Source organism: Antechinus flavipes, chromosome 2 (genome assembly GCF_016432865.1).
Source record: "Antechinus flavipes isolate AdamAnt ecotype Samford, QLD, Australia chromosome 2, AdamAnt_v2, whole genome shotgun sequence".
Classification (NCBI taxonomy): Eukaryota; Metazoa; Chordata; class Mammalia; order Dasyuromorphia; family Dasyuridae; genus Antechinus; species Antechinus flavipes.
The window spans coordinates 143419693-143471963 of record NC_067399.1 but is presented as its reverse complement, the minus strand read 5'-3'; the positions used below and the strand labels follow the sequence as shown (position 1 = coordinate 143471963).

The 52271-nt window shown below is 35.8% G+C and overlaps 1 long non-coding RNA gene across 3 annotated transcripts; it reads left to right on the top strand.

Annotated features, from left to right (window-relative positions):
* The first annotated feature begins 4905 nt into the window (after positions 1 to 4905).
* Positions 4906 to 51922, top strand: LOC127548343 (uncharacterized). 3 transcript variants are annotated; one of them, XR_007950361.1, is made up of 4 exons: positions 4906 to 4999; positions 38841 to 38919; positions 48605 to 48700; positions 51675 to 51922. It is a non-coding gene; the product is annotated as an uncharacterized LOC127548343 (long non-coding RNA). The 3 variants fall into 3 exon arrangements; XR_007950363.1 differs by having other exon boundaries at positions 4921 to 5004; XR_007950362.1 differs by lacking the exon at positions 4906 to 4999 and adding an exon at positions 15679 to 15762.
* The last annotated feature ends 349 nt before the right edge of the window (positions 51923 to 52271 follow it).

The window sequence follows — 52271 nt, the reverse complement described above, 5'->3', positions numbered from 1 at the left end:
TATCCCTGTTCCTTAAAGTTCTTTCTTCTTGGGTGATCATTGTGACTGTGTCTTCTGATAAATCCTATGCACTAAGTCTCTCCTTTTTCTCAGGAAGGGAAGCATAAAGGAAGTCTTAAATGACAGCTAGGTGACAAGATGGAGCCCTGGGCCTGGAGTATGGAAGGCCTAACTGAATTCTAATCCAGGCTCAGACATTTACTGTGTGATCCTGTCTTCTATCAGTTTCTCCTCTGCCTCAGTTTCCATAATTGTAAAAGGAAAATAATTACAGTACCTGCCTCTCAGGGTTATTGTGAAGATCAAATGAGATACTTGTAAAGTGCTTAGCATAGTACGTGGCATTTGGTATACGTTTAATAAATATCTATTCACTTTCCTCCTATCTTCTAGTTTTCAGGAATAATGATGTAGTGCCCAGACCCTCTTTCAGTCATGCTCTTGCAACTTTTCTAGTCATCTGTCCAATAACATCCTTTACATTCATCTTTTTCCTAAGCAATTTTTCATTGTTAATATGTATCAATCTACTCATGCTCATCCTTTGTCTCTCCTTTTCCCTTTGGGGGCCACCAGCTTGAATTGTTCAGACACTGTGGTGGTTCATGATTCATTATACACCATCACCAAAAGAATACCATAGATGCTTAATAAATGTTTGCTAATAGGTTAATGAAAAGATGAGCCTATATTTTAGAGAGCAGATTGGAGTCATTAAAAGAAGGATACAATTTCCCAAATTCATTCTAGCCTTTCCTCCTATTGGGCATCCAGTCTATTGTTCATCCACAGGATCTATATACTATGACTATATAGCCCAGTTCCATGGGCTCTCCATCCAAATGTATATAAACTGCTGCATAAAGTAGCAAAAATTAGAACCATATCTTATGATTTCCAAAATATCTATAGTTAAAAACTAGAGGAATCAACAAAATTGTCCTTGACTTCGACTTCAAAAACATTTATGAAAAAAGAAAATAGTTATCCATACATTTCTTGAATAGGGCAAAAATATACAAGTTTTCAGGGGAAAAGGTGATGTTGATACATTCACAGTATATTAAAAATCAAGGCTCAGAAGAGCTACTCAAAATATTTAATTATAATAAAGTTGTTAAGTATCATTCTCAGATACCTGAAATAGAGAAGCTAAGATGAAACCTTTTTTTAATTCATGATAATCAATAAGCAATCAGATTATGTCTCTCTGTGGTCCAGATTTCACCAAAAGGACAAGCAAATTTCTGAGATCAAGTGTAGTTTGATTAATCTATATTTTTCAAAGGATAGTTTTTAAAATTTTAAAATTAGACAGCATTACAAAGTTAGATGTATTTGTTAAAAACCAAACACCTGGTTCTGATCACAATAGTACAGAACATTCTGTGGATTAAAAGACAAACAATTTCTGAGATCAAATGTAGTTTGACTAATTTATGTATATTTTTCAAAGGACGGTTTTTAAAATTTTAAACAGTATTAGAAAGTTAGATGTACCTGTTGAAAACCAGTCACCTTGTGTTCTTATTGCAATGGTACAGAACATTCTGTGGACTTTAGAAGTATAATAGTCAAAAATAGCCTGTTCCCTAAATAATTTTCTTGTGCCAATGATGCCAATCTATTTGGGCAACACTTGCCAAATTCTACATTAATAAATGCAAATCAAGTATCCTATCAGTCTGAGCAGAATAAAGACAGGCTGACTATTCCAAGATGTTCTAATGCTGTAGCTGCAATTAGAATAAATCCATCGATAACTGGAAAATAGAACCATTCCTGTCAGTCAGATTTATGGGCAAAGGAAGAATTTAGGATTAAATAAGATATAAAGAGCATTATAAAATGTAAAATAGATAATTTTCATAATATCTAATTAAAAAGTTTTTGCACAAAAATCCCTCAATGCAATCAAAATTAAAAGGAAAGTTTTCCTTATAATTTCTTTCCTGGTAGGGGTAGGAGAAATTTTGCACAAGTATCTCTGATAAAGGTCTCACACTTCTCAGATATATAGAGAACTCAATCAAATTTATAAAAATACAAATCATTCCGTAATTGATAGATGCTCAAAACATATAAACAGACAGTTTTCAGACAAAGTAATCAAAGATATCTATAGTTATATTTTTAAAAAATGCTCTAAATCATTATCAATTAGAGAAATGTGAATTAAAACAACTCTGAGGTACCACCTTACACCTATCAGATTGGCTAATATGACAAAAAAATTGAAAAAATCAATTCCATTGATGGGAATGTGAGAAAACTGGGACACTAATGCACTATGGTAAAGTTGTGAACTAATCCAACCATCCTGGAGAGCAATTGGTCTTGTGTCCAAAAGGTTATAAAACTGGGCTGGATAGCCACTGCTAGGTCTAGATTCCAAAAACATCCAAAAAAAAGGGAAAAGGACTCATATGTACAAAAATATTTATAATGGCTCTTTTTGTTGTGGCTAAGACAAAGGTATGCCCATCAATTGGGGTATGGCTATAAAAGCTGTGATATATCATTGTAATGGAATATTGTTGTGCTATGAGAAATGACAAGCAAGGTCATTTCAGAAAAACCTGGAAAGACATATGAACTAATACATAGTGAAATGAACAGAACCAGGAGAACACTATGCACAATAATGGCATTATTGTTTGATAAAGAATTGTGAATGAATTAGCTATTCTCAGCAATACAGTGATCCAGGACAATCCCAAAGAAATTATAATCCCAAACAGAAATTTTAGTCACCAAAAGAGAAACATACCTTAGTAACTACTTAAAATTTTGTTTCAAATACTAATTCTGTAAAAAGAGAATGATGTTATAATACCCAGAAGTTAACTCTGATATTTATTATTTTATATATTATGTTGAGGTATTTATTTTCACCTTTCATAAGAGACAGTGAAAGAAAGAAACAAAGAAAGAAAGAAAGAAAGAAAGAGAAAGAAAGAAAGAAAGAAAGAAAGAAAGAAAGAAAGAAAGAAAGAAAGAAAGAAAGAAAGAAAGAAAGAGAAAGAAAGAAGGGAGGGAGGGAAGGAGGAAGGAAGGAAGGAAGGAAGGAAGGAAGGAAGGAAGGAAGGAAGGAAGGAAGGAAGGAAGGAAGAAAGGAAGGAAGGAAGGAAGAAAAAACTGATTACAGATTGATTAGAAAAAAAAACATTTTTTAAGTATACCCTGAGAACATAAAAATTTAATATAATTCCCATCTTTTCCTTATTTACAATTCTATGGTAAGAGCCAACATTAGTTTGAGAAAGATCTCTGTTTAGAGAATCAAAAGCGAAAGGGCTTAAATCCCAAATCAACAACTTGGGCAAGTAGCCATCTTCCTGAGTTTCACTTTTTTCTGTGAAACAGGGGTGAGAGTTATACCATGACACCTTCTGAGGTCAATATGAAAACCGCAAGGTATATAAATTGTTCAGCAGAAAGACATATTCAGAAAGTATTACTATAATCCCTCACTTGACTTTTTTAATGATGAACCTGAAGTAAGCTGGTGAAAAATTAAATTGAAATACGGCATTTATTATTGCAAAAAAAAGTGATTTTTTTTAATGGTTGAAACAAAAATTGTTACAATTCAAAAAAGATGATAATCAGAATGTAAAACATATTTACATAACGCTTTAAACTTTACAAAGATATTCTCTGTAGCCCCATGAGATTAGGAGGTAAAATAGTGTCTCCAGTTCATAGATGGGGAAACAAAGGCTCCAAGGGAAAATTATTGCCCAAAGTTACAGATTTGGCAACTAGCATGCTTAGGATTGGAATCCAGGTTTACAAATCTTTCCATCAGAAAATCCTAGTAAGGGATTAAGAAAGGCTATGAAAAAGGTAAAGATTCAAAATCAGTATAAATTGGAATTAGATTATAGAAAAGAAAAGAGGAAATTATGCTGTGGAAAGCATTATCTTAGTTTGCTGAGAAGCATACCTTGGTTTACAAATAGCCCATTGCAACCACTTGACATTGATTGTCTAAGTGGAAGGTCATCCTTATAAGAGATGTTGATTAGTGATACTAACTACTTAAAGTTTTATTTGGGCTTAAAATGAATTCAAGATGACCCAGAAATTACCTTTAAATGAAAAAATTCTCTCATGTTTGCTTTCCTTTTTTCCATGTAAGCTGATCTGAAAGTGTTCCGTGATGCATAACCAATAGCATAAACAAAGAAAAGCATACATAAAAATAGGTCTCTAGGAATAAAAACTATGATACTCAATTGCATAAGTACATAAGTTACAAATGTTAGCATATGGTTAACAAATAGCTTATACATTAAATGTTGGCAGGTATGATGGTTATTTCAAGTCAAGGGAGAGAAAACCATTTGTCTTAGTTCTGAGAGTGCAATGAAAGGAGCAAAATGTTTCTTATTGTAGATAAGTTTTTTAAAAGATGTTTAATATTTATTAAGCACATACTACATTCAAAACATCGTACTAAGAGATTTACAAAGATAAGTAAAAACAGGTTGGAGTGGTTTTGCCTGAATTACCTGGATAATTATGTCCTTGAAAGATTGATGAATATAAATAATCAATTGAAGAGACAAAATTCTGTACTTATTTCCTATGTGGGAGAAAATACTGGATTTCACATTATATATATTTCTAATGGTCATTTTATGAAGCTGATAAAATCATTAGTCTTTCAAGGGTTTCCTCCTTGAAATAATATCTCTATTCTAGGGTCCTTAGATCCCCATCTATTCTAAATAGATACAAAATACTGTCCTACTGTGATCACTTCACTGACTAATATTTTTTCCTCAATGACATAGTTGGAAATCTCTCAAAAAGTTTTATTGATGCCTTTTGTTTTGATGTTAGTCATTTCCCTGTATTTCCAGCCCCTCCCTTCATTGGGAGTCCTGTTTACAAAGTGAAACCAGTAAGCAAGACCTGTAACTCAAGAGGCCACTCTCAAAGACAACATATACACAACGTCCCATATCTACTAACTTTGGAACCAGGCTTGGTAAGGTAATCTACTCTCTATTCTCTCACTTTCTTAATTGGTATAACTATTTTGTGTTGATTAAGCTTGTGCAGGAAATGATAATGAGTCAACATTTTTGCCTTTTCCCATGTCTCATTGACTCATTTAAATAGATTGGACTGAAGCTATTGAAATTGAAATGTCTTCTCATTTTTAGCATTTTTCTGATTTTATTTTACTTATACTTTTGCTATATTAATAAACTGGAAATTAGGGAGAGAGAAAGTAAATAATTCATTAATTACAACATAATTTTAAAACTTATTTTAATTCTAGTGGATAGAATTTTAAACCTAGAATCAGGAAGACTGAGTTTAATTCCAGCCTCAGATACTATTGTAAGTGGGCAAGCCATCTAACTTCTGTTTGCTTTAGTTTCCTCATAGGGATAATAGGAGCATCTACCTATTATGGTGGTTGTGAAAATCATATAAGATTATCATTGTACAAGCTCTTAGCACAATGTCTGTCAGTAAGTACTATATAAATGCTAGCTGTTATTATATTGTAGACAGTTAATAGTAAAAGACAGAGAATAAATTAGAAATGTTGAGGGGGAAAAAAAGGAGAAGAGAAAGAAAAAGAGAAAGAGAAGACAACAACAATATGTCTCAATTTTCCTCACTCCAAGGAGATCCCAGGAGGCAGCTAAGTATCTAGAGTACTAGATTTGGGGCAGCTAGGGGGTGCAGTGGATAGAGTCTGTGACTTCTATTCCCGACTTCAGGAGGACCTGACAAATTTGACCTGAGAGACTTAATACTTCCTAGCTGTGTGACCTTGGACAATTAACTCCAATTGTCTCAGCAAAAAAAAAAATAGAAATAAAAAAGAGTGTTGGATCTGAGTAGAGGATCTGGATTCAAATACCATCTCTTCCAGTTATGAGATTTTTATGGCTGTGAATGTGTCATTAACTTCTCTAGGTCTCCATTTTCTCAACTGTGATAAAAGAATTGAACAAGATAACCTCAGAAGTCCTTTCCCATATCTATGATTCTCTTTACTCTTTCTCCATTCCATGTAAGTCAAACACCATCTCATGTAACTTTAGAACTCCCTAACTGCATGTGATCTCCTGATATTCTATCTGTGACCCCTATCTTACTTCTCATGAGGAATAATAGATTTATTATTTACCTTTATTGTATACTCCAGGCCCTTGACCTAATTTTTTCCTAGTCCATCACCTTCACTCTGTCTTCACTTATTCCCAAATCCATCCAGTCTCTATAATAGTTGGAATTTGGAATAGATATTTTCCATGTAATCTTCCATCTCTAGCTCTATGTTCCTATGATCTTGTGTCTTCCAGGAATAGTCATTTCACTGTCTCATTCACTATTACCTTAAAATTTTTTAATCCCCTGATTTACTACAGATCCTACTTTGTGAGTCTTCACAGCTGTGTAATACTTACCATCTAATTTCTCTACTAATGCTTCAGGGATGCTTAGCATACTTGAAATTTGAAATCAAATTTTATTTCACCCACTGCTAATTTATAGTGAGACTGAATGTGAACTCAGGTCTTTTTTATTTCAGCTGCTCACTCTTTCCACTGTGCCATCTAGCTGCCTCAATAAACACTTGAAAAATGTTTCCTGAATGAAGTAATGATGACATTTATTTGAACTTCTTTAGGAACATTTAACCTCCTCTAAATTCTAATGCTTAGACATCTAAGACACAGAAAGGCCAAGAATCTTGTCCAAGGTCGCATAGAAAGTCAGCAGCATAGTTAAGATGGCACAGATAGAACTCAGGGTCCCTAGTCTATCATACTTGGATCTTTTTTTCTCTCCTGCAGCCTTGTCTTTGGAGTCTTATGAGAGCCCAAAATGAAAAATAAATGCTACATAAATAGGAGTGTTTTCCCCCTAAATTTGCCTTGCCCTAGCAAATCACAATAATATTTTGCATTGACAAAATGACTGCTTTTTCTGGAGTTCACAGCACTTAACACATTCCCACATTAATCCTTAGAGTACTCCTGTGAAGTAGGTGGGTGGCAAGCAATTTCAAATCCCTTTCTTTGCTGCCTTTCCAAGTCTTTCCTCTCAGTAGCTCAAGGAAAGCCATGAACTACTTTAGTTATAAGATTATGATTCACCCATCATTTCCCATTAACTCTATTAAAACAACTTTTTTACCTCTTAATGTCTGGGCAGCCAAGTGTGTAGGGAATTCAAAGAAACCCACAGACTGTCCAAGATGATGCACATGTGTGATCAGATATTAGATACAACTTCCTTTGTCCAGACTTGGAAAACTCTTACAGGACAAATAGGATTACATGTGATATTCCGGCAGCCTCCTAAACCATACTTTATTCCACCTCTCTTACAGTCTTCCTTTTTTCCTCATGGCCTTATACCTGAGATTAGCCCTCAAGGAAAATCCTATGCAGTTTTCCAGAATGTGGTTTTGTTTTTATTTTCCCCAAAGAAATTCTGTTTAATTATCCACATTGAATAATTATTATATATACCATATGCAGTATTCATTATATGTATGTTATTCTCAGTATTCTCTTTGCAGTTGGCCAAAAATAGTTACATCTGTTTGCAGGTATTTGGTCAATTTCCCTAGTATCAGACATCGTTTCTTCCTTTTAGATATCTTCCTCAAGTATCTAGAACTTTCATATTGTCCCTCTGCTTGCTAAGAGTTCCCCATTATAAAAATCCACCTGTTCTCTCCAGGCAAAAGGTCACATTAACAACCTTTCCTGACCTATCCATCAAAACTGTGCCCCATTACTGCAACTTCTATTCTCCACTAACCAGTTGGATGAATTGTTCTGTAATAATATGCTGGAATATGTGTTACATTAGATTTTCTCACCTATCAAACAAAATATATGAATTTAAAATTGTTAATTCTTATTAAGATAACTTCCCTTCCCACCTTGCCCATTTAAAAAAGAAAAAACAAAAACAAAAACCATGGAATAAACATTCATAGTCAAGTAAAACTAAATCCTGCATTTGGCCATATCCAAATATATCTTGGGATAATGATAGTGATAAAAGTCTGACTAGACAGGACAGAGCAAAGAAGGGGAACATGAGCACAGCTTGATTGATAAGATGAAGTAAAGGAGAAAATGCTGGATATGACATTTGTTTTCCTGGTTCTGCTTTGTTTAAGTGTGTAAGTGTTACTTGTGCTTAAGTCCTTAGATGTTTTCCCAAGTTTATTTGAATTCTTCATATTAGTTGGTTTTTTATGATGCAATAACATTCTATTAAAAATCAATTCCACAATTTGTTCAGTTATGCCCCAATCAATGGGCACTCACTTTGTTTCCAGATTAACAGTTAAGAACTGTTCCATTTATTCTACTATCAGAGTATCAGAAAGTTTTAGTCTTTAGAGGTCATCGGGCCCAATTTTCTAATTTAACAGGTAAAGAAATTGAGGCTCTTTTTATAAGAAAATTCCATTCACTCTAAAAGCAAGCCACAAAACCAAATGTTTTATTTCAGCAAGAAAGTCTGCAGTCATATATCTGTACTCCTTCTGCCAGTAAAAATTTCTTGCAAAAAAGTCCTCATTCATAATAACTGCCGAATAGAGCAGCTTATAGTACCCCCCCCCCACTGTGCTATTTAATTAAGTTTATTTAGCAATAGCAGCATTGTGATATAATGGTAACAATACTAAACAGGGAGCCAACACATCACCCTTATTCTGTGTAACTTTGGGCAAATTACTTAGCCTCTAAATCTCAGTTTCCTTGGTGAAATAGAAAAGTAATAATAAACAACTACCGCATAACATCATGGACGCCAGTAAAAGTTCTTTAAATTCTTTCAAAGAAGGGACTTTGTCACTGCAAAGCCCTAGTGTTCTTTACTAGTACTTATTGATATAATAGTTTTTTTCCTATGTCACTCAAAATTCTTATGTGAAGTCACTTAACCTTATGGTACATGTGCAACATATGAAATGAGAATGTTACCTCCATTTTACCTCCATACTTCCATTTTACAGAGTTAGACACTGAGAGGCAGAAATATCCTGATGTTTGTGGTTAAGGACCCACCGCCTCTTAACCCCTAATTTCCTATCTTAGCTCTTTGTTCACTTGTCTACTCCCAGATTCTTTGCCTTCTTTGCTCTTCTGTTCCTCTTACCACCAGAATTCTGGTGGTAATTCTCTCAGAGCTTACACTAAATCAGCATTTGGGTTACTACCTTTTAATTATTCAGAATTATATACATTTCTGCTCCTACAATAAACTAGGAAAAGGGTAACATTTTCTAAGACATATGTGTTTAGAATTGCTGGCAGATTTGTAAACTTATTAGAGCCTCTACACAACATATAATTAAGATCAAATTATCCAATAGTTAAAAATAGTGGCTGCCATTATTCTGCCATTGAGACACAAAGAAAAAAAAATGTAGTTTTACTTACCTAATGCCCAACTTTTTCCCCTGATATTTTCAAAGAGGGGTAGGTATTTATAGTTATGTGCCTCTATGAACCAAGACAATTTGTTAGTGTCAGAAACGTTGTCACTGAAAGAATAAATAATATGAGCAATCTAGGAAGAGAACATAGAAGCAAAGGCAAGGGGAATGAGAAGGGAGAGAAGGGAGCAGAGAAACAAGGAAAGAAAAAAAAGGCTGTAAGGGGCTCCAACACTCCTTTTTTCTTGCCTTCAAGGCCTTCTATCCTTTGGCCTCTTCTTAATCTGAGATCTCTGAATATGTTTTTGTAAACATTTTGATAACTGCATTTCAATATGATTGATTTCCTGTGAATAGTACCTAGTTTATTTTATGTAGCCTTTGCCATCTGCTAAGGGAGTTTGTGACACTAAAAAGGTGAATCTTCCCAATTACTACCAGTCAGATAAGTTATCTTTTCTGTGAAGAGGAACACTTTAGAAGGACTGAAGCAAGCAGTTTCTCCTGCCCATAACCAAAACATTTGTGTAATAAGAAACTTGGTGAGGAATATTCAGGAAAATATCTTTCGTTAATTGCCTTTCTAAAATAAGGATAAAGATGGGGAAAAGATTTATCTGCCAATATGATATATTCTACTTTGAGAAATTCAGTCAGCTTACAATTTTCTTTTTTTTTAGTTTTCTTACTAATAAATTATCAATTGCAAATAAAAAATTCTATCAGTGGACAAGAATTAAATAAATACATGAAACTGTTGTTCAAAGATGTTTTTAAAGATAATATTCTTCCATAAAATTTGCAGTTTATTGCTTGTAGTCAATCAACAAGCAATTAAGCATTCACTATATGCTAGGCACTGGGTATACCGACTCAAGCAAAATAATCCCTAGCTTTCAAGGAGACTACTGATAGAACTTAACCAGACATGATTGTGTGTGTGTGTATGTGTGTGTGTGTGTGTGTACATACATATGTACACACATTCACGTACACATACACATGTATATATGAAATGTATGTTTGTATATACAAAACACATGAAAAGAGAAAGAAAGTAGATGCAAGAAGAGCAGGAGGTAGGAGAGAAAGTTCAAATAGCATAGGAACCAGGAAAGGCCACAAGGAAAAAGTTAGTGCTTGAGGTGAATCTTGAAGGAAACCAGGGATTTTAAGAGATGTTATTTAGGAAGGGAAAGTTTTCCAGAGAAAGGGAATAGTCAGTATAAAAAAAAGAAAGATGATAAATGAAGTGTCACGTAAGGAACAGCAAGAAATCCAGAATGTTGAGCCATAAAGTACATGGAAGAGGAGTACTGTGTGAAAAGAATTTAAATTTGATCCTAGGGATAATAGGGAGCCACTGGAGTTTATTGAATAAATGAAGGGAAGTTTACGTAGCTTTAGAGCTGTACTTTATTAAAAAAAAAATCACTTTGGAAGCCATATGGAGGATAAAGTAGAATGTGATGACACTTAAGGCGTGTAAACCAAGTAGGAGGTTATTTCAATACCCCAGGTAAATGGCAATAAGGATCTGAACTAGGCTAGTAACTATGTTAGTGGAGAGGAGGGGACAAATATGGGAGATGTTGTCTAAGTGGGAAAAAAATATGTGAAGTGAATAAAACCAAAAATGGCATTGAGATTGGGAATCTGGGTAATTGCACTGTGGTGCCCTCCACAAAAAAAGAGAAATTTTGGAAGAAGGATGATTTAGGGGCAGCTTAATCTTGAGATGCCCATAGGGCATCCCAGCTTAAAATGTCCAAGAAGCATTTGAGAAATAGGACTGGAATTCATGACAGGAATACACATTTTTGTCATTTGATGATTGCAATGAAAAAAAAATCTAATTCTTCCAAGGAAATTCTCCTAAAATCCTCAAGTATGTCAGATGTGTAATGTACCAATGCACCAAAAGCAATACATGTATGTTTTAGAATACATCGAGACTCAGCTTTCTAAAGATGATATTGCAGTGATGAGGTATACTTCAGGGAGAATAGACTTTATACTTTCTTCTCCCATTTTTCTTCTCAAATTTCTTTCTTGGATCACCTGAGGAAGTTTGGGAAAAGAGATCATAAAATCTTAGTATTGGTAAACACTTTCTGATTTTGTGGTCTTCTGCTTCCAGGTAAGACTGCAATTGAACATCCACAAAGAATAGATTATTTAGCCTCCCTTTAAATAGCTCTCTGGAGATGGTCATGTGAACTTTTCCACATCAGTTAAGCTAGAATATATGTAATAAGTGGTAGAATCCTTAAATACTTAAAAAAAACTTATTAAGAAAAGGTAGCAGTTTAAAAACATAAATGCAAAAATAAAAACATGAATTATACCAAGCTGGATGTCATGTGTGCTGAGATCTTTTAGAGTACTTAATAATATTAATAATTCATAAGTTGTATCAGTGAAGTACAAGCACTGGTGGGTCCTATAAAAATGGAAAATCTTTGAATATAATCCCACCACAGACCAGGCTAAGGCCATCCTGGCTAAATACAGAGATTTTAATCACCTGGGTGATAATGATGATGATGTAGGCAATTGGTGATGACTTCTATGTACTAAAAATTCCAACATTTGGAATTTAAAACTCTTCACAGTCAAACTCCAGCCCACATTTCTAGGTTTCTTGCCCATTATTTTATTACACTATGTTCTAGCCAAATTAACCTACTTGTTGTTTACTGAGTTCTACATCGCATTCTCTTTGCCTTTGCATTGTACTCTTTTCTCATCTCTGCCTCATAGAATTTCTAGTTTCTTTTTAGGACTCAAGTTTTACCTCCTACCCAAGCCTATCTTCATGCTCCAGTCCCAAGTTCTCTCCTCACTCTGGAAATTACTCTGGAAAACACACACACACACACAATATCTTATCTCTATACATGTTTTTTTCTGCTCAGTAGAATATAATCTCCTTGAAAACAGGGACTGTTTTGGTTTACCTTTGCATTCTTTGTGCTCTGCACAGAGTCTAACATATAGTAGAAACAATAAATAAATAATATGTGGAATTACATTGATGAGTTAGGGATAATTAATATCAACATTTTACAGTTGAAGAAATGAGCATCAGGTGAAATAACTTGATAAGAGTTAAGCATCTAATAAGTAATGAAGGTGAGATTTGAGGGAGGGAGTCTTCCTGATTTCTAAATCTAATAATACATTCTCTATCCCAATCTTCATCTTAAATAGTTTCTCTCCTCAGAGAATTGCAAGACACTTGACACATAGGAGGGGCTTAATAAATGCTAGTTGAAGTGATTACTCAAAGATAGGGTAAACTACAATAGCAATGTTGGAAGGCCTCAACCAGTTGCAGAACATTCTAGCTTCCAAGTCATCTCCTTGATCCCAAAATTCTGCTGATTCACTAGTCAGTGGAGAATAGTGCTAACACTCCTTTGATTTGAGGATATCCTGGGTGCATTCTTCCCATCCATTTATAATTAGTATCGGGATAGTGAAGAGTTTGGTACTAGAGAACAGCCTCTTTAACTTAAGGATCTCCTGGATGTATTCTCTTACTCAAATATAGTTAGTATTGATGCACAAAGAATTGAATGAGCATTAGGAGAAATAGGAAGAGGCATACTTATTATAAAGAAACAAGCCTGTCCTAACAAGGATCAGTAGAACAAAGATACCTTAGTACCTTGGATTCAGGAAAACCTGGGCTCAGTTTTTATTTTTGTCACTTGTTGTATGACTGTACAACTCATTTCACCTTTCTGATGTTATCATCTGAACAACTAAAGGGCTGAAAAAATGGTCTCTGAAAGAGAAAATTTAAGGTGTGACGTCTAAATATTAGGGAGGATAATTCTGGCAAGTAAGCCATGGGTCTTAATCAAAGTGTCATTTATCTAAAACATTAGAAGGAAACTTGGTCATCATTTAATTCACAGATGAGGAATATGATGCTCATCAAACAGAATCAAACCCATTATCTCTGACTCCAAGTCAAGTGATCTTTTTATTTATTACTCAAATCACTAACTGAATAATTCAGAAGGGAGTATTGTTTTCTGGAAAGTCTACTAGTAGGAAACTTGTAGAGGACAGCCTGACCTCCCTTTTACTTAATGCTCCTTGGGATGGAGATGGAAAAGCATGTGGATAAGAATTGGGGGTGCAGTTGTGTCAGATAGTCATTCTGCTAACATTCTTCTCATCCTGAGATTAAAAATCTATTCTAGCTGCCAAGCTTTTCAGAAGCATGAATAACATTCTGAGAAATTCTGGTTTCTGACCTAATCCAGCACATAAAGGCTAAGTTTACAATTCCCTTAGATTCATACTTAGACTCTGAGAAAACAGGAGCTAGAGATTTTGAACAAGAGAAATCTGAATGGGAACAATAAACTGGCTACTTGTGGATGTCTAATTTTTTATGGTAGCAGTCAATATATGTTCCACACTCTTGGCTTATGCTCATGTGTCATAATATCTATGTGTCAGGTCCACCATACCCCTCCTGAGTCCTGTGGTTCAGTGGATCATTCCTCTCAACAGCTACTTCTCCCACGGCAAGAGCTACAGAGAAAGTCACCTTCTGCATTGTAAATGAAAATAACTCTACCCCTTTCAATCTCCTTCCCTGCATAGTGCCAGTAACCTAAAGCAATATGTAGTAAGAAGTCAGGGAATATACAAATGTTAAATCAAGGTAAATCAGCGAAACAAAAGGCAGGTAGGAAAGCAAAAGTGAAGATAAACAGATCCAGGAGGTCAGGAGCCAGATAAATTTGCAAGGAGGAATCTTATCTATCAAAGTAGAGCTAGGCAAATGGTCTGAAAGGTCTGGTAGGCAAGCAGGCAGCCAATACACATTTTTAAGTGCTATATTCTAGTGTCAACCAAGCGAAGCCTATCCCTCAAAAATCAAAGAAGCCCAAGCTGAGTTGAAAGCAGAAAAATTTTTATTAGGGGGAAAATCAGACACTAGTGCTGAGGCACCCCAGGACAAAGGAGCCCACAGCCCAGAAGAGGCAGGGGAGATTTATCTTGAAAACTGCAAAGGGGAGGTCTGGAGAAAGGCTGGAAAAAACGTAATGGACACTTTTTCAGGAACAGGGAGGACTCAGAAGCAGAGTGTTTTACAGGAACAGTTTACCACAAGGCTGGTTTGGGGTACACAGCCCAACAAGGTCAGTCAGTGAACACCAGCAAAGAATCTGGGAATGAAGAAGACTTTGGCTCACTATAGGCTCCTGATTGACTCCTTTCTGAAAATGAACTTACTCTATGTTCAGTATATCTACCTGGTAAGGTAACTCACTGAAAACGGATATATTAGCCAAAAATCAACTACAAAAACACCATGGTCCTGCCTTCATGGAGTTTCCATTCTAAAGGAGGAGGCAATATATGTACTATGTATGTACAAAATATATACAATATAAATGGAAAGTAATTTCAGAGAAAAGGCATACATAATCGGAGGGCTCTGAGAATTGGGAAAAGCCTCTTACAGGGAATAGGATTTCAGGTAAGTCTTGAGTGAAACCTAGAAATAGAAATAAAGAAGAAGGGGAGAGAACATTCCAGATTTAGGGTTCAGCTGGTGAAAAGGTATAGTCAAGAAAGGAATGGTTGAGTGTAAGGAAGAGCAAATTGGCCAAAGAAATTGGAAGTATATCCGAAGTGTTAAGAAACCTGGAAAGAAACCAGGAGATCATCATACATGGCAACAACAAGACTATATGATGATCAGCCCTGATGGACATGGCTCTCTTCAACAATGAGATGATTCTAATTGTTCAGTGATGAAGAGAGTCATCTGCACCCAGAGAGAGGACTGTGGAAAATGAGTGTGGACCACAACATAGCATTCTCACTCTTTCTGTTATTGTATGCTTGCGTTTTTGTTTTCCTTTTCAGGTTTTTTCCTTGCTAGATCCAATTTTTCTTGTGCAGCAAAGTAACTGTATATATATATGATTTGTATTAGACTTTGCAAGGATCAATGTTGAAAATTTTCCCATGCATGTTTTTGGTAAATAAAAAGTTATAATAAAAAAATTTTATTGGAATCAGGTTACAAGGGTTTTAAATGTCAAATATAGGATTTTACATTTGGAAATAATGAGGAGCCACTGAGTTTATTTGCAAGATGGAAGAGAGGAAGGGGAGAGCTATAGTCAAAATTGTGATTTAGGAAAATCTCTTTACCAAAGTGCAGGATGGATTGGAGTGGAAAGGGACTTGAGACAGAGACCAACCAGGAGGCTACTGCAATTGTCCAAGATTAAGAGATGTTGGAAAGATGGAAATAAAACTTAACAGATTGGATATGTAAGGTAAGTTCAAGTGAGGAGTTGAGAATGACACCAATGTTATAAGTATAGGTGACTGTGAGAAGAATGGGGCCCTGAAAAGCAACAGAAAAGTCAGTGAGAAAAGAGGATTTGGAGGAAAATACTATAAATCCTATTTTGGACAAGTTGAGTTTGGGATGCCTATGGGACATCCAATTTGAATGTTATTCGCTAGAGCTACCCATTTTGCTAGGTTTCTAATCTTATATTCAAGAACCTAAGAACAACACTGTTTGGAAATAAGTGACTTCTTTGCCTATGTTTAATGGCTACACAGATGATGTTACCTAAGAGATGCTTATCCACTCCAATTGCAACCGAAAAACAATAAAACAAGATAGACCACAAGTTACTTTCCTCCAAGTTAACTGATTTCTGAAATTCTTTTCTTTAACAGAAAATATTTCTGATTTAGCTAAATAATAGAATTATATCTTTGTCCCACAAACTGCTAAAACATTGTGTAATTGTTCCCATAACACTGAGATATTGAAGGACTTTATTGTATACATGATAGATAACAAACCCCAACACTCATTTGCTAAATAGTTTAGAATATGGGAATGAATTTAATTTCAGGTTGATTTGCCACAAAAAGGAAAGAGTATATACCTGTAATAAATGAAAATTTTTTCCCTAAACTAATGTCATTTCCAAGTAAAAGTCATACAGGCTGCCTATTATAGTGACAGAATGTCACAATCAAGCGTAGAATTTCAGTCAGGTGGGAAAATTTCCTAGTCAAGAGGAAATTTCCACTCGGGAAGTCAGGTCAGGAGAGTCCTACCTCATCCTATGCCAAAAGTCGCCCTCCCCACCTTTCCTTGAGACAAAACTCTACCTGAAGCAGTTTGCAGAAATTGTTTTCATTGGCTGCTGACCTCATAGATCATTGTTCAATAATATTTTTTGATAATCATGCCTGAAAACAGATTCAGTCCTCAAACTTTTTAATTAAACTTTAAGAATTCTACATTTTAGGGTAAAAAAGATACTTCATTATTACAATTTCTCAAAGACTTATCAAATTCATTTTAATAACTCAGTAGGGAAATAACTTCTTTTAAGACTATTTCACAATAATTTAGAAAAATTTCACATGGGGTATTTAAAATTCCACCAACTCACACTCCTATAATTGTGCCATTACCTTCATCCCCTCCTGGTCAGTAAAGCAGATAGAATAAAGCCTAAGGGAGAACATCAGGACGTTTCACATAAGTTTCAAAGCATAATTTACCAATAAGAATCTTAAGATCCTTATCCATATATTCCACTTCATCAGAACTTTGAGGGTGTTATGGGATATGAAACTTAATAACAAAATTAAACTATATTTGAAGGCAGTTAGATGGCACAGTAAAGACAGCACCAGTTCTGGACTTAGGAAGACCCAAGTTCAAATCCACCCTCTGACACTCTTTTGGGCAAGTCACTTGACCCAATTGCCTCCAAAGGGGGAAAATATTAGAATATACTTGAGAGAGAATAGAATCAGTGAGAAGAGATTCTTTGTCATAATCTATAGGCAGTGGGCCATTCCAGGCACAATTTCCTTGGCAAGAACTTTGGAAACAAAGGGAGTAATGGATTTAGAACCAGGGAATGCTTCAAGCTTGATCAATGATAAGATAATTCTCATAAAGACTTACCTTGGGTATATTAATAAAATTTATCTGTAAGCACTCAAAAGAGGAGTAAGCTGAATGATGGCCACCAAAGATTGTCATCTGAAAGGCATATATCAATGAAAAGTTTGGCAATTTAGACAAAGAATCATTATGCAAGTTGCCACCAGGGTGGTGCCTGTAGAAATCATGTTTGAATTTATTACCTCTTGTGTATCACAATTCGGTGATACCAACTCTGGAAAAGGAGTGACTTACCTTTCTCAATCACAAAGACCTAAGAAATTTCTTTTGCCTTGTACTTGTATTGCTGTTTCTACTTCATCTCAGCATCATTGCAGGGAGCAGAGTACTATTGTTTTAATAAATATCAGGATTTTATCCACATTCAGTAAACACAAGTTTATACACACAGCAAAGAGTTGGGTTCAAAAGATAATTTCATGATTTTCCAAATGATCTCACATGAAACTCCTTTTTTATTTAAAGTTTCACTTGTATATTTCTCTACTTTGACTGGGAGAGGCCTGAACTACAGTATTGTAGTTCCACAATATACTGTCAGGAGTGCTGTTAAAATCTCATAACTCACAGTGACCTTGGAAGGAGATTTTGTCATATTCTTCTCCCACTGGAGAGTTATTGTTGTTTTCTAATTTAAGATAAAATAGCAATATTACATGATAGATATATTTATAATTAATAGTATTTCATTTAAAAAGAGAAACTTGCCTTAATGGCAAGATATGAGAAAAAATTTTACATATGAGAAAAATTTATCATGTATTTAAAACTTATTACCAATCAGGTGATATTAATTTAATCAAATGCATTTCAAATGTATCGATTCATAGGAAGTCATTTATTTTATTAGCCTTAGCATTTTCATACTCGTTATATCTTAGTAGTTTATATAGTGCTTAGCACATCAGACTTTTTCTAGGTTTTAAAATTTGCTTTAAGGAATTTCAAAGGATGGTGCTCTTAGACACTTTTTAAATGTCTTTTTAAAATGTTTAGTCTGACTTTTCAGTTGTAATTTCAATTCCTAAATTCAAATTGCTGATTTTCTGAACATCAACAAATCTATTAACATTCCATGCAAATTAGGAAAAGTATCTTTAAATGAAAGAGCATTTTGTTCAATTGAATTCCTATAAGATTTGAATATTACAGCATCACCGGATACCATGTTACACTTCAAAAGCATGTACTTCTAACTATTAGGAAGTAGTAGTGCAAATATTTATTATCCCCTTATACATACAAAAAAATTTACTTCAGTTATCATGTAGCTTTAAAATTTTCAACCTAATCAATCTTTGATTTATAATTACTACTGGTAATATTTAGATCTCATTTTTCACAAGGACTCATATTCAGAAAATTTATAGTGACAGTCCCAGATCCCTGTAATTGCTTCTTTATTTTTCTAAGTCATCTGAAGATCCAAATTAATTCCTTTTAGTTTTCTGAATCACTAATTCTTTAACACAACTACTTAAAACAGAGCAAATAAATAATTCTTTCTCTATCAACTTACTAGTTGCCCTTGCTAAACTGTTACTTAACCCTTCAAAGTATTACAAAATTTAATTTGTAATCTTATATTGATTGGGGAAGGAAAACAGCAACTATCAAAGAGGCACTTCTTTTAAAATTCCTCCAATTTTTTTTATTATTTCAGTGCGACTAAAATTATTCCTCAAATATCCTTTTTCAAAACATCAAAACCCTTTTTAAGCCCTGCATTACTAATATGTCAGTATAGAGTCTAACTTTTCTTAATTTCTCTACCTATTCTTCTACTATCCCTACCTGTTGAAACTTATTTCATTACTTCTTTTACTTTCCTCTATTTGCTTAATTCCCTTAGTCTTTATTTTCTAATCATACAAGCAATCTTTACTCCACTGAATTTTGCTTTATACTTCGGCACAAGTTTTTATTACATAAAATCAATTAATTGTAAGACTGTCACCCTTTTTTGGAATCCTTTTGGCTTATAAATTTCCTTCCAATTTCTCTATGGTCTATAGATTTTTTTTTAATGTAACAATCAAATAAATCCAAATACAACTTACTGAGAATAACTGAAAGGTTCCTCATAGTTAATCTCTTTTATTCCAGAAAAGAATTGTATAAAATAGATTATTATGTTATTTGGTTAAAAGTTATAGGTTTCCATCTCATCAAAAGAGGAGTTAATTTCCTAAATCCTTATTTTAATTTAATTTAACTTTGAATTTACCTAAAGGAAATAGTTACATAATTAATAATGATAATAATTTAAAATTTTTAACTTTTACAAGGGCCATTAACTGCCAAGATTTCAAATTTCAGGGTCCACTATTTTGAATGTATTTATGCTTTAATTTATGTTTGACAATGAGGGAAGAAATGTCCAGAAATTATTTGTAGTTTCCATTTTGGTCTTCCAAAATTCCTGGTTTTTATATTAATATTTATATACCATTCACTCATTTAATTTGATCTTTTGTAGTTTGAGCATCGTCTGTCATGTGTGCGTGCATTTAATTTGTTCCTATACATTCCTATAATGCTATGTTCTTATTTAATTCTATCCTTAATATAAAACTTACCCTAACTTTTCATAGCCTTCACAGAAAAAAGTAAATCTTACTTATTTTCTTACTTGATTCATGGTTTTAAGAAGAACTTTTCTTTGTGGATTCAAAATTCCAAAGGAATTCACTTTCACTCTGGGAGTCCCAATGTTGGACCAAATGGAGCTTGTTTAGTGTCCTCAAGTCAGTTGTTTGAAAGCAATAAGCAACAGAAGGTTAAATAAATTCCAACTTAATTTACTTTTTTATTCCCTTGGAGAATGAAGGTGGTCTAGAATTTTCCTTTTCTGATTTCTAATAAAAAAACAGACAGCAACACATTTCAATCTTGAACAAATGTTTCTTTTTAAATTCTGAGTTGCAGAAATATTTAAATTCATAGGAGTTTTATTCAAATTTCTTCTGTACTATTTTCCTAAGTTTTTCTTATTTTAACACTTCTCTGAATTTTACTGAATTTCTACTAAACAAATTTCATGATTAATAAACAGTTCTTAAAATTCAAACTGCAGTTTTACCATCTATTTCTAGTCATTTTAAAGTTCCCTTTTTATGTAGTAACTGCTCTGTCAATTTTTTATTTTTTCCAAACTTTACATGAAGTTTGCTGGTACCCCAAAAGCTTATCAAAATATTTCATAGAAACATCCAAATTCAGAAATTTTCAGTAGAAAAATTAATTATCCATTCTCATAAATTTGGTTTCTAATTAGTTTTTGTATTTTATATTGTAATTAATATTTGCATCTGTCTTCATCTCAGCATTCTCCAAAATTGCCAGTGTTGAAAACAAAAAAAAAAAAAGAGAGAGAGAGAGATTTGTCTTTCGTTATGATCTTTGAAAAGGTTGGGTTTTTTCCTCCCAGCCTATTTCTATTGGTTGATCAATCTTTAAAAGAAAAGGTATAAGTAAAACACTTGCACAAAGAAGGCATAAAATAATAGCATACCACAGATAAAACAGATACTTATACAAGTAGGCCCTTTAAAAAACAGTGGACATGTCCCATAACTTATGACTATTTTTAGTTTCTTTGATGTGAAAAGAAAGAAGTTATAGTTACCAAGATGACCTGCTTGTTGGTATTACAAATTTTCCCACAATCTTTACTCATTTCTTTATGAATTTTGCTTTCTCTTTGAAAAAAGGTTAAAGAATTTAGTGTGCACAAATTTAAGATCCATTTAGACATGGGAATGCTTTAGCAAGATCTTTCTTTCTGAAAAGTTTCAAATATTGTAAAGATTCATACTGAGTTTCCCAATAATATTAGTAATTTATTTGATCTATGTGAAGTTCAGGAAAAAGCCTTAATTTTCTGAGGGTAGAATAATCAAAACTTCCAAATATTTGCCAAAACAAATCACCTGAGTTCCTAGTACTTTCTTACTATACCTTGCATATGGCTCTTTTCTTTTATCATCCCCAACTGGATGGAGAGCTTATCTCATTCCCATGAGATATAGATCAAAAAAGAATTTAACTCTTTTATTAATAAGAAATTTGCCTAAGGGAGATCCATCCTATAGGAATGCTTGTCATGGCCCCATTATCTCTATGTGAACATCCCACCAAAGAGGTTTCTTCACAGGAGCTCTCTTGAGGGAATTCTATGGGGACATCCCAACTCATAATTCCAGGGATTCCCTATTTTGTCCTAATGTGTCTGCTGAGAAGATTCAGAAGGCATTCCAAAAAGCCTCAAACTTTAGATTAAAATCAAATTTTAGTAAGCTCCTATAGTTAAAACTGTAAGAAGAAAAAAGGAAGCTGGATAACTGCAGATAACTGGAGTTAGCAGGTTTCTTAGGCTGGCTGGCTTCCCAGACCTTTCAGTCAGTTAGCTGAGATGCTTGACTGGCTGAAAAGAAGAAAACAGTAATTGCAAAATAGTCCTTAGATTTTTCTAAATTCTCTTTTCCAAAAAGAAAAAAAAATTGATGGGGGGAAGATTAATGTGGTGCATACTTTAAAACTGATAGCCACTTTCTAACAGTTTTCAATTTTTCTTAATTTCGAATTCACCTGACTGCTCTAGAGTCTTTCTAACTATAAGTTTTCTAAAGGGTAAGAACACATTTAAGACAAAATGGCTGCTAGTTTGTATTTCAAGCCAAATTGGAAACCCCTTTCAAAATTAAAGTGACAAGACCATAAATTTAGAAGCAATTCTGCAGTTTGGAGAAGCTTCCTATGGCCCAGAGATTTCTGATGATGGAAGATCAAAGAGGAAGCCAGCCTTCCAGGGCCATGCTTCTTAAGGGAATCAAAACATGAAAATTCATCCGGGAAGCTCCATTTATGGTAGCCTTAGGGAAAGTAGCATATAGGAGGCTATAGTTCACACCTTGAGTCTCATCTGGGTCACCAGAAAGTGATCCTCAAAATTCTAATCCAATGTGCATCAAAAGTATTCTGAGGCACTCTATCCATTTTTAATTTATTAGAATCTGGAGATCCCTAATTAATTGGGTCAAAGATCTCCCTCACAATCAGGGACCTCTCCCTATGGGTTCCAGATACTTTTATATCCTCCAGAGAACACTAAGAAGCATTTGTTAAGCACTTCCACTGTCCTAGGAACCTTGCTAAGCACTAAAGATACAAAGAATGGCCAGAAACAGTTCTTACTCTCAAGAAGCTACTTGGAAGTTGGGATGGGGCTGGGAAGTGGGGAAGAGTCAATAATCAACAAGCATGTTAAGCACCTTCTATGCACCAGGCAATGTATAAAAAAGAGCAAAAAATCAAGATTCAAAAAACAGACCAATATCCAGCAGAGAAATCTACATTCTTGTAAGATGGAGGATAGGGAACTAGATAATTGTACTGCCTCCTATGTGCCTGGCACTGTGCCAAGCACTTTGTAAATATTATCCTAATCAAGGCACTGCAAAGCAGAAGGAAATGTGCACATATCCACAGGACTCAGGGAAGGACGGGGAGAAGGGGCAGTTGTTTCATGAGTGGTCTCAAACTTAAGAGTTCAAAACTTCAGGCAACAATAGGCCCCGTGTACACTGAAACAGTCATAGCAGCACTTTTTGTGATAGCCAAGAATTGGGGGGAGAAAAAGTAAATGTCCATCACTCGAAAAAGGCTATAGCAATTGTGATACATGAATATATAATAGAAACTTAACTGTGCGATAAGAAATGATAGACATGAAGAATTTGGAGAAGACATATCAACAGCACAATGGGGCAGCTAGGAGCCAGCACCTGGAATCAAGAAGAGTTGTCGCATATCCCACCTCAGCCATAGACGCCATGTGACCTTAGGTGATCCCACCTCAAGTTCTTTATCACTAAAATGAGAGGGTTGGGTTCAATGTCCTCATGAATCCCTTTCAGGAGCAGCTAGGTGATGCAGCAGATACAGCACCAGCCCTGCAGTCAGGAGGACTTGAGTTCAAATTGGTCTCAGACTCTTAACACTTCCTGGCTGTGGGATTCTGGGCAAGTCACTTAACCCCAATGGCCTCGCAAAAAATAATAATAATTTAAAAAATAAGTCCCTTCCAGTTACAAATCTATGACCTTATGAACTTAAAATAAAGCAAATAAAACCAGGAAAGAAATATGCATGAATTCTATGAAAACATGCCTAGAAAGAATAATAGTGACAACAAAATACATTGTCCCCAAAGAAGAGATGAAAACACACATACACACACACACCCACACATATATATATATATATATACACACACACACATATATATATATACCTCCCTTTGATCTTTCTAGAAGTAGGAGACTGTGGAAGTAGAACATTGCTATCATACTCTATTGATATGTTGTCTAATTTTCCTAAATTGCTGTTTTTCTTTTTCTTTCTTTCTTTTCATTAGAAGTAATATTTGCTGGGTAAAGGAAAGGAAGGGATATATTCAGAAATCAGGATGGTATAAAAACTCAAGATATTAATCAAATTTGCTTTTAAAAAAAGATGTTGGGCACTAGTTTTCTAGAAAGATTTCCTCAACATCATACTTCTTGGAAAATGAAGAGAGTAGTTAGTGTGAAGAGGGGAGCTAAAAGACCAAAAGCTCTGTCGTAGGAGAAGAATGTGATAAAAGATTAGAGACTTTGCCAGCCTCCATTCTTAGTGTGAGTTAGTCAGGGCAAATCTGATAGGAAGGAGAATGCTTATTCAGTAGCCTCTAAACTAGGTTTACTTTCAGCCTAAATCATAGGATGGTACTGAGTCAGATGTGAGTCTCAATGGGAAGGAAGGGAGAAACAAGCATTTTTAAAGTACTTACTATCTGCCAGGCACTTTACAACAATTGTCCCATGTGATCCTAATAACCATCCTGAGAAGGAGGTGTCATTTTTACATTCTGTTTTACAATTGAGGAAACTGAGTCAGAAGTTGTGATTTTTCCGGAATAAGGCAACTTAGTATCTGACTCCTGATTTGAATTCCATCTACTTGATTCTATCAATTGTTTGGGAGAATTGTAGTCACACTAGATACTAAGAAAGAGACAGAATGCTAAAAAGAAATAATGAACATCAAAAGATAAGGTAGAAGTCGGAAAAGACAAAATAAATAAATAAATTTCTTCTACTAAATAATTTTATCTAGGGCTAACCCTCCTATCAGAATGGTAGGAAGAAGTGTGTGCATGAGATACTATTGTTGTTTTAGAAGAAAACACAGCAATCACTGTGTGAGTCTGGTGAGTGCAGCTAAATTAGGAAGGGGAAAGGCAGAGCCCCCCTGAGATATACTAGCATGTCAAGAGAGGGACAGAGAATGCAGGCAATTGTTAAAGCCAAAGCTCTGAACAGAGAAGCTGAGTAAGATAAATGATCTGATCCCCAACTCTTCTTTCAATTGTGCTTCCTGATCTAGTTGAGACTCGCCAGCTTGAATTTCTCTCCAGTTATTTTGTCTCTTCTTCTCTCTTCCTTTCTCCCCACCCCTATTTCATTCCTTCTGATTTAGCTTTAACCAATAAGTTATACGTTTCTAGCTATACCTCTTCTGCTTCCGCTTCCATTGTATTGGGCCATATCTAATCATGTTGAGAAAATGGGTAAAGGTTTGAAATATTTTAACAATCAAAATCATATAGTTTAATGTGACATAATGTTAATATATTAAAGACAGTGTTATTCTACTTCATTGAGCTCTTTGTTAAGAATTTGATGGACAGAGTACTGGACTTGGAGTCAGAAAGACTCTAATCCCACCTCCAGCACTTCTGAGCTGTGTTGATTCCCATCTGCAGTTTCCTCATCTGTAAAATAAAGGTTTGAATTAGATGGCATCTAAGTTCTCTTCCAACTCTAATCATGTGATCCAAATAGTCCTTTCCTGTCCAAGACCCTGTTTCTGAAATCATTCCTCCTTTCTTCTTTCTATCTTCCATCTCTTTTTTCACTGGTTCCATTCTTCTATCTATAAACAAATTATACTTCCCCTACAAATATTCCCCCTATATCCTGTGGTCCAATTTTTAAATAACTTATGCAAGGTCACAAGTATAATGAGCCTCAAAGATAGGTTTTGAACTCAAGTTGTCTGAGTCCAGAGGCTATGTTCTTTCCTTTGTTGCACATTGCCTCTGTCCTTAGTTCAACTTTGTCTTCCTTTCCGTTAAGTCATCCCACTACTGTCTCTACTCCATTCACACAATTTGTAAGATAGTCAAAATGTTTGACTATAAGTGAGGAAATGGAAGTCCCTTCTTGCTGGCTGTCCCTTCTACTCACCAGCCTTGCCAGATATAGAATCTACATACCATGCTAATCAATGACTATCTCTTTTATCCTATTATAGAATTTGCTGTGTCAGCTCAGGCCATTAGTTGATATTGCCTCTGGCAACCTGCCTCTGGCTGCTTCTAGTAACTGAAATGCCAAAGAGAGGCCGCTTTTCCTCAAATGCACAGAAACCATTCTGAAAGAGCACCAACAAGCCCCTCTCTACTGGCTAAGGAGGTGACCGTCTTCTGCTCCAAAGCCCAGATGCCCAGGGGAAATTACCCTTCATAAAAACAGCTGCAACCTTCTTTAGAACTGAAGAACACACTAAGTCACAAAATGCCAATTATGCTGATTTGTAATAAAACATATTTTTAAAACTTTAATTAAAAAAAAAAGAATTTAAAGGGATCTTGACCATCATCTCACCCAACCATCTCATTTTATAGGTAAAGAAACTGAGACCCACAGAGGGAGGTGAAGTGATTTGTCTGATGTGACATAGATAGGAAATGGCACAGCTGAAATGTGAACCCAAAGATCCTGTGATTCTAAACCCAACTCATTTCTACCATGGCACACCAGTTCTGATCCAGTCTTGGCTCCTACTAGTCCTATGTAGCCATTTGTTACATAGACTGCTCCTTCTACTTTGCTTACCAGTTGTTCTGGGTGTTGATTAAGAATATTTTGCCCTTTGCTTCCTCTTCCCCTCATGTGATCATTTCACTGTTGTTTTATACTTTGATCTATGAGATCCCTTCCAATTCAAGAATTATATAGGTTCTATATTTACTGGTAATAAATCATATTACTATCATGCTTTAAGGTTGGCAAAATGCTTTCTTTGTAGCAAACATGAGGAGTGCATGGTACTAGGCTGACCATTTTTACAGATGAGGAAATTGAAAATCATAAAAGTCAATTGATTTGCCTATCTTCACAAAGCTTGTATCTGACCAATTGAACTCTCCTCTACTGATTCCAGAACCAATAACTTAATTCGGTTCAATTCATCAGACATTTATTAAACACCTCTTATGTGCAAAGCGGAGGCAGTAAGACATGGTGAATAAAGAATTGACGTCAGAAATAAAAATGATTTTAAGTCAACCAGAGTTGTTGACCCTAGGGAAACCACTTAACCTCTCTAGGCTTCCAAGGGCTCTTTAAAGTTATCCATTGAAGGGAAGACATCTTTAGTAGAAGGAGTTTCCTTATAGAACATTACCCATACCAATGAAATCACATACCCAGTCCCTTCTTATCTCATATGTAATACACTTGTAATATATACTGGAAATAGAAAGACAAAAATAAAAACAAAAAGGTCTCTTCCTTCAAAGAGGCTGTGGTCAACTGGATATAGTCTACTACTATACTCTTTCTGTGCATACCCCATGCTGGCTCTATGACTCAACATTCCATTTATGTGGTCTAATGGATGCTTCCTGCTTTGTTAGTTAAGGAGTCATAAATTTGAAAATTTACAGGCTTTGTGGTCTAATGGAAGGATAATTGTATAAGCTGGGGTCTATTCTTGTCTCAGTTAGGCACTTGTTTGGTAACTTCATATAAATAGAGATCTTGGTTTTTTGAACTTTAAAATGCTGCTGCATCTTAATCACCATCTCTACTCCAGAAATGTTCAGATAAGCAGTCAATTCCTTGGATATTGTTTACCAGTGGAGATTACCATATCACTCCCTGATAGTCTTTGTTCAGATAGAGGCCTTGCCAGAAATAGGGGCTCCTTCTACTAGCTGAAGAAGGCATTAAATTTTCTGGTTGCCATGTCACACCATTGACTCAGGCTTAACTTGCAATATACTAAAACTTCTATGTTTTTTATAACAATAGGTATCATTGACAGTAGTAGCAAGGCAGTAACCATTTATTAAGCATCTATTCTCTGTGTTAAATTTTTTATAAGTATTATCTCATTTGCTCCTCACAACCATCCTTGAAGGTGAGTGCTATCATCTTCATTTTGCAGGTGAAGAAACTGAAATAGTGACTTGCTTAATGTGACACACTAAGGTCATATATGAACTCAGATCTTTCTAACTCTGAGCCCTGTATCCCATTATACTACCTAGCTGCCTCTCATGGCTGCAAATTATTTGGAACAAGCATTAATTCTGATACAGATGTGAATTGTATATTTATACTCTTCCATCCTATACTTGTGCAGTTTGCTTTTTTTCCCCCAGGTCCCCATCTAACCCCTTTTACCTTGTCTTCCTTGGGGTATAATCCTTATCTCCACAACTGTTGATTTAATTGTGTCTTAATCCTTCCTCTCTGGAAACCTTAAAATGGAGCTTATACATGTTTCTAGGAATTTTGTTTAATCTGTAAGTACTGTACAATTCAGGATCTTATGAAGGTACTATTTTAGAAGCCTCTTTCTTTTTTCATAAGCCAGAAAAAGCAAAAAGTGTCTGTCTGCAGCTTACAAGGGAAATTTTTATTCTGGAATTACCGTCTCCTTCCAGCCATATATCATAGTAGCAGCTCCAGTGATTATTCTTAGATTGGCTCTCTGTTAGATGTGGGGAAAGGTAGACTAGCAAAGCCAAGTTGTTATATGGCCATGACTTGATAGTATTGATAGAGACACAGAAAAAGGAGCATTATATTGTAATCTAACAATGCTATAATTATGTATTTTCACCTTACATATACATTAATTCACTAGTTCATAAATTTCACAGCAGTGAAATTTTACTTTTGGATATCTGGCAAGTACCATATAAATCTTAAGAGATTTATAAATAAGAGATTACAATTACATGGTTGTTTTCCCCTGATTTGGTTTGGTAATTATGTAGGAAGGTACAATTCTTGGAATTGGGCCCAGAAAAAAATACCGAACTTAATATTAACCTCTAGGTTTTTTGCTGGCTATAAATTGAAGATACAAGCAGATTATAGATTACATAATTAAAATATTTATATTATATACTTTCATTAGTACAAATGTTTTTGTGTGGTTTGAAGGACCCAAAGAATAAAATAAAGTAGTTGGGAATGATAATACACATTTATATAATGTTTCACTTTACAAAGCACTTTACCTTTATTATCTCATATGATTTTCATAACAACCTTATGGTATAAGTAGTGCAAATATTCTTCTTCCTATTTTACAAGTGAAGAAATAGAGGCGCAGAAAGGATCAATAAATTATCTTGTTATCATGGGTCAGAACAATGAAAAAGATTGTAGTGATGAGGATTGATCAGGATCAGCCTGGGCCACTTAGGAAAGGTATTCGTCTAGAAAAAGAATTTCAGGGAACAAGTCAGTTCTCAGTCAAAGCAGATTTTAATGTGAACAGCAAGGTGGACTTAGTCCTTAAGGGACTAGCAGCAAGGTAAATAAAGGATCTCATATTTATAGCAGTTCTAGCAGTGTTATGGGCTGAGTTAGTTCTACATGTTTGAAAGAAGTAGGATTGTAAACATGATTCGTCACATATGCCCTGACTCCTAAAAAAACAAACAAACAAAAAAAAAAAACCAGCTTTTGCTATTGGACAAACTTCAAACTTTCTGTGGTTGTCAGGCAAGTTTTCCACAGACAGGGTCCAAGGTGAGGCCAGTCCCATCAATAGTTTGAGAAGAGGGCTCTACTTTATATTAAAAGAAAAGGAAAGTACATTCTATTTTTATCAGAATTCTGTCTTTATTATTGGGGTATGCCAAAGATATTAGGGTATCAAGACGTGGGTTACAGTATTATCTCTGAAAGAATTCAGGCTCAAATCATCTCCTAATTAAGTAAGGGCATTTACGTGGAGTAAGAGAGAGGACCAACCCTGAAAATGAGGTCAGGGTTTACATAAAGAAAGAAAAGTAAGAATAAACAGAATTGGATGGAGGAGGAAAACTGGATGATCTCAGAGATTTTGCATTCCTTTGGATAATCTCAGATAAGGGATGCATCAAAAAAGGTATAAGACTCTTTTGTTTGTTCTAATGAAATACATAAGAGAGAAAAAGTGAGAGGATTATTGGGGGGAGGGTAGCATCTAAGATCCCATCATTATAATAAATAACAACTTAATGCTCACATTATATAAAATACTACAAAAGATGTTTACTGGGCATTCAGAAATTAGAAAAAGGTTTACAAATAGTGTGCATCTTTTCAGATTTTTATAAAGCTTATTATTGTTACTAGACACTGCAAATCAAAGCCACAACCTTCTTACACATATTTGATGCAACAATAACAATGGTTAACATGTTCACAGCCCTCTAAAGTCTATAAAATGCTTTTAAAATATTATTTCATTTTATTTTTATTTCAATCCTGTGTGGTGCTTCTTTCCTCCTTTTTCTCCTTCTGTCCACATAAACAATCATATCCTTACTTGTGGATGATCTGCTAAAAAGAATGTAAATTTTCTTTCCTGAAACCTCTAAAAATATCTTGGGTTTATCAGGTTGATGTTTTTCTGAAGGACATTCCTTGAACCCAAATCATTCTGGCTCTCTTTGATTGGGTAGCAATCAGTCATAACCCAAACTTCATTTGGTGATTATTTGGACTCTGATGGCTCATAATGAATTTAAATAGGAATTGTATCTGTTTTGGCCAGAACCCTTGAAGGTTTTTCCCTCCCAGACTGATTTTTTTTTTCTTGGCAAGGCAAAAGAGGTCATTCTTTGCTTCATTTCTTACCTAGCCTTAATCATTAATTGGGTGTTGCCTCAGTCAAACAGCATCCCACTGCATCTGTCCTGATCTCTGTTTTGCCACTGGACCCAGATGGCTCTGGAGGAGGTGAGGCTGTTGACTTTGCACAGCCTTCCCTCACTTAAATTCAATTCACTTGAAAATCATGGCATCACATTCCTGATGTCATGGTCCTCTTTAAAAATTAAAAACAAACATCAACACTGAGTGGTAAGTGTCATTATTTTATCTCCACAAGGAAACTGAGGCAGCTAAAGAGAATGTGATTTCCTCAGCATCCCATAGTTAGTAAGTATCTGAGGCTGAATTTGAACTCATATCCTCCACACTATAGTTCTAATACTCTATTCATTGCAGCAACTAGCTGTTCAATAAGAACAAAAAACTAAGGAGTTTACCATAATAGAATGATAAGACATGAGATAATAATCTAAGGTATGGAATTATCATTTCCCTCCACATTAGCTTGTTTTTTGAAAAGCATAAATTTGCCTTTAAGTGAGTATTGAGAAAGGAATAAGTATCACCAAAATCTTGTAACCTTTCCAATCCCAGAAGTCTATTTTTGAACCATATTTGTTCTTTTAGATTTTCCAAACTGCCCACCAAGTGGCAGACACTAGCCCCAAACTGGGAGAATTCCTAAAGATTCTCTCTCTCTCTCTCTCTCTCTCTCTCTCTCTCTCTCTCTCTCTCTCTCTCTCTCTCTCTCTTTCTCTATCTCACTACCCATGGTTAAAAAGGCAGAATGCCTCATCTATGCAATTTCAGTCTTCTTTTGCTATTACATGTTATAAAGTAATCATTAACTTTGAGACTACTTTAAAAAATACAACCAATAAAACAAAGAGATTATAGCTTAAAGATAATACAAGCAATAAAGTTTTACAATTTTAAGATAATTTTTAAGTTGTTCTATTTCTCTTTCCTTAGAACAACAAATCTCTGGGAGTCAACCAAGAAAGCTATGCCCAAAAAATAGGGCTAACTGTGGAGGGGAAGACTGGAAAGGGTCTTAAAAAGGTAGAAGCTGAAATAGCCTCTTAGCATCTTCATGACTGAAACATACAATTATACTCTCAACTTCTATTCTTTATTTTCTCTAAGTACCACAGTTCCATACTGCATATAAAAACATTTGCCTAACTTTTAAATAGTATTTAGATTTGAATTCAGAAGGATTAGGTTCAAATTCTGGCTTTGCCATTGTGAGTAAAAATAAGAAGCAGCATCATTTTATGACATCTGGTTAGACTAAAGAAATAGAAATCCCCCAACCACTTGAAAGCCTAATATTAGAAAGTCCCTAAAGACCTAAGCAAGGACACAGTAAAGTGAATGATTATAACTACATGTTGTCCGTGAACAAAAAACACTATGTTTTTTTCCCCTAAAAGGAGTTCTTCCATGATTCTAAAAGTATTTGCCATTTCCCCTTGAATAGAGAATGTTTTCTTATTGTGATAATAAATTCTTCCAACTGCATTCCAAATACTCCCCCTTTCTCCCTAAAATGATCACTCTTTTTCTCTGCTTCTTTCTGTCCTGTGAAATGCTTTACTTAGCTATCCTAGGTTGCTACAGAATGCTATTTATTGGTTGTATACTCTTAGAAAGTCTGAAATTCAATCTGTACAAAAGACTGAAACTGCTATCAAACAAGATATATCTTTCTTAGCATTTTAATAAACTTCTTTGCTTTAAGTTTGACCTCCTATTCCAGAACTATAGTCCCTGGACTCTTGCTGAGTCCAAGAGGATTCATTCCTTTTGGTCAACATCCACTTAGTCCTCATGTCTTATATGGTGGATCTCAATTTATGCATTTAGCAAATGAAGGGTTAAACCACATGGCTTGTAAGAACACATTCAGTTCTAAAGCTATGACCCCATGATCCTTTCTTTATCTCAGACAAGTTCTTTTGGATGCCTTTTTCTTTTCTGTAGCTCTTTTGTAGAACATTTCTCTTTGAAGAGGTCAGAATTTTTTACAGGCATGAATTTATGTATTTTTCATACACCCCCTACATATCCCCATCCAGATCTAGATTCATGAGTCTCCCTTTTACATAAAAAGGAGAATGAGTTCCCAATAAGGGAAATGACTCAGTCTAAAACTATTTCTAGCACGTTATAGTCAGTTGTTGTAATGAAGGCTTTTTTATTCATTCATTCAAACTTAACAGAGAGTTGGACTTTGGGGGCCAATACTGGACTGTAGGGGTTGATAATATGTATCATTATGTTCATTATTTTATAGAATTATTTTCTAGATAATTCTAATAATTTTATATTTGGTAAACTATTAAAAGCAGGCCAAGGCCTCCCACTGCTTCCAGGGCCATCACCAGTTGTCCTGACCTATAACTTGCCACTGGACCCAGATGGCTCTGGAAGGGAAAGTGAGGTAGGTGACCTTGTCCAAACCTCCCTCACTTAAGTCCAATTTACATGCAAGTCATAACATCTCCTTTCTGATGTCACAGTCCTTTTCGAGAAAAAAGGACAAACAACAACCCAACAACCTGTGAATAGTGATAGCTGCCGCACTGGGGACCCAACTGGTTCCAGTTGTGAAATGTTTCTTCCTTTGTTCCTTTATTCCTTCCTTCCTTCCTTCCTTTTTTCTTTTCTTCCTTTTTTCCCCTCCCTTTTTTCCTTCTTTAATTCTTTCCTTCTTTCCTTTTTTTTCTTCCTTACTTTTTTCCTTCCTTTATTTGTTCCTTCCTTCTTTCCTTCCTTCCTTCCTTTTTTTTCTCCTTCCTTCCTTCCTTCCTTGCTTCCTGCCTTCCTTCACTTCTTCCTTTTCCTCTGACAACATAGGAAATTATAGCCTTACCTGCAGGTGCTTTGCCAAAAGGAATATACATTTTGATTGCTAAAACCTCCCAAGATATTTTGGCTTTACAGGGTAGATTTCTTTCTTAAGGACTATGTGTTAAACCCAAATCATTCTGGCTCTCATTGATTCTAGCAATAGATTCTAGCCTAAACCTTACTTGGTTATTATTTGGATTCTGATGGCTCAAAGTGAGTATAAAAAGAAATTGTTTCTTTTTTTATCAGAAACCCTGAGGGTTCCCCTGTCAGACTGATTTTTTTGATTAGGCAAAAAAGGGTCATTCTTTACCTCATTTTTACCTAGACTTAATCACTGAATGGGTGCTGCCTTAGTCAAACTAGCTGGAAAAGACCTTAGCTTTAAAAAGTCACGTTCTCCCATTGCATAAAATATCTGGCCATTGGACCCAGATCGTTCCAGAGGGTGAGGCTGGCGACCTTGCATACCCCTGCCTCTTTCCAGTCCAATTCACTTGCATGTTATGGCATTACCTTCCTGATGCCATGGTCCTCTTCGAGAAGGAAGGACAAACAACCATAACAACTGGGTGGCTCTAAGTAAATTGTTTAATCTTTCTGGGACTCAGTGCCTTCAACTTGAAAATCATTTTTAAGATCCTTTTTGATTCTAAAAGTCTGTGGTTCAGTTCAGTCAAAAGAAACTGACAGATGGTGCCCTGAATGGGAAACAGGCTGCCTAACTCCCACACACCTACTCTAGCAAAAACATGAAATTCACACCAGACTGAAGAATGATGAAGAAATTCAATGAGAAACTACCTTAAGCAATGTCTCCCATCTCAAGACTGCACAAAAAGTTAGCTAGAATCCCTCAGGCAAGAGGAAAGGGGGGCTCTCCCGTAAAGTGAGCGCTGAGACAACCAGAGATGGTTAGAAGCACCTGTATCCTGCAAGGCTAAATCAGAGGATTCCCTTGAGAAAGGCTTTTCATAATCAGAAAGGTCCAGAATGAAAACCTTGGAAGTCCCAGAAAGTTAGCAAGAAGTTATCAGTGACCAGCATCATTTCAGCGCTCAGGGTCCCTGGGCTATCCCAGTCTGAGCAGTGGTCACTGATGGAGTCTTGGGGTGTCATCTGAAATAATTCAGGCTCAGTCTCCAACCCAAGCAAGGGCATTTCTTTGGGTATTTAGGGAACAAGGATGCAATACTCTGTGGGTTGTTCTTAAGGGAGGAAACAGCAGTCCAACAGAATATGGTGAGAATTTATATAGGGAAGAAACAAACAGAATAATTGGGGCAGAGCAGAAAAAATGGGTCATTTTGGACAAGGATATGCATAGAAAAAGGCAAAAAGTCCTTTTGTATAGAAAAGTCACTCTCCCAGTCCCCCAGGCTCATGACCTAAGGGTCATCCTCAGCTCCTCACTTTCAATCCCTATGTCAACTCTGTGGTCAGCATTTGTGTATTTACCTTTATAACAACTCTCATATATGCTCTCTCCACTCCTCTGCCACTGCCATTAACCTGGCTCTAGGCTTCCTTACTCCTGGATTATTGCAATAACTTGCTGGTCGGTTTCCTTGGCTCAGCTTTCTCCCTCATCCTCTATTCAAAGGTCAAAATCATCTTCCTAAAGCACATCTCCCCCTAATCAATAAACTCCAATGGATCCCTATTACTTCCAGGATCAAATATAAAATCCTTTATTTAGTGTTCAAAGCCCTGAACTATTGATTATTTCCAACTTATTCTGCCTACAGCTTGTGTATATATAGGTGTTTCGATGATATCTCCCCCATCATACTGTGAACTTCTAGGAAGCAAGGAGAGTCTTTTATCTTTCTTTTGTGCCCTTCATGCTTAGCACAGTGACTGGCTCATCGTGGATGCTTAATAATGTTAATTGACTGTCTGGTGGTGTTTGAGAGGTCTTCTCAATGGAAAAAAAAAAAGCATGAACTTCATTCATGTTAAATTAGTCTGCAGGGTGCTGGAGAAGTCTGCCAGGGAGGGTAGCAAAACAAAACATCAAGACCAGTGTTCCTTGGTTGTTTACCATCCTGCGGTAAGTGAATTGGTAGAATAAGACTGAAAGTAAATGGAAACTCATATTCAGCAACTAGATATAAAGCTCTTAAGACAGCTTTTCAGTGAATGAAGCTAATGGAGCTGGTCACAGTTCAAGTGTAAGCAGTTCTTCTGTTAGGAATAGAGTTCAACAAGGTAAGCCAGGCTCAGAATGACTAGTATAGGTTTTTGACATCACCAAAGTTTTTTTCTCTATTCTTTTGGTTGAAACTTGTTAAGAGATTAATGTACTTTCCCCTGGGAAGGGATTCAATATACTTTCACTGTCCTTTCCCTGTTACACAAACTTAGTCAATCAATCAATAAACATTTATCTAATACCTACTATGTGCCAGGCCCTGTTCTAAGCCCTAACTTTCTCTCATATGGTCACACTGTGGTCAGCAAAGGTCTGAAAGAAATATTCCTTGCTAAGGTAATTGGTATAGTCATTGTACTGATTACAAATTGTTGTCCAGGTCGCCTGAGACCATGGTGATGTTGGCCTTCAATCAAAGGGTAGGTCAACCCTAAAGATAGCTAGAGTCCAGCCCACTCAGGAAAGTTTTAGATAACTGGGAAAATCCAGAGGATTCTGAACTCAAAGAGGAATAAGCTTCTGATACTTTCTTCCCTAAGATGGAAAAAGAAAGCCCAAAGATATTTGGACTCTTTAAATTTTGAAGAACCTACATTCCCTCCTGGGGGATCCTGGTGGTCCCCATTTACTGAAGCACCTGCAAGTCTATCTCTTGCAAGTAGGGCCCAAAACAGGCTACAGCTCTGGAAGCTATCTAAAGTAAGCTATTTGGCAATCCTTCTTGGGATCTTATAACTTGTAGGTTTTTGTCTATAAAAATCAGGCTGAGTGCAGTCTTTCACAGACACCAAAAGGTGGACATAATAAGCAACTGCTAAGCTTCTGGAACTGCATTTTCCCCAAAGCAACTATTTAACACATTGCTATTGAAACGCAGTCACTCAGCTGTTATTACTCCCTAGTTGCTACTGAACAGATGACACAGGGTCATACAAATGACCCTCTGTATAAAGTTGCCTATTATAAGTTGAATGATGAATGATGATCCCTCTAGCAAGATGGGTAGGTCATAGTAGATCTCTATTGTTAAATAAAAATGGTGCATTCAATATGTTCTAAATAGCACAAAAGCTTTGACTGGCACTGTTTTTGGCTTTTTTCAATCCCTGGTAGCCCCCTACTCCCAGGGGTTCATCAGATTGTTGCTGAACTCAGTACAGACACCAATTCAGTTTACCCTACAATAGCTCAGAATTCTAAACTCATAGATCTTGCAGCCTCAGCCTCCCTGATATTTGGGATCACAGGCATGTGATACTGTATCAGTCTCAGTTTTCTGCAGTATATGTCCTTCACCATCAGCATCTAAGTTGATATTGATGTCTTCAAGATGAAGAAGCTGGGACTCCATGGCATAAAAAATCAAGGGCAGAAATAGAAATCAACAGCCTTCTGATTTCTGTGCTAAGTTGTTCACTGCTCCCCACGCTTGAGCAAACCTTTAGTGCAAATTTTGTCTCTTTTCCTCTTCCTGCCCTCACCCCCAGCCTGCCATAGTAACTCAGGTCACATTTACAATGACATTTTGGTCTTCTCTCCACTTATTTCAGTGCGCCTGAGAACAAAACAGGTGCCCACTGCTTCCCCAGCCCAGCTTCCAGGCTTTGCTGCATGGCTGGGACAAAGAATGTCTGGGATGTGACCAATGGCTAGCTGGCTGGGCCCGGCCCAGGAAGCATTGCGAGAACATGACTGTAGAATTCCGGGAGAAGCTGACTGTCCTAGAACAGCCTGCACTTCCTGACGCACATAGGAACGTCTGTTCACGCCCGTCTCCCATCAGGGCTGTGAAGGAAAGAAGCCAGCCTTCATTACCTCTCATGATCCTTTCATCATTATTCGGTGCTTACCCAGTTGCTAAATAGAGCAGAGAGATACAGTTATGGACTAGATATAAATGTATCTATAGGTAGATATAAATATATTACTTACCCTCTAACAAATAATGTTCTCAGATAACCTGTGTATGTGTCTGACATAGCTACAACATAGCACAAAAACACATCTTTTTAACTTCTTTTTTAATCTAAGTAAATCTCTCATTTCCATGGTATAGGGAATACCTGTATTAGTCATCACACCTGTCCTGTAATATGTAGTTGTACATTGCACACTATATTGGATGGTAGTTGTATGGTGGTAGCCCAAAGTCACATACCTACCATGTGTCAGAACCTCCAGGAGTTGCCTCTCTCCCATGCCTTAAATACTTTGTTTCGTTTTGTTTTCTAATTCTTCCTTCTTGAGGTAGCTACATGGCTCAGAAGATAGAGTGACACACCCACAGTCAGGAACACAAGTTCAAATGTGACATCGGATACTTACTGGCCTTGTCACTCTGGACCAGTCAGTTGACCTTTATTTGCTGTAAAATGGAGATATTAATAATACCTACCTCCCAGGGTTGTGAGGATAAAATGAGATAATATTTGTTAAAAAAAAAAAAAAGAAAGAAAAGAAATTGCTTAACACAGTGCTTCACATGTAGTAAGCATTATAGAAAAGGTTTTCCCCTTTCTTCTGTTAAATTAGTGTACTTGAGGGTAAAATGGTTTTTTTGATAGAAGAAATATTTCTCAATTTGCTCATCTCCAGAATTCTGGCTCTAATTCACTATCTACTTTCTCTAAGATGTGGAATTTAAAGGAAGACTTAGAGTACAGAGGATCTTAGATTTCAAGCTGGAAAGGATTTCTGAAATTCTCTAGTCCAACCCTTTCTTTTAGAGATGAGCAAACTGAGACCTATAGAGATAAATGATTTGTCCAAGATCATCCAGGTAGTAAAAGACAGAGCTAAGACCCAAGCCCATGCCTTCTTATTCTGAAAGCAATGCTTTTTGTACTGCCCTAAAGGACCTCTTTTTACACTTGAGGGGTTCTCAGAAGTAATTCTATGTTCCTTCACCAATTACAAAGTCACATTATATTTATAGAGAACATTAATATTACAAAAAGCTTTCACATTTTTTTTCAGTTAAGCTGCACAGCAACCTTGTGAAGTAGGCAGAGTAGACATTATTAACCCCATTTTATAAATGAGGAAATTGAAGTTCAGAGAAATGACTTATCCAAGTTTCCATAGATGGTAGGTAGTAGAGTCAAGATAAAATACCAGCCTCTATGAGCTATTGTAATTTGAGGCTTATCAAAGTAGCATCTCTCAGTTTTAGCATCCTAATTAACAGAAACTCTCTTTATTGGTTAGAAAACAGATGAGAATACACTGAACAATGGGTATTTTAGCTATAAAATATATATTGAAGTATGCTAGGTGACCATGACATATACAAAGAAATGTTTAAGTAATAAAAATTGTGTGATGAACATTTCAGTTAACTCCCTCAGTAAATCCAATGAGATAAATATTGCATGAAAAATGTAATTTTTTTTCTCCCTTATTGCATAAGTCTCTGATATAGGTAATTATTACATTTCTTCTCTCTAGGTACACTGAAATTCCAGTTGAGCTTCATCAATGAGGGTCCTTTACTTTATCTTCATTTTTTGGCTCTTGGCAGCTGCAGGTATGATGGAAACATGAAGATTAAAATGATGTATATATTAGGGGATTAAGAAACAGAATATAACAGGTGAACTTTAGGAAGAGATACCAAAAAATATTGAATTCATCTCCCCAAGTAAAAGGAGATAAAGATAATCTGATCTTGAGTAAAGGGGATCTACCAATTTAACCCCACTTCTAAACATTGGGATTTAGAACTATAAGTCAAATCCCACTATGGTGAAATCTGAAGGGACCATCCAAGTTATTTTGCTATATCAAATATAATGTGCAATAAGGAATAGATTCACTGCTAAAAACTGTGTTATAATGGAATTAGCATAAAGGATTTATATTAAGAATATCCAAATGGAGAACATTCTCTTTTCAGAAATCATATTGTTCAGTTTAATGAAGACCATTCTGCCAATAGAGTAGAAACATTTTTATTTTTTGTTCAAGAGTTCCTTCTTACTGGCAAACCACTTTTCATTGAAACAAAATTTTGTTGATTATTTTTGTGTTACTTAACATCTCCCAAAGCCTTCTGTTTCTTTCCTCTTCTAAAGTGCCACGCCCCCAATTTTTTTTTTTTAAAGAAAAAGTCAATTTGGCATACTGGCCAACATATGAAATAAGTCTGATGTATACTGTATTTTACATTCAGGATGCCCCATCTCTGCAAAAAAATAAGTGGAAGGAAGCTGGTAAACTTTTCACTTTTAGATTCTACCTAAATATTTATTTAAAAGTCCCTGATACTAAGTGAAGTAAGCAGAAGCAAGAGAACGTTGTACACAGTAACAAGATTATGTGATGATCAACAGTGATGGACTTGATTCTTTTCAACAATGGGGAAATTCAAGGCAATTTTCAATAGATGTGATAGAGAGTGCCATTCATTGGTGTAGTGTATAGAGCACCAGCTCTGAAGTCAGGAGGACCTGAGTTCAAATATGACCTCAGACTCTTAACACTTCCTGGCTGTATGATCCTGGGCAAGTCACTTAATTCCAATTGCCTCGGGGGAAAAAAGTGCCATTCACATCTAGAGAAAGAACTATAGAGAGTGAATGTGGATCAAAGAATAGTATTTTCACTTTTTTGTTGTTGCTATTTTCTTCTATTTTTTTTCCTTGTATTTTTTTTTTCTCTTTTGAGTTGATTTTTTCTTGTGCAGCATGATGAAAATGGAAGTATGTTTAGAAAAATTGCACATGTTTTATTGCTTGCTGTCTTGGGGAGGGAGGAGAGAAAGGGAGGGAGAAAATTTTGAAACACAAATTTTACAAAAATGAATGCTAAAAATTATCTTTGCACATATTTGGAAAAAATAAAATATTATTTTAAAAAGAAGTAAAAAGAGAAGGGAAGTCCCATGTGAAAAAACTTAGAAAACAAAAAGTTCTTAAGGGATAATTGTTTTCTGCCACAGTGGAACCTAACCTTCTTCTTTTCTTATGGTCTCTAACTCCATGTATTAAGGAGATGTCTAGCTTTTCTTGTTTGTGACTTCCTAATGGTCAGAGGAAATTTTCACAATGATTTCATAGTTACTTTGTAGCAATGCATATTACAACGTTTTTTAAACTCCCCATTTTTTCTCACTTTTATGCTACATTGAGACCCCCATATTACAGGTATAATATTACAAGGCAAGGGGGAAATGACATTTTGTCTTGTCATTGATGGGGCAACTTTGTGTACTCATCATTTTCAGCTTTTTAAAATTTCATTTCAATCGATTAATTTCACTTTTACATTGGATAGTAACACTTTCTACTTGATAGGGAGGAGGAAGGAACTGATAATCCTTTATAGCTGGTTGATTTCCTCAAGGAATTCTGAAATTAGGATGACAACCTAGTAGGAAAGAAAACTCAAGTATGTGGTAGAAATGGAATTCTGCTGATTTTTTTTAAGGGACTAGGACTTGATCCTTACACTCTGCAAACCTTCATTGTCAATCAGAAACCAGATTCCATGGTTCACCATAGATTATAGGAAAAGAAATGATAAGGGCTAGTTAGTTCAGCAGTTTTTAATAAGAGAATATCTGGCAATTACAAAAACTATCCCAAGCAACTGCCAGGATTTTCTGTCCAGATTTGAGATTTCTCTTTTATGTGAGGTAGATTCTGAACCGTTCAATTTTATAGGGATCCAAATGTTAGGACATTCACCTGAGAGACTCAAATAACTTCAAGGATAATAAGTGCTACCTTCTAAGAATTTGGACCAAGAGATCCTTGGGGTAATGGAGACAATTAAGAGGGAATACCTAAACTAGCTGTGGTGCCCAAAAGTAGATCCTGCTTTATTTGAGAGTTCCCTGAACTCTCATTTTACAAATATCAATGAGAGCTGGAATCCTTTTTTCCTAGAATCTATATGTTTTTATAAGATAAGGGAAGATGTGTGTTAGGAATTAAGGCCATTGTTTACCATATTGTGGGGAGAAGGAGGAAGATATGGGGTGAGAGGGTAAGAGATTGAAATTTTGGCCTTTAATAAAAAAAGAAGAAGAAGAAAAGAATTAAGAATAATATAAAAGAAAAAAATGCAGGGCACAAAAAAGTGAATGGGTTATTTGAGGAAGTACTGAGTTCCCTTCTACTAGAGGTTTTCAAGTGGAGACTGGATGACCATTTTTCAAGGATTCTGTAAAAGAAGTGTTTTCTCAATTACAGTTTAGACTAAAATACCTCAGGCAAATCATTGTCATCATTATATTAATTATTATCATTATTAATAACAATAAGTAGCAAAGAGGTTATATTTTCAGATATTTTAAGATAAATTAAAACTGATAATTTACAATATTAACAAAGAGGATCTAGTAAATATTAAAAAGAGGATATACTAAACCAAATTGGATTTATACCAGGGATGCAGGTTAAAATTAGCAGCAGCAGCAGCAGCAGTAGCAGCAGTAGTAGTAATAATAAAAATAAATGAAAGTTAATCCACCTCTCAAGTAACAGCTTTCAAATACTTGAAGGTAGTTAAGGAATGTTTCCTTAAAATCTTTTTCAGTTCATTTAATCAATAATCATATGGCTAGTCCTTCAGTATTCTGGTTGCCCTCCTTGGAAAGTGGTAATCAGAATTGGACACAATACTCCAGATAAAATCTGATCATGACAGAATTACCTCTTCTTTCATTCCAGATCTCATGCCAGTTTTACTGCATGTATGAGTTCTTTTGGCTGCAGAATCACATTCTTTTAAAATAATAATAATTTGTAATTATTATAATCTAATTATTCTTAAGATTGAAAAAATTATTTTGTGTTCCAAATCTCTCCTTCCCTTCTCTTTCTCCTCGTTGATTGAGAAGGCAAGTAAGATGATATCAGTTATACATGTGAAGTCATGCAAAACATATTTTCATGTTGGCCATGTTGCAAAAAAAAAAAAAAAAAGGCAAGAGGAAAAAAGCAAAGTGGAAAAAATCATGCTTCAGTATGAATTAAAAGTTCCATCAGTTCTCTCTCTGGAATTGAATTGCATTTTTCAATCATGAGTCCTTTGGAATTGTCTCAGATCACTATTGATCAAAGTCACCAAATCATTTACAATTGATCACTGCACAATTTTGCTATTACTATGTACAGTTAGGTCACTGACCACTAATTCATATAAGTCTTTCCAGTTTTTTTTCTGAAATCATCCATCTGTCCTTTCTTTATAAAATAATAGTTTTCCATCACAATTAACATACCTCAATGTTTCTGAACATTCTCTTTAATTTTCAATTTTTTGCTATCACAAAAAGCTATAAAAATTTTTTTGGTGTATATGTGTGTGTGTGTGTGTGTGTGTGTGTGTACACCAAAAAAATTTTTATAGTAAGAATGAAGATATTGGTAAAAATGTTAAAAACATAGAGTTAAATACATCAAACTATTGATGACTACACTTCAGTCAGATTATTCAAGAAATTCTGTATCTATATAATGTTGCTATCATTCAGCCTTTCTCTCTATACTCTCCACAAGGATGCTATGAAAGATTGTCAAATGCTTTACTAAAATCTAGGTAAATTATACATTCCCCTAGTCTTATCAGTAAAAGAATTCTGATATGACCTTTTCTTGATGAAACCATTATGGTTCTTTTGATCTACACTTCCATTTCTAGAAGTTATTACCTATTCCCTAAATAATACATTATAGTATTTTCCCAGGACATGAAATAGAGCTCCCTTGCATATAATTTGCAAACTACTTTCATTATCTTTTGGGGGGTAAAATTGGAATAACATTTACTCTTTTCTAATTCTGTGATCCTTCTAGTCCTTCTGATCCCATGATCTTTCAAAGCTCTCAGTGTTGCCTTTATTATATCAACCAATTCTTTCAGTATCCTGGGGTGTAGTTCATCTCAACCTAGGGATGTGAATGATCAAGGGCACTGGGTACCTTTAAATATTTCTCTTCTTATCATTATTTTCAAATCCTTTTATACCTTTTACAAATTAGTTTTTGCTACCTTTTACTTTTACACTGCCTAGGTGTCTCCTTGAACTCTTTGATAACATTATCTTTTGCCCTTTTCTGTATCATTAACTTTTAGCAGTGTCAGATACATAGTACAGACGTAATAAACATTTACTAACTGAATGGCTATTGTTCCTACCTCTCTGTCCCAGAGAACCATTCTTTATAAGAAATAATTTTTTAAAAGAGATTGGGGGAATTCAGCAAAATCAACAAATACATTGAAAAAATCTGATATTATATGCAATGTTTCATACCTAGAGATTCCCCAAACTGAAAAGTAGAAGGTTTCATTTTCATAAATCTGCTTTCAGTTCTAGCTTATTTTCCATACTTTTGCAACATTAATTTTCATTTGCATTATGGTGATGATTTTTTTCTTTCCCCATTCATGTTTTTGTAGGAATTGTATATGTTGTTTTCTTGGCTCTGCTTTCTTCACATTGCATCAGTTAATGTTAAGTCTTTTTATGCTTCTCTGAATTAAATATTAATTATCCAAACCCACAATTAATTAGCAATGTTAATTGAATTATTAGGCAATTAATTGGAATATTAGGGAAGATTAGTACCCGTGGTATAGGGCTTGCTGAGCCCTTTTCAGGGCTTCTTTCCATCAGGGCTGCTCTCCACCTCTGATTCACCCAATTCTCACCTATGGCTCCAAGAAGCTGTAGCATACACAACAGCCACATCCTGGTAAACTGTTTGGGCAGACAGATTAAACCAGGTAGAGGGTAACTGAAGGATCTCAAATCCATCAGTAAACTAATGAAGTGTCTGCCTCAAACATGTGAAGACTTCTCTCAGTGGAAAGAACAGGTGAGAACAATTTTTTCCAAGCCCATGAGAGTAGATTTCACAGAACACTTAGAGCTTGGTTAGACATCAAAGGCACCAAAGTCATTCACTGCATCCCAGAGTCATCATCGGTTGACTTGGGAAGATAGAGGTCAACGACTTTGCACAACTCTGCCTCACTTAAATACAATTTATGAGAAATTCAAAAGAAATCATCCAAACCATTTTGCTGTTTTTACCTCAAAATCCCATGGGGACACATGAAAGACATAGCAGCAGATGCAGATATACTGGGAGCTGTGGTCACAACCTGCTCCCAGGGAGCCCAAGAAATAGGGTCATCTTCTCACTGGACTGAAGCAGCAGTGGGATTCAGAAACCCCATGCACGTCTGAGAAACACCCCTCTTTTAAGGATCACATTGCTCATCTCCTAGTGTGAGGAAGGGACTTGAAAAAGGGCCAAAAATTGTGCTTTCACCTAATCCTGGCCAGTTTATGTAGCAGGCATGGCTCTTATCCTGTGGTTGAACCCCTCCCCCCCCAAATGTACAAAAACTTTTGTAAAGCTGATTCTACTCACCAATGGTACATGGAATGTGTGCCTATTTATAGATAGCATGAGATCCAGCACATCTGAAAGGCAAACAGCTCTGGTTGTAAAAGAACTCTGCAGGTATTACATCCAAATAGTAGCCCTGAGTGAAATAAGGCTGGCAAATGAGGGCCAGCTTACCAAAGTTGGAACTGAATACACATTTTCTGGAATGAAGAGCACTGTGAAGCTGGTGTAGTTTTGCAATCAAAACTAACTAGTCAACAACCTTATATGCTTCTCCCAAGGAGCAAATGACAGATTCATGATAATGTGATTGTTCCTTGCAGGAAAGTGTCACATCACCATCATCAGTGTGTATACTCCCATCCATGACAAATCTTGATGAGGTCAAAGAACATTTTTATGAATTTTATCTAGCCTGGAGATCCTCATCCTCAATGAGGGACATTGAAACATGCTTTTAATTCTGGGTAACTTTAATATAAGAATGGGCACAGACCATTAGACATGGCAGGGACTCCTTCGAATGAATGGGGTCAGAAATTGCCACAGTCAGTTACTTCTGAAGACTTATGCAACTCGTGACCTTATCATCACCAGCGGTGTCTTCTGTTTATGTAAATGCAATAAAATTTCATGGATGCAGCCTCCCACCAAACACTGGCATTTAATAGACTGCGTCATTGTAAGGAGAAAAGAAATATAGAATGTGAAGTGACAAAGGTCCTGGATGGTAAGGTGCTGAACCAAGCATAGACTTATTCTCTCTCAGCTATATATTTGCATACAACAAAAGTGGCAGTCCCAAAGAAGAAAACTAAACACAAATTAGAGCATATCTGCTATAAATTTGCTTCTAACTTGGAGGCAAAGCTGAGTCAACAAATGGTTGGTAACAGTGGAGCAGAAGTGAGCAGTTTTCTGAGATGTGGTATGCAGTAAGTGTGTATTTACTCATCTGGGCCAGAATACTCATAACTAGATTGGGTTGAAAAAATTGATAGGAAAATTCAGAAAAAATGAAAACTTTAGCAGGATATTTTGTCTGTCTCTAAGAAGGCAGCATTTAACTCTATGAAAAGTAAAGTGCAATGAATGAGAGATGCGTGATTCTTGGCTCAGTCAGAAGGCATTTGAAATTCAATTTCATTCTGATAGTAACATTCCAAAGGGCTTTTGTGATGACATCTTATAGACAAAGATTGATAGAGTCATATTGATTAATGATGAGATCATGATCCTAGAGAAATGGCCTGAACACTTGCATAGAATTCTCAAGAGATCTTCATCAACCAATGACAAAGCATTGATCATATACCTAAAGTTGAAGTCAGTCCCTCTCTAGCTGAACTTCCAACTGAAAAAGAGGTTTTGAATGCCATTCATCTCCTCTCATGTGGCAAAGGGCCTGGTGCTGATTCTATTTTCACTGAAATTTACAATCCATGTGGTCCACTGCTTTTACAAAAGCTAACTGAAATGTTCTGTATTATATGGCAAGAGGAGGTGATATTCCCCAGGTCAAGGTGTCCTCCATTGATCTCCATAAAGGGAAAGGAGATGTATTTTCCTCTGACAATCACAGAGGGGCAGAGAAGTCTCTCACTTGGTCATTGCAGTCCAGATGCTAGCCAGAGTCCTCCTTAATAGGTTTATCCTTCACCTACAAGAAGGTCATCTACCCCAAAGTCATTGTAACTTCATAAAAGGGTGGAGAAATGGTCAATGTGTGTTTGCTGCTTGATATGCAACATCTGTTGATCTAAGACCTTTGAGAGATGTGAGAAATACTGAAAAGTTCGATTTCCACAGATGTTGCAAGCTTCAAAGTAATGCAAGACAATAACTACTACTGACCAGCAGGTTTTCAGAATGTGAGAACTTAATGAAGGTTAAGTTTCCACAGAACAACTAAGTTTCAGTCTCTCAGAAACTTTGAACACACAAGCACTTGGAGAGCTAGGGAGGCAGAAGTGGACTCAGCCAATCAGAAAGTCTTGTGGTTTTGAGAAAACTACAAACTCAGGATAATAGCTGATGCAGCTCAAGCTGCTTGGGGGTCAATGACCAGACTAGACCAGATCACCACTGCACCTTCTTCCTAGGGTAACTGAATATTAAACAATACACCCTGTGGGTTTCTGCCATTTTTGAACATGGGATGTATGATGAGGGCGGGGGGAACATGCTTATACATAGTTAGGGGCAACCATACGGTGGGCATATCAGAAAGATGGTAACCCAGAAGGAAAGAGACCAGTCCATTCTCTGAAGGGAAGGGACTATGCCAAACTAACAAGTATAAAGCTTCTCTAGCTTCTGAACTCAGTGCTCCCTCTTCTCAAAGAGGGGCAAAGCCCTCTTCTGGCCAGAAACGCTGAGGCCATTCCTTAAGAGTCTTCTTTAACAAGTCTTCCTTGATATCTGAATTTCAGTGTCAAGCGAATTTCTGACACTGTCCATTGTGGGGGCCTGTGGGAAGTTATGGGGAAACGTGGCTGTCCGGACAAGTTCATCCATCCGGTATCTCAGTTTCATGATGGCATGCTTGCGTGGGTTCTGGATAATGGCCAATGCGCTCACACTCTCCAGTCACTGATGGGTAGTAAAGCAGGGCTGTGTGTTTGCTGCCACACTTTTTAGCATGATGTTTTTAGCAATGTTTTTGGATGCCTTCAATGAGGATCCCTATGACATCAAGAGAAGCTATGTCACTGAGTGTAAACCATTTAACTTGCAAAGGCCACCAGCCAAGACTAGAGCAGAGGGAGAATTGGTGCGTGGCTTTTTGTTTAGAGACGATTGTGCACTCAGGACAGCTCTGGGGCTGAGATGCAACAAAGGACGGGCCAGTTCTCTTCTGCTTGTGCTCCTTTGGGCCTACCGATTTACACCAAGAAATCACATGCCATACTTTTGGGGAACCATTGTTTACGGCAAATGGAGACATTTTGAATGCTGTGGATAATTTTACTTCCTTGGGCACTATACTTTCCAGGGATGTACACATAAATGATGAGTTGCCAGGGCTAGCTCAGTGTTTGGGAGCCTCTGAAATAAAGGGTGTGAGGGAAGAAGTATTGTGGTGCCCACCAAACTGAAGGTCTACAGAGCCGTAGATGCTTGTGAAACCTGGACAGTATTCCAGTGCCATGCCAGGAAACTGAACTGCTTCCATTTGAATTATTTTATGAAGATTCTGGAGATCACCTGGGTGAGAGAAGGTACTGGACACTGAGGTCCTTTCCCAAACTGAACTGCCAACCATTCAAGCCCTATTGAAAAGAATACAGCTCCAGTGTTCTGGGAACATTGTTTGAAGGCCAAATATAAGTTTTCCTAAAAGACGATTTTATGAAGAACTCGCATAAGACAAGTGCTCACATGGAGGTCAAAAGAAGTGATATAAGGCACTCTCAAGATGTCTCTGAAGAATTCTGGAATTGATTGTGAGAAACGGGAGACACTGATACAAGACCACCCAGCGTGACATGCCCATATCAAAGAAGATGCTGTGTTCTATGAGCAAGGAAGAAATGTAGTAACTCAAAAGAAATGTGGGATGCACAAATTTAGAGCCATCTCTGCTCCAAATGTTTAAACTTATAAACTATTTTTACCTGATCTGTTGCATAGTCTTTCAAGTCTGTTCCAAGATCATACTAGTCTCATCAGTCACAATTGGACGCACTGTACCTTGATGCCAACACAATAATGTCATTTTGATCCTCCATGAAAATGAAGGACAACAATCTTATATTATTTTCTTGACTCTGTTTTCTTCAGACAATTGATTAAAGTTTTTCTATGTTTCTCTGAATTAACTATATTTGTCATTCCTTGCAGGTTTCACTTCCCACTTCAGCTTCAAATTGCAGCGAGTAACCACAAAGGACCCAAATTCTATCGTATTAAATTTTCAAGACAACGAGGACTTGTTATGTCAGTTTTTCTGATTTTACTTTCTCTTTTCCATTCTCACATTTAAAAGTTTTTTTCTTTTATGGTGTGTTCAAGGAGCTGTGAGGGACATAAGTGAGAGAGAGAGATGTGGTCAACAGGTATTTGCTTATATTGCAGTTTTAGCCATCCTCAGTAGATCTTGAAACATATTCCCAGCAGGACAAGAGCTCTACTGTATTTTGTGTCTGGGCTTTTTCTTCTTCCTGCAAAAATGTTCTGTTATAAATATTTGGCATATATAGACTTCTTCATCTTTTCTTATGGACCTCTTGTAGTCCTGTGAAGAGAAAAGATCCCTTCTTGAAAAAATTTTAATACATAAAATAAAGGGTACAAATTATCAAAAAATTATATTAAAATTCAATTATCAAATATATTTTTAAAACAAGATCACACACCCTATTTTAAGAATTCATGGTATTTATGGAGCATTACTTTATGTTAGTAAACCCTGGTGTATAATCTCTCACAGTAGAATCTCTGGATCAAAGTTATGAATGTTTTAGTAATTTTATTTGCATAATATTATTGTTTCTTGGAGTGGTTGTACAAATGCACAACTCTACCAACCATTAGAATGTTTGTTTTTCTATAATCTCTCCAATACCAGCTATTACCATGTATCTCTGACAATTTTCTGTGTATGAGGTGAAACCAGGGTCATTTTGATGTTCATTTTGCTTATTATCAATAAGAAACATTCTTTCATATGTTTCTTAATAGTGTGCAATTCTTCTTTGGAGAATTGCTCATATTCTTTGACCATCTGTCTCTTAGGGAAAGGTTTTTGAGCTTATATAGTTTTATTAAGTTTTCTATGTAGTTTGGGTATCAAAACCTTATCTAAGAAATGTGATACAAAGACTTTTCCCCCAGTCTATTATTTCCCTTGTTATTTTAAATTAATTTGTGAAGTTTCCAATTTCATGTACTCAAAATTATCTATTTATCTTTTGTAATTGCCTTTACCTCTTGTTTAAACTGCCTTCATTCTTTAAAAAAAATTTATTTTCAATCCTTAACTTAGACAGAAAAGAATTTTATAATGCAGCAGTATACAAAAGCAGGACTTTAAACAAAACTGAATATCCACTTTCCACCACTTGGGGTTTTTTAGTATATAATTTTACATTTAACTTTGAAAACTGTCCTGTTGATCTGCTCTTGCTTCTTTTCTGTGTATTTTTTTTAAAATGTTACAATAACCCTATCTTTTTAAGTCACTATTGCTCATTGTCCCCTTTCTCCAGTAATCTTTTGTTTCCAACTACTGAGGGAAGAAAAAGAGGGGAAATTTGTATCAAATAAGTATAGTCAAGCCAAATTAACTTATACAGTGGTAATATTAAAAAACACATGCCATGGTAGATGATGGATAACATTGTTCTGGAGATATAGCTGGTTGCTGCTTTATGAGTATTCTCGAACTTTTCAAAGCTGCTTTTCTTTATAATTTTCTAACTTCATTTAAATTATTCTCCTGATTCTGCTACTTCCTTCTGCATTAGTTCAAATTGTGTGGGGTTATTTTAAATGGTCTCTGATAATTTTTTTTTATAACATAATCATATTCTTTATATTTAAATGTCACATTTGTTCATCCATTGTCTAAGAGGCAATCTAATGCACCCCATTAGATTCTGTTCTTTACTTTTTTCTCCTTTTCTCTTTAACTTATTCCTCAGAATCAGCAAATAGAATTGTTTGTGAGTGTTCCCTCCCTTGTATTATCCTCCACCTCCTGCTTGTATTAATCACCTCCTGCTTACTGGTCTCTAACTTTAAAAAAAAATATGATAATTGTGTTTCAACATTATTAGTTTCACTTTCTTCAACATAATTAGTAACCCCATGTACTTTATTTTATGTCTTTATGTCAATCCTTGACAACTGAATTGCTTTCTTATAGGAAGAATTTGGACTCTGGCTGCAGTAAAGTTAAAGGTCAAATGATTTAGCAGCGTCCCTTTACTATTAATAATATCATTTGAGCCAAAGGCTTCTAAAAAAGTCCATCACATAAAGAAACTTAAGAAGCCTTATTCTAGGTATTCATGGTGTCTATTTTTTCTCCTTTGAATTTTTCCTAAAGTTATTATGGAGTTCAATTCACAATCATTTTTGATGTTGGATGGTATTTTGGTTTTTAATTTACCCATCTCTCCAGCTTGAGTTCAAGAGTTAGAGCTTTGTGTCAGGATCAGGCTCCACTCTCCTATTGCACTTTTGGGGGATGTGATCATCTCTTACTCTGAGTCATCTGGGTTTTTGCATTGACTTCCACTAAAACTTTGAAGTTCAGAACACCAGATTTTCATGATCTTCTCTGGCCCCTCAGAACAGACAGTTAGGGACCTTAGAGCTCTCAGCTGTTAGGCTTGGAGGACTGCAGTGCTTTATTGATCAGAACTGCATACATCATGATAGTTGCTGCTTACTTCTACTCCTAAGCTTTTCCAATATGTTCATTGTAAGGCTTTCCAACCTCCTTTCTGCTCCTGCTATCCCCAGACAGAAGATTATAAGTTATACCTGTCCATGGCCACTTCTGATAGCAGCACTTTACCACAAATGGCTGACTTTTTGTATAATTCTGGAGTAAAATATATCACTGAAGTTTTTCACTTTTTTTTTTAAATTCTGATGCAAACTTTGAAGTTTTACTGGAATAGGTGAGGCAGAATATGACAGTCTTCTGATTCAGGAAATGACTGACTACTCTTCATTTTTAACAACTGAATTACTTGTTTATGGGGAAAATGTGAAATATTGACACACTGAGTACAATCCACTCAGTGCTTTATCATTACTAACTACTGTACTTTGAAGTCAAAGATAGAAGAATGACAGTCAGGAATGGATGTCATTATGGATCTAAGATCTTAACTCCCATTTGTTCTATTCCTCTTTCCATTGAAGAAAATAACTTCTAATTTTTTTTCCCCTGGTGCAGGGAAAATCTGGGGGAATGACACTATGCTGTGTTTCAATAAGCAAGGCAACTGTTACCAATATTGTCCGGAATGGGAAAAGAAGATTGGAAGCTGTGCCGAAAGCATGTTACAATGTTGCTTGAAGACAGAAAAAAAAAAAAGAAAGAAGAAGCTAAAGGGATAAAGGAGATCAGAACTGTTTTTGTTCATTATTTTTTTTTAAATGCTGATTTTTATAAAAAATAAAAGGAAGACCATTTGACCTCTGCATTCTATTTTTTTCCCTACTCTTCCCTCTTAAAACAGAAAATAGTGAGTGGAATATTAGATAAGCTTGGAGAAGAGAAGATTTATCAGATATAGGGTTAGCCTTCAAATATTTGAAAGCTCATACAGCAGAAGAGGGATTATACGCTTTTGTGTGGCTCACAAAGACAAAACTAAGGCCAGAGTTGGAGAGTTAGAAGAAGCCTTATTTCAGCCCAATATATGGAAGAAGAAATTGCTCATGATAAGAGTCATCCAAAAATGGAATGGGTTCGTTCAGTAGATAAGATAGTCTCCTTTCAATAGCAATATTCAAATAGAGACTCTCAGAGATAAGGTAGAGGGGTTGA